The following is a 60,195-nucleotide window of genomic DNA, read 5'->3' as shown; positions in this document are numbered from 1 at the left end:
GATAATAGTGGCTCATAATGAAAGAAACGTGGGCAATGTAAAACAAGTTTCTTCATTGAGTTAGCTCAAGAAATAAAAAGCAATCTTTCTTCTTTAACACGTTTATTAGCATTATTAATTAGTACCAAAAAAGAGGGTGGTCCTCCAACTAACCTTACCAAAACACGTGAGCCATCAACCATGGTCCCCTAATTAAATCACTTTTTTTTGTAGTCAATTTATGAACACCGACTGTGTGGTAGTGGTACATGACTTTTTGTTGTGGCTCAATTTTGTGAGATTGTACTCACTTTTTTTTTTTTTTCTTTTTCTTTTAAATGGATAGATGAGGCGATTTGAGTTAGTGTCTTTCATCTGGATGTAATCATAGTAACACTCTATCTGCTGGGTCTAGGCCTACGGGAGTATGAGATTCGATTAAATCATGGTTGTACACCTAGCCTCATCAAAGATGCTTGTAAGATTGTACTCAAGATTATATATGATTGACCAGACGTAATTTGATAGAATTTGATATTTTGTGTAACTGCTATAATATAACATCTCTGTTATTTATAAAATTCACTCTTACTCTGTTCCTTTGGTGTTTCATTTTATGGGCCGGCCACAGCCATTTTGTCAAATTGGGTTTCAAGTTTCAGGTGTTTGCCTTGACTGAGTTTAGTTGATATGATGAGTGCTAGACTCACTAGACAAGTAGACATTTTGGGTTTGGGTTTGCAGGACTCTTACATTACACCCACTTGGAATTCAATCATTGCAAACTGTTTGAGGTTTGGCTATATATCAATACGGAAGGTGCTTAAGAGTTGCTGGGTGTAGTTATTCATGGAAGGCAATGATATGGGTACACTACTCGCAAAGTGGACAATATCCGAAGATGGAAGACCTTAACAACGTGAAACACATAATGTTAGTTAAAAAATAGGACAAAATTTAGTTACAAAATTGGTTGTAACCTAAGACTACAACCTTAATACATTTTTATTAGAAATGAATTTTGACAAATCCACCATTGGATTACATCTTCTTTTTACATCCTCCATACTTGCAAAATTTCTAGAAAATTAAAGATCAAAAGCCAAGTAGTTAAGAAGAAAGTAAATTAAAAGTGGATAAAATTAGTTGATTAAAAAGAATTAGAGGAAAAAAAAATTATAGATCATTATTAGTTAATTAAAAGGAATAAGATAATTTTTCCCCTTTGGGTTCATTTGTAGTAAAAAAATCAGGTTTTCATTAACTATTTAAACTTTTTATTCAATGAATTTTTATAACTTACACAAGTTAAGTTATAATTTAAACTCACTAGACATGTCGGATTGCTTGAGTTGCTTAAAATTTTGTTGATCTAAACCAAATCCAACCCAATTTTCAAAATAAATTTAAAAGCAAATCTTTCAACTTACAAAAAACCAACCTAATATGTTGGGTCAAGTTCATTGGATTGGGGGGTTAATTGCACACCACAAGTGAAATGTAATTTACAAATTTATGGTGTGTTTGACATTTTTTTAGAAGAATAATTTAGATAGATACAATAGGATTCAAAAATATTTTGTTCTCAACTCCGTGGAGATTATTGTTTACATCAGATCAAGATATTAATTAGTTTTTTTTTAATTTATTTTTTTTATGTAGGTGAAATTTGAATTTGGAGCCCAAGTCCCCCAATGGACTACTGAGACTTTCCTAGTTTCGCAACTTTCGTTAACTTAAACCCACTAGAAAACGCATTATAAAGCCTAAATGAAAAATCTCAAAACTAATGATTGAATTCTCATTTGGATTTTTGACTCATGTAAGTGGGAGAGAAAACACTTTTGTTAATTTTCCTTATTTATTCATTTGACTAAATTATACTTTAGAGTTTAGACACTTAAGTTTTGGGGTTATTTTTTCTCCAAAAAAAAAAAAAAAAGTTTTGGGGTTATTTTATCCCTAAAGTTTTATGGTTTTTTTTAATTTTTGGTCCATGCTCCATAGAGTCTGATTTCTTTTTCAAAATGGTTGATGATTAATGCTTTATTAAAACGTGAAAGATAGAAAAACTAATAACAAACTACATCATTTTGTGTTTTCTTTTGTTTTTGGTTTCTATTTCTCTCTCTGTTTCTCCTTAAAGGGGTAGTGGCCGACTTTCTCTACTTGCTCTGCTTCCTTGACAGTGACAGCGACGACGACGTCATATGCCACTATTCTGTTGCTAGATTCTCTCTCTCTCTCTCTCTCTCTGAATTCTTTGGTGTTGTTGTACAATATACTCTCTCTCTCTCTCTGAATTCTTTGGTGTTGTTGTATAATATAAGTGATGGGAATGAGTGAGTGACAAGTAAAAAACCTCACAACTCACAAGGTTTGATTTTAATAGAGACTTCATTTTGTTCAACCACTCCACGAAAATAAGTCTATTGCACCAAATGTTAATACAACAACATTAGTCTAGTGGTATAAGACACAATATTCCATCTATAAGTTAAAAATCGTTGCAATAATAACTTTAAATTGGTAAATTATCACATTTACAATAATTAGTTGCAATAACTTATAATTATCAGTATTACATTAGGAAATTTTGTTGCAATAACTTAAAATAAAGATATCATTACAATAACTTGATAACAATTATTTTTCAATCTATTACAATAAAACTTTCAAAGTGATATTTTATTGCAATAAAGACATCATTGTAATCATTTGATATTAATTTTTTTACAATCTATTGCAATGATAAACATGAAACGAATATATCATTGCAATAACTTGATATCAATTATTTTACCATCTATTGCAATGACAAATATGAAATAATTATTTATTACAATGAATATATCGTTACAATAAATTGTTTATTGCAACAACATATATATCATTGTATCAAAGTTGTCATTAAAATATCTAGTGATTATTGCACAAACTTATTATCTCAAAATTTATTGCAACAACTCGCATCAACTATTGCAATGACTTTGATGTTATTGCAATGATTTTTTGTTGTTGTAATAAATATTTTTTCTTTTAGTAAACTCTGCTTCACTTCTCTTTACTAAATATCATGTTCTTAGCTTGCACTCGAAAAATGAAGGATTCCTAATTTTATCAAACCGTTCTTTTATTTTTGCTTTGGATATGCTATCTTTTGGTTGGTATAATGTATATGAATTAAGCTTATAGATTCTAGTCTTACTACTGTACTAGTTTATTGCATATGATAGTTAGAGCATTCCCATCAAAGAATGCAAATATTTTAGCTTTTAACATCTCAAAACTCTACTTTATTTATTTTAACATACCGTTTTACAATACACTTAACATCTATTTTCTATTTTTTTAGCACCTCATTTAAATATTCTTTATTTAATATTTATTTATCTCTTCCTACATGTATCTCTCTCTCTTCTTTAAAGTAGGAGTAGAGAAGCCATCAAACATCAAATGGTCCAAACCCAGCTCCCTCTTCTCAACCGAACAACCGCACACAGCCACCACCACCACGGCACCACCACCGGAATATTAAAAAAAAAAATCAGCCACCCCACCCAAAAACTCAAACTACCATTAGCCGCCACACCCAAAACACCAAATGCGCCCATCTAACCTAACAAACCCACACGGCCACCACCAAAATATTAAAAAATAAATCAGCCACCCCACCCAGAAACCTAAACTACCATTAGCCACCACACCCAAAAACACCAAACCCACACATCCACCATCGGAAAATTTATAAAAAAAAAAAAAAAATTTAGCCACTCCACCCAAAACCCAAACTACCATTGGCCACCACACCCAAAACCCAAACCCACAACCCAAAATCAACATCCACCATCACCACAACTACCAAACCAACCATCCCATGCCACCACTGATCTATATATATTTTGAGAGAGTTTGAGCTAAAGGAGAAGAAGAGAGAGCGAAAAAAGAAAGAAGTGAGAAAGAAAGTGATAGATACGGAAATGGGTGGAGGAGAAGAAGAGAACATTGAGAAAAAAGAGAAAGAAAGATAAATAAATTTTTTTTTTTTAAGAAAAGAAGAGAGCGAATGGAATAAAAAAATAATATTTTTTATAAGATTGCAACTACAGTAAGCTGTTATTTTTGACAGCTTACTATAACTTAGATGCTAAAATTTTTAAGTTTAGCATCTTTGATGTATCGTGCTTGTGTTGTTTGTGTTGCTAAAATATAACTTTTTAGCATTTTAACAGCTTTGTTGGGAATGCTTTTACAACTTAAATAATAAATAAATAAAAACCCTGTGTTTGGCAAGTTGTAGGACCATTGGAGTTTCTATTACCAGTAATGGTTTCTCAATAACAATACTGTAACCCACATTTTGTATTTGTGAACATTGATAGAATGTATTCTAGAATGTGACAGTCAAGAGATTTTATACAATACTATAGAGAGTATGTTATTGGATGTTATAAGTGGAGAAAAATATACGTGACTGACCTTTTAGGACTAAGGCTTTACTGTTGTTGTGGTCATCTCGATTAACAAAATGTATATTTTGTATTTTTTATACAAAAATGAGCATAAACTACTTAATCCCTGAGTTACCCAGTAACTGGTTTTGGCTAGCGAAGCAAATTGCCCGTAGGCTTTATTGGCTACAGACAAGTCCAAAGGGCTCTTCTTTAGAAAGGTTCCCTACGTTGTTATTATTATTATTATTTTTTAAAGTATACTTATTTGTCACTTAACGTGGAAGTTGCATTGTATTTATTTTTCTATTTGATGTTTATAGCTCTACAAGGAGAGCAGATATTAGTTTTGCATGCATTAACAAATTGGTTGCTAAATATTTTAGCTCTCCAAAACTTTATTGGTGAGATAGAGTGAAGTAACCGAGTATAAAGAAAAGATGATTTCCTTATATTGTTCTCTTCTTGGATTAAACGAGATCAACTCATGCTGTTCATATCTTTTATGGTGCCAGATCAAATTTGTGGAGGGGAAATAACAGTTTAGTAAATGAGTAGGCGGTAGGCCTGTTTAGGTTACCAGAAAAATAGTGGCCATTTCACAATTTTGTTTCCTCTGCCTACACTAATGACTTCTAAGGAAATCAAAGTCTACAGTATTGAACTCTATAGGAGAACATTACTTGATTTCTTGATCTCATAGATTCCCTTTGTTTGTGAAAATTGGGGAGACTGTTGTGGAAATATATTTGTGTATAAATCTAGAGATTGTTGCGCATATTTTGCGGAAACTTCACTTTGTGAATGAATCCGGAGATTGTAGAAATTGTGGAAAATTGGTAGAGAAATTGTACAAAATTATAAAGAAATTGTAGAAATTGGGTGAATATTTTAAATGATATGGGGGAAATGGATATTTTGCTTTTAATTAGTGTGTATCGTAGAATGCCTCTTTTATTATGTATTTGGAATGGAGTTATATGCATGTAAAATTAAATATTTATATATATAAAAAAAATTGCAAATTATCACTTAGTTATTGGCCAAAAAATACATTTTTGCAAGAATTCATCCAAACATAATTACTTTTCAATAAAATTTTTACCATAATACCAAATGCATTTTCTTAATAAATAAAAAAATAAAAAGGCATTTTATCCTAATACATGCTTTAGAATACATTCCCAACTTAGTGTTTATTTGGAAATAACTTATTTAATCGAAATTGAAAACTTTTTACTGAAAGTACTGTAGATAAAGGTAAAAGTTAGCTAAAATAATACCGTAAAACTCATAAATAGTACCAAAAAGTACCGTGAGACTTATGAATAATAGCAAAACTAAGTTAAATAGTAAAATAAGTCGGCTTTTTAAATCCGTTTGGGATCTGTTTATTTTATTGAAATTAAAAATTTTTTACTGAAAATACTGAAAATTAAAGTAAAAATTAATTAAAATAGTAAAGTGAACCTATAAATAATACCAAAAATACAATAAACTCATAAATAATAGTAAAAATAAACTGAATAATAAAATAAGTATGCAAAAATAATCCGTCCGCCGATATCAAACAGAACATGAGCCCCTTATTTCTGGTTCCGCCACCGGGCGGCACTGCTAACTTTATTCAAGTTTTATCATAAGTTTCAATCCTTTGTTATTGGGTTTAAGATGGGTTTTAATATCCCAGTCCTAGTCTTCTAGGTTACAGTCTTCTCTTCAATCAAATATTCTAACCCCACCCTTCTCTCTCTCTCTCTCTCTCTCTCTCTGTCTGTCTATGTTTGATTATTTCTGTCCTTGTCTTGCTCATATGCTCCTTGCCAGCATTCTTTGAAAAGTGACAATTGTTTTGGGCCTTTCCCGAATTCACAGCCATGTGGAGATCATCTACTATGTCTTCTCTGGTGAGTTTCTGCATCTCTCCTTCTCTTCCTTTCTCTGCTTTTTATTTTTTATTTTTTTGCTTATTTTGTTATTGCATACAGCTTCACCGATTAGCTCAGCGTGGAGGAGTAGTCAGGGCTCAATTTTTAAACTCCAGTTACAGTACAATGTTGTTACATCAATCTCAGATATCTAACCAAAGCACTGCAAAAGCTATGGCATCATTTCAGGTATATATATCTATTTGAATTACTTATTGCATTTTTTTTTTTAATCAAGGTAGTGTTTGGCAACTCTACAAAAATGTGTTATGTTTTCGAGGGAAAAAAAATATGCATTTGCACAGTGTTTGTTGGGTGTTTGGTATATCTATTGTGCGGTATATTGTCAACATTAGTTTTCTCTAGCCTCTACAAATGAGTAAGAATGAGAATTTTATGAAATAAAAACTATAAAAGCACTTTTAAATGTCCAAATCAAACACAGCCAATCAACAAAGTTTTAATTTCCATTTTTAATTTATTTTTTTAGGTATAATACCAAATGATACTTTCCTACATAATAAAATTAAAGATATTATAAATAAATAAATAAAGGTTACTCATTCAAGAAATAAAAAAGATTGTTTTGGCCAAATCCATTCAAATATAAATTTAATATAAAACAGCTTTGCTTTGGCACAAAAAATTTGGGTAATTTGATAGGATATTTGTAATTTTGCTTTTATGAGAATCTAAGGGATTTGATTAATGGATTGTTTCAATGACTTGTGATGTTCTAGGATGAATTTGCCAGCCCAGCTAAGAGTCAGTTTCCAGATCAAAATGCTGGAGGCGTACAAGGGCGTCAAATTGGGGAGAACGTTTCGAGAAAGGACAAGATCAATTTTCTTGTGAATACAGTAAGAATAACCGTTTGAATTTTTATTTATTTTTTAAATAAACGTAATAGCCAAGTGTCTATGGTCTTTTATTAATAGGATGGAAATTTTGTGAATGTTAACATTTGATAGTGATGGTGATTATTGATTCAGACCTTTGAAACTGAAATGTAGCAAGCATCTTTCAAATATGTTGTATGCAATGAGCTCTATGAATATGATGTTATCAGCCATTTCTTGAAATGTATATACCACAACCTAGCTGCTTATTCCTAATGGAAAGTAAATACTTTTTCACTATTTCTCTTTTTTGTTTTTTGACTATTTCTTCTTTGGAATAATTTCATTTCATAAAACCCTCAAATTAATCCTATGGTATGGTCATACTTTAATTTTCTTGGATTGTTCCATTCAGGATGATGCATTTTAGCTGTTGGAACCCTTGTAAATCACAGCAGAGCCTGTCACTTTCTATAACATGTCCAAAATTCAATCCATTCACACTATGTACCATGATCATTAGAAGGGATGATTATAAGGCTTTGCTATGATTTCAACTAGAACTCTTTTTATCCTTATGCTTAGATGATTTACCTGGACTTTCTATGTTGTTCAGGAAGTGATTATCGTACAAGTCACTAAAATTACACTTTAGGCTCTTAGTTAGTAGCTTTTCAGTCCTTAATCATGGATTTGACAGTAAAAAAAGTAGGCTTAAATATACTGTTGGTCCCTAAAGCTTAGCCCATGAGCAATTTCAGTCCATGAAGTGTAAATGGATAATTTTTAGTCCCTAACAAACTTAAAGAGATCGCTTTTAGTACTTGAAAAACTAAAAGTGATTGATTTTAGTCACTAACAAACTTAAAGTGATCACTTATAGTCTCTACATGTTAGATTTAAGTTTGGCTACATCATCTAAGGGACTAAAAGCGATCACTTTAGTCTTCAAGGATAAAATCACTCTTGGGCTAAATTTTAGAGACCAATAGTGTATTTTGGCTAAAAAGGTATTAAACGACTTATATTTTGGTGATTGAGGCCTTCATATGTCAACTATATATTTATTATTGCTATTAATTGTTCTTAATATATAGTAAATTCTACAAATATGTTTTTTTTTTCCATGTACATGCAATTTGTTTTCTTGAGAAATGCTGTAAATTTATTAGCAAATTGTTGCACTTATGTTATTATAAGTTTTTTCTTGCTTGTTCATAAGATGACATTTAGTTGATTTTGTCAATGAGTTTTTTACTGTTTCCCAAACATTTTATCCTTGTCATAATAGTACGTTAATTTTATTTTGCTCTTTGTTGTCCAAAAGATCGGGCTCGGGTTTATTTTTCTTTTATTTTTTCTACCTCTTACAAGGCCTATCTAGACAAGCTGTTAAAATAACCCCAATTATGCAGCTTCTTGATATTAAGGATAGTAAGGAGGCTGTTTATGGTGCTTTAGATGCCTGGGTTGCATGGGAGCAAAACTTTCCTATTGCATCTCTTAAGAGGGCGTTGCTTGTTCTTGAGAAGGAACAGCAATGGCATAGAATTATTCAGGTATGAGCCATTCTCTCTCTTTTTCTTCTGTGTCTGTATTTATAAGCATGCACATGAAAAAATGAAGCATATGCAATTACGCCTTTTTTTTTTAACTTCAAAAATGAGGAAGAGAAGAAGATCTCTTCCAAAATAAAATGAAGAAATGTGACGGAGAGGAGTATTAAAAAAATTCTCAAGACAACTGCAAGACTGAGGTGAAGAAGAAGTCTTCATCTAATTAAGAGTTTTAGCTCCCTTTTCTTGCTTATATATCTTAATCCAGTCTTATTAGCAATTTTGTTTGTTTATAGATCTCAGTTTAAAAACCTGTACTGGCAATGCAACTAATCTTTATGGAGAAGCACATGTATCACTGGGTCACTGCAAGCATTCATGCTCATTTTCTCTAGCTAAAGAGGTTTTGGCAGATAAACACATTGGACTGACCTACATTCTATTGATATGGGGGATTAAATTTGCATAAATTGAACTACCTGGGTAAGGATTTTGAGCAGATTTGGTGATATATTCATCTGACCTGCCCACTTGGCTGTCCCACGATATACAGACGTAGGCACACACTGCTCCCTGCATGTTCCAGTTTCTAGCAAATTCCTAGTTGGTTCTGCAGTAATTGATACAGATTTGAAACATTATATCCTGAAGTTATTCCAAGTTGGTGCTGATATAATTTAAAGGTTCTAATGGGGCCAATCTTTAAATTTTAAATTTTTTCTTTCTCCAAAATAAGAATGAATCCTAGTTGGCTTGCTTTCTTCTTGCAGATGAGAGTTAAGACATTGAAGCCTCTCAGCTTGTCTGTTTCCCTTATGCTTGCTTAGGTAAAAAGGGAAGAAAATAATTAGACATCTAATTTCTAACTGAAATGCACAGTCATTGTTGCTGCAGCTGTCCAACCTGAGATTTATATTCTCTACTTTTGTAAAGGACCTTGGTCCACTGAGATATTGACATTAAAGTGGGTTGTCAGGTTAGGTAGAGGAGTTTTCATCCTTTTCTTTTTCAAAAAAGAATTAGGTGGAGTTTTGTATCCCAAAGAAGAAGAAAAAATGTGTCCTGGTTCTCATGACAGAGAAAACGAGTTGGACTGCTCGATCAGGGTATACATACTTCTAAAAATTGTGGGTTGTTTTGGGGCAGATGACCTGTTCATGCTGGTCAATACAGGTGAAGTAGTTTGACAGGTCTTCAGGATAGTAAGTAATAGAAATATCATTAAGAGAGCAAGGCTTTTTATTTTATGTTTAATCACTCATTTAAAATGTTGATATAAATTTTTAGACACTGAAAACTTGTTTCATACAGTAACAAGAAGAGTGAAACTGTACTATGGTAAATGCTAGCAACCAGCTATTTCCAAATTCAGAAATTAAAAAGGAAACTAATAAAGGAGTCTGAAGTATTAAAATACAACAACTGTCCCTATGAAATGTGGACTATTACCTGAAGTGAATTAGTGAATGAGGGCAAGGCTGGCAGACATTGGTTGTGAGTAGATCTACTAGATCGAAGAATTGATGTAGAATGCATAAACCTGGAAGTATTTCTCCAAATAAAAATTGGGGGTCACATTTTTACAAGCATAAGAGTACGTCTCTCTCAGGTTTCTCTCTCTCTCTCTCTCTCTCTCTCTCTCCTGTTTGGTTTCTTTCCCTCTCCACCATATGTCAAGACTTTATAATTTCTGCTGCAGATATTGGTCAAGAACCAACTGTTAAGATGGTTAGGGCATTTACAAGTAGCTAATTATTAGAATCTGATTTATGCTTTAAGGACAGTGAGATTAGCTATCTGAGACTTATATTACATACATACATACAGAAATACATATTTATGCTTTAAGGACAGTTGAGACTAGCTATCTGTGACTTATATTACACAAAGTCGTTATATTAGTAATTAACAAAATGAATTATATTTAAGGAATCCTTATTACCACCTTTGTGTTTCAAAGGCTTTTGTAGTTTGTCAACCCCCCCCCCCTCCCCCCCTCCCCCCCTTTTTTGGCGTTTGATAATGTCTGGTACACTTTCAGCAATTTCTTTTCGTCCTGTCTGTTTAGCTCTATGTTTGACTTACAGAAAGAAGCTTGCAGTTCATGTTTGTGCAACCTTTTTCCAAACTTTTCATAATTCTGCAGCATGCAAGTATTGGGTTGTGTTCTAATCTCTTTTTGAGAACCGAGAAAATTAGTAAATAATTATTTTCAACTTCTGTTTCAATAATAAGAATATAAATGTAAGACTGATTCATTATGTGTCTTTTATGATTTATATGTTATATTCCTTTGTTAATCTCTTAGGTGATTAAATGGATGCTAAGCAAGGGACAGGGAACCACATTGGGAACATATGGGCAACTAATACGAGCTTTAGATATGGACCATAGAGCAGAAGAAGCACACAAGATTTGGGTACAGAAAATTGGCATGGATCTACATTCAGTTCCTTGGCAGCTGTGCAGACTCATGATATCTGTATATCATCGAAACAACATGCTGGAGGATCTTGTAAAGGTTCGCTTCTCCCTTTTTGCCACCAGTTATATGCTTTATATGAAGTGTGAAAGATAATAACTTACTGTTTTACTTACATAAAATTATTCAATAATTTAGTGCACATTTGCATTCCATATTCCTGATCTGGGATCAATTTTTTTGCCTTGCTAATCATATTAAATTATGAGTTTGTAGTACGTATTCCATATTTTTAAATCGAAAATGAGGGAGAAGGCATGTTGGTTTCTTCTAGTTGTACCATGCTTTGGAGAGATATATCAAAGGATAGGATATGCATTAATGTGAAATTTGGCAGCCATTTTATAAATATTCCCTTTTAAGAAGCTAGAGCTTAAAAAGTGTGATGGTACTTCCATTCTAGCAGCTCCTTCATTCAAACTTCATGTTGCTGCATGCCCAGAAGTGGCTTGATTGTTTCTAAGAGCCATTCTTTCTAGCTGCCCTTTTATATGTCCTGCAAAGTTGGAGCCTACAAGTGGCTTGATTGTTTCTAGCAGCCCTTCCAAGGGGTTTATCTAGAAAATATCTAGTTTATTAAGCAATATCCTCTCTACTTCCCCTCCCTACTTCACCCCAATCTTCATTACCTGTGGAAGGATGGAAAGAGGGATATGATGAGCAGGGGAAGTAGAGAGGATATTGCTTTGCCATTGGTGTACTTTTTGGGAGAGGATATAAAGGTAAAGGAAAGGAGTGGTTTTTTGATTTTACCACCTTAAATATTGAGGGATCAAATACATAAAAACTCTTTCCCCTTTTCCACAATTTACCTTCTCCCTTCTCCATCCTCCCCATTTCTCTTCCATCAAGTAAACCCCAAATGAAAGTTGTTGTACTTGCAAAAAGTAATTAAAACAACAACAACTACTACAACAACAAGCCTTAGCCCCAAAATTTTGGGGTTGTTTATGAATACTCAACAGATTAGTTAGGGTCAGCCATATGTATTCTTTTCCTCCTTCTATTCTATGTAAAGTCATACATTCTGTTACTTCCTTAATTGACATCTCTTTTTTTTTTTTAATCAATTCTACTAATGTGATTTTGGGTTTTGTTTCTTATACTTGGATCAACTCACTCTTTCTTACCAGTGCATTAGGCACTCTCATCTGAACATGGCCAAACCATCTCAAGCACCTGTCCATCATCTTTTAAACAATAGGGGCTACTCCCATCTTTAAGCAAATTTCCTCATTTCGGATCCTATCTTTTCGTATATTTCCACTTATCCATTTTAACATTCTCATTTCAGCAAAAAATAATTAAAAAAGACATCCATTACTTAATCACCATTAATATTTTGTTTAGAAAAGTGAACACTGAAATTCAATGCACATGAAGATGTGCTATTTATCAGTAATTTCACCACTGGCTGAAGTTAAGGAAGTAGTTGAATTTTTGCTATTATCAGTTTACATGGTTATATTTGCACTTTTGAGATGTGGTATGCTTGGCAGACTTATTAAGTTGATATTTGAGTAGATTTAATCAACCACTTTTCAGATTATATTAGACTAATATATTGTTTTCATAATTGCATATGAAAGCTCTTCAAAAACCTTGAAGCTTTTGATCGCAAACCTCCTGAAAAATCAATAGTGCAGAGAGTGGCCGATGCATATGAGATGTTGGGCTTACTAGAGGAAAAGCAAAGGGTGCTGGAGAAGTACAATGATCTTTTCACAGAAAATAAATCCCCCAAGAAAGGCAGGATAAGCCCATATAAGAAAAAGAAGAAATAAGGTAAGGCCTTGTAGGCCATGATGACATGTTTAGTCCACATTTGTCAGTTGATTTCTGATGAAAATGAAAACCTACTGTATAAAGATTTTAAAGACTGACAAAGAAGGGAAAAAAAAAAATTGTACAAGAGGTTAAAGGTAAACTTCTTTTTTATTTAGAAGTTGGCTCTTTGGCATTTGTTGATTTATATAGTTTCACAAAATATTTTTCATTTCAAGGCTACAAAATGTTATTACTTGCAAGCTACTGAATTTTGCTAGGTAGAGCAATTCACTGACTGCATACATCTGGAATGCTGCTGATGAGAGCTCCAATAGTATCAAGAATTCAGTCTTTTAACCAAAGCATAAATTAGGGGAAAACTAAGAACACAAGTTTTAAGTTTTAAGTTTAACCAAGCAAATATGTGGATTTATGCTGCTTGCACTCATCCAGTACTTATTGCCCGTATAAAAATGCCAAAATAGTTATGGACATCATTAAATATTTGTGGTAAAAATATTATTCCTTCTTTACAAAAATTGGAGACATTTTCTTTTTTAAATTTTCCTAAAATATGTAAGAGTTTCTGAGCATGAAAGCAACATTTATCTATTTAAATTCCTATACATCACCCTTAAATTTGAATCCTCTTTTATTCTAGTTTAAACCCATCTTTCTTAAAATGGCATTTTGTAGAAATGTTTCGTGTTCATATAATTTTATTAAAATACATAATATTTGTAGAAAGTATTATTTATTTTAGAACTGTTGCAACATATATTATATACTTACAATCACCTCAAAATAGTATATTAAAACAATTTGATCTCGGGCCTTTCCTTTTTCTTTTTTCTTTTTTATAAATCGATTAATTGATAGCTGATTTTTTATTTGTGATGAGGAAAATACATCTGTAGCTGAGTAATGTGGTGAGCAATGCAAATGGAGATTCCTCCAGCCATGTCACTGCATCCCCAATAATTTTGCCACAGCGGCTGAGGCTGAAGCAGCACTATTATATATTCTTGAAACATGCTCAAACAAACTCAGACATGAAATGTCCAAAGCTTGAATGAGATGACTCTTTCTCTTGCAATCCTGCAATGATAGAAGTGGACTCACTCTCCGCTTCTAATGTCCACTGCATACTCCAAAGCTCTCCTCATTGCTATATCTTATTCCACATTTTGTGTTGTCTGTCCCTCCATACAATACAAGAGCTATCCCCTTGACAGTTTTGCTAGTGTTCTTCTATTTGCATCGCATAGCACTCTTCACATAATGCGTCCTTCTTGCATTACCTGTCCAAATAAGAGTGTCATTTACTAAGTGGCAAACATTTGATGAGTGCAGCTTTGTGAAAAAGGAAACATCCACTAAATTAGACTTCCACACAAAGGCATGATCTAACAGTTCTGAAACACAAGCATCTTCCTTGAGAAATTTGCACGGAAAAGTCACTACGAAATTGGTTGGAGTTGGAAGCCAGATATCCTTCAATTTCCTCACTTTTTCCCTGCTTCCAACCCACCGCCACATTCCTCTTCAAGAACCTTTATAGCTTTGTAACTCAACTCACACTTTTTGGTGTTCCAACACAGGCATCTAGAGTTCAAATTCCCCCTCCCCTGAACCCCTCCTCCAACTATTTCATTATCAAAAAGAACCTTTCAACCCCCTACAATGCTTTGCCATGCATACATAAGATATTGATTGCTCTACTTGGGATGGCGTCATGTGTCACAACACGACACGCCATGTGATTGGCCTCTTTCTCTGCCTTCCCAGTATACAAACCCTTGATCTAAAGGAATGACAATCTTGAAAGTTCTCTTCCAAAGTCTAATTGGAGTAGTAGTTCCCTAAAATTCTTAGATCTCTCTGAGATAAGCTTTTCAGGAGAATTACCTGATTCTATTGGCAATCTGAAGTCCCTGAAGGTTTTGACTCTCAATGATTGCAATTTTACAAGGTAAATTCCAATATTACTTGATAACCTCATATAAATTACTTCTTTATATCTATCAAGAAACAAGTTTACTAGGTCAATTCTAACATCGCTTGGGAACCTTACAAAACTTACTTATTTGGATCTGTCATCTAATAGTTTCAGGGGTGAGTTTCAGTTATCACTTTTAAATTTTAATTGTTTTTGGCATACGCATAGACTAACAATTTCAGTTAAAAACAAGTGTGTGTAATAAGCATTTCTCAAATAATTTTTAGATGTCTAAATCCCATACCTCCTCCTGTCCTCCTGGGCATGCATAACTGGTCCTACTTGATCTAATGAATCTTACATTCCTGCTGCCTTTGTCCTCACCAAAAAGGCCCTCGTCATGGCTATCAAGTGGTTACTTAGTTTATTTGGGAGTTTGAAATATTTCATTGCATAAGTCGATGCTGATTGAACTACTACCTTAATTAGGATCTCTCTACCCACCTATAAAAGAAGCTTTTCCTTCCAACATTGGAGTTTGGCTTTTGATTCTCCCTATCAGTGAACGTTTGAAATGTGTTGTTTTCTCTAGGTTTAGCTTTTGTCTAGAGGCCTCCTCATAGCATTGGATGACCTACATCATACTTTATGATCCTCCTTACATAAGAGTGGTTGTCATTTACAGAAAGTACGTTAGTCTTAGTCCTCCTTTATTAATTGATATTCATGAAGTGCAAGGTTTCAAATTTAATGGAGACAAAAAGTACATTATTCGTGATCAACATAATTGGGACAAAAAACTCTTAGATTTTCCAATATGGTTCGAGGAATAATAATTTTTAGCCTATTTGCCAACATCTTAAATATCATCTCAAGTCATCTTGTACTAATTACTAAAACAATATTGATCCTATAGTTTTATTGCAATTGATCATCAAAGAGGTATACAATTTTTTTTTCCATGCTAGAATATTTCAAACTTTTTCATATAACTTTTATTAAAAAAAAAAATTTTGAGGGACTATAACTTTTATAAATTAATATGTCATTAATCACAAATAATAATAATAATAATTCAAACTTTCTTTTGTTATATTTTGAAATTCACCAATCACATTTATTATCACATCAATTTGTAAAGATTATTTAGTAAAATTTATAATATTTTTAACATTTTCCTATATAAAATATAGGAAAATGTGGATTTATGCTGCTTACACTCATTCACTACTTATTGCCGGTATAAAAATGCCAAAATAGTTATGGACATCATTAAATATTTGTGGTAAAAATATTATTCCTTCTTTACAAAAATTGGAGACGTATTTTCTTTTTAAAATTTTCCTAAAATATGTAAGAGTTTCTGAGCATGAAAGCAATATTTATCTATTTAAATTCCTAAACATTACAATTAAACTTTTTTTTTTTTTTTATACAAGATAGAATTTATACTCTAGCATAATCTAAGTGTATATATGTGAAGCTCCCTCCTAGAGATTTAAACTTCAGCCCTTGCCCCCAACATCTCATAAGCATTTATACTTGTAAAGTGACCACCGCACCAAAGATACGCAGTGGTATACATTACCCTTAAACTTGAATCCTCTTTTATTATAGTTTAAACCCATCTTTCTTAAAATAGCATATTTTAGAAATGTTTCGTATTCATATAATTTTATTAAAATACATAATATTTGTAGAAAGTATTACTGGTGCGACATATGTGTTATATACTTACAATAACCTCAAAATAGTATATTAAAACAATTTGATCTCGGGCCTCTTCCTTTTTCTTTCCTTTTTTTTTTATTTTTTTTTTATTTTGATAAATCGATTAATTGATAGCTGATTTTTTATTTGTGATGAGGAAAATACATCTGTAATTGAGGCTAAATATTTTTGCCTCAGCGACTGAGGCTAAAGCAGCACTATTATATATCTTTGAAACATGCTCAAACAAACTCAGACGTGAAATGTCCGAAGCTTGAATGAGATGAATCTTTCTCTTGCAATCCTGCAATAGTAGAAGTGGACTCGCTCTCCGCTTCTAATGTCCACTGCAAACACCAAAGCTCTCCTCATTGCTAGATCTTATTCAACATTTTGTGTTGTCTCTCCATACAATACAAGAGCTCTCCCCTTGAAAGTTTTGCTAGAGTTCTTCTATTTGCATCGCATGGCACTCTTCACCAAAAAGCGTCCTCCTTGCATTACCTGTCCAAATGAGAGTGTCATTTACTAAGAGGCAAACATTTGATGAGTGCAGCTTTGTGGAAAAGGAAAATCGCATCCACTAAATTAGACTTCCACACAAAGGCATGATCTAATAGTTCCGAAACTCAAGCATCTTCCTTAAGAAATTTGAACGGAAAAGTCACTTCGAAACTGGTTGAGTTGGAAGCCAGTTATCCTTCAATTTCCTCACTTTTTCCCCAATTCCAACCCACCGCCACACTCCTCTTCAAGAACCTTTATAGCTATGTAACTCAACACACACTTTTTGGTGTTTCCAACATAGACATCTAGAGTTCAAATCCCCCTCCCCAACCCCCTCCTCCAACTACTGCGTTTTCAAAAAGAACCTTTCAACCCCTCCAATGCTTTTCCATGCCCACATAAGATATTGACTGCTGAATTTGGGATGGCATCATGTGTCACAACATGACACGCCGCCATATGATTGGCCTCTTCCTCTGCCTTCCCAGTATACAAACCCTGGATCTAGGGGAAAATAACAATCTTGAAAGTTTTCTTCCAAAGTCTAATTGGAGCAGTAGTTCCCTGAAATTCTTAGATCTTTCTGAGATAAGCTCTTCAGGAGAATTACCTTATTCTATTGACAATCTGAAGTCCTTGAAGATTTTGGCTCTCAATGATTGCAATTTTACGAGGTCAATTCCAACATCACTTGATAACCTCACACAAATTATTTCTTTATATCTATCATGAAACAAGTTTATTAAGTCAATTCCAACATCACTTGGAAACCTTACAAACCTTACTTATTTAGATCTGTCATCTAATAGTTTCAACGGTGAATTTTAGTTGCCACTTTTAAATTTTAGCTGTTTTTAACATACGCATAGACTAATAATTTCAGTTAAAAACAAGTGGGTATGTAATAAGCATTGCTCAAATAATTTTTAGATGTCTAAATCCCATGCCTCTTCCTGGGCATGCATACTGGTCCACTTGATCTAATGAATCTTACATTCCTCTGCCTTTGTCCCCACCAAAAGGCCCGTGTCATGGCTATCTAGTGGTCACTTAGTTTATTTGGGAGTTTGAAATAGTTCATTGCATAAGTCGATACCTTAATTAGGATCTCTCTACGCACCTATAAAAGAAGCTTTTCCATCCAACATTGGAGTTTCTTCCATACCCTTATTGAACATTTGGCTTTTGATTCTCCCTATCAGTGAACGTTCGAAACGTGTTGTTTGCTCTAGGTTTAGCTTTTGTCTAGAGGCCTCCTCATAGCATTGGAGGATCTACATCATATTTTATGATCCTCCTATATAAGCCTTACATAAGAGAAGGTTGTCATTTACAGAAAATACGTTAGTTTTTGTCCTCCTTTATTAATTGATATTCATGAAGTGCAAGGTTTCAAATTTAATGGAGACAAAAAAAAGTACATTATTCATGATCAACATAATTGGGACAAAAAAAAACTCTTAGATTTTCCGATATGGTTCGAGGAATAATAATTTTTAGCCTATTTGCCAACATCTTAAATATCATCTCAAGTCATCTTGTACTAATTACTAAAACAATATTGATCCTATAGTTTTATTGCAATTGATCATCCAAGAGGCATACAATTTTTTTCCATGCTAGAATATTTCAAATTTTTTCATATAACTTTTATAATAAAAAAATTAAAAAAAAAAAAAAATCTGAGGGACTATAACTTTTATAAATTAATATGTCATTAATCACAAATAATAATAACAATAATAATCCAAACTTTCTTTTGTTATATTTTGAAATTCACCAATCACATTTATTTATTAATTAATTTTCTATAGGACCAATCACATTTATTATCACATCAATTTGTAAAGATTATTTAGTAAAATTTATAATATTTTTAACATTTTCCTATATAAAATATAATGATTGGGGGGAATGTCCGAAGGCATTGTTGCATGACATGTAGCCTCTATCCAAATTTGTAATGTATGTAATTTTAATTTGAAGTCATAAGGTATATCTTTTGCAAATTTCATTACATAAAACCTTTAAAAAGTACGCCTTTTAAACATAACAGAACTAATTTAGAGTTTTACTTATATTATTAATATGACACTAATCACATTGATTACCACATCATCTTGTAAACTTGTTATAGTACCAATAGGGTGAGATCCCCGCCTTTTTAAACAGATACGGGTCCTTTTAATGGAATTAAGAGATATTATCTAATTATAGTACATTAAAGAACAAAAAATAGTACTACCGTTCAACTATACTAAGACGATACAAGACCTGAAAACTTAATTAGTAAGATACTGGACCTTAATCAAAGTTTTGGATAGTATTCGCACACATAAACATGTAATAATTTGTCCATCTTAAACACCAACTTTGCGCAATTGTTACTAGACTACCTTTCCTTACACTCCCACAATCCCACCTGTCTTAGTTCAAGGATCTGCTCCCTAAAGAAACAAACCTTTAAACTCCCCATTTGCTAGTTGGCAGACCTGATTGTACGATTGTGTGTCTGCAAAAAAAGAGGTTTCAGAACTCAGATACCAAGTAGCAGAAGTCAGAAATGTAGCACCATGTTGATGTTTGAATCTATATAAAGTATAACACAACACAAGGAGAGGGAGCAAGAGAGAGATAATAACAGGATGACCATGAATTTGTTACTCAATTGTATGAAAATCCTTAATTAAGTTTATACTTTGTTTGGAATTCAAGTAAGCTGAAAACCAAGGAATCAATATAAGAACCTAAAGAAATTTGGCTACTCCAAATGAGATTTCAATGGAAGATTTACAAGTATGAATGCAATGAATATATGAGCAATAGCAAGAACACCAAAGATTTTATTGTAAGTAATTCGTACCAAAAGTGTTACCAAAGTTGGTCCATGTTTCAGCGCGAATAGACTGGTCACTTTCAGCAATACCAATCACCTCAACATAACTCATAAGAGATACATGTGGCAGTCCTTTCACAATCAATTGGTGCTCATCTGTTGATTTCCCAGTAGTGATTTCACCATCAGATTGAATAACGTGAACCACCGCACGCACCTTCTTTCCTATGTGCACGCGCAACAACTCTGCATTGACAAAAACAGAAGGGCTTGATGTATCCATATCCTGAAAAAGTGACAAGCATTGTAAACCGGCATCAGATCTGTAGGTTTGAATTTGCAGTAAAATTGTACATAACATTTCCCAAATTGGCCAAATAAAAAGGCACAAATGCATGCCTTCAATCAATTAATAAACCAAATTTGTTAAAGATCAACACGTGACACAGTCAATCTTCATCTCCTTTAGTAAATTATATTTTCACACCCGAGCTCATCAAATCAGCGCAACATCTCTACTAGACTTGCCAAAATTACGGGTGAAACACTTGAAAACTTCCTAAAAATAGCATTGGTAATTAGCCTTTTGGATTGTGAAATGGGCTAATTGGCTACTACAAGTAGCTGTTAACAAGAATGCATTCACAATATTAGCTTTTGCTTTGAGAATGGTAGGAACTTAACACAGAGTGACACTATCCTTAATCAGGTTTGTATTTTAGAGCCCCATATGAAACAATTCTTTTCTTATTATATATACAAAGAGTGCCCCCGGAGAGGAGAGTACCAAAATTGAAAGAAAGAGCTCTATGTGACTAACCACATAAACCAAATGGGGGTACACTTTATAGTTTATACAACAATGATAACAACCTTTATAGCTTCAGTTCTTCTACGATCACAACTTTTTCCATAACTTGCTAAAGTGGGCAATTATAAGCAGTGGGCGATTACTTTTACATGAACTTATCCTTTTTTTCAACCGCTCACAGTTAACCACATCAAAGTTATAGTTTATATAAGAATCATAACCAAACAAACAATATAAAAATATATATAAAATAAATTTAAAGAAAAAACAAAAACAAAACTGCAATGTCTAAAAATATTCGTTCAGCATCTTTAAGATTAAGAAGGGTAACAAAAAATACCCAGATTTCAAAAATATAAAATTGGTTAGCGAATCATGCCTAAGAGGCATAACATCAAACAGTTGGAAGGCAAAGGACAAGAGAAAGGTTGGGATTCAGAATTCAGATCGGATCCAACTTCCAAGTAAAGTACAGAATGAACAATTAACAACCATTACGCATACATACATACTATCTGCATCTAGAATCTACACTCTTGATTGAGAAATTGAAAGATTTTAACTTTACCTATAATAGCTTGCTCCAACGCTAGAAAATCTGATGGGTACGGCGAATTCGAATCGATCCTAAAACTCTATAAGTAAAAGAGACTTTGGGGTTTCAGTCTCAGACTTTCAGCTTTCTATAGAGAGAGATAAAAAGGCGGGGATTTTAAAGGCACTCCAAAATAGTAGTGGATATTTTGGCGGGAACATGTGAATTCATTAATTTAGTACTTTGGACTTTGGCCTGCTTGGCTGGCTTGTGAATATTGGATTTGCTTTTTAGTTTTTAGCATATAAGTTTTTGAAGTAAATAAGTCAATAAGAAGTTAAGAACAAGTTTATCTAAAACACACATTCTAAAAATGTCATTACTCATTATGATAAAATATTTTGAATAAGGGGGCTTAGTTAGGGGAGGTAGTATGCAACAACCCTCTCACAATATGTACAAGGGTCATCTGATTATAAGAGACCAATTGTATGCAATGGAAACAGGTTATTATTTTTTGAGTTTGGAGGATTAAATCCCAACCAAGGACTGCAAATTCCCCAATCCCTCTCATTTAGCAATAATAATAGTTTTTTTTTTTTTTTAAGAGAATTTCAACTTATGACATCTACTCTTAATGATAACTTTTTATCATTAAATCCAGACACCAATCGATTTTTTATGTAGACGGAGATTGAATCTCGGATCCCTTATTCAACTATTAGAAACTTTACTAATTAAGCTAACTGAAATTCATGTAATAGTTGTCTCTCAACAAAAAATAATAATAATAATGGTTTAATTTAGTTTTCTTTTTCGTGCTGTGTTTTTTTTAAACATATATTTTTTAGTAAACTGTTTCTGTGTTCTAAAAAAAATTATTTCCCAACTTTTAAAGTCTTTGAGTCAAGTCATATCTTTTGATTAGTTGATAGATTTTCCAAACTTTGACATTGTTTTGACCATTTTGATTTATTTAATTAACTTATTAAATATTATTACATATGTTTTAAATAAATTAGTTATTAATTGAATATATTTAAAATTTATAGCAAAAATACCCTTTATACATGTATATCTATATAATACTTAATTTTATTAAGTATTTATGTATTTTACAAGAAAATTGATTCACAATACTATTCATGTTTTAACAAATATACTACTTACTTAATAATAAATAATAATAAAAAGATTCAAGATACAATTTTGACATATATAATATCATGTTTTGACAAATATACTATTTACGCTCTATTTGTTTCAACAATGATATTTTCTAGAAAATGAGTCATTTTTAAATAATCATTTTCAATAAAACTATTTCATTTTTCAATGTTTAATAGTAACTTTAAATGAGTTGAAAAACAATCTCCTAACTTCCCTTATTTAGTTTGCTGTGAGATAGAATTGTTTTTCAAAAAAATTTAGTGAAAAACAATCTCTAAAAATAAGCCATACTTTTTATGTTGACCAAAGATAGTTTTCTTTTGACTTATCTTTTTTTATGCTACCAAACACTGTAAAACACAAAAAATTATCTTTACACAAGATTTTCCATCGAAACAAACGGTGCGTTACTTAAAAGGCTAAAAGCTAATGTGGGCACAAAATCTGTGTACAGTTTTTATTTTATGACACTATATGTGTACTGAGATAAAACGTGCAACAAACACATATTTAAATCCTACATAAATTAAAAACTACTAGCAAAAAGTTCAGTCAGTTCTCTTTTGTCCATGGCTCATCAATTTCAAAATAATAATAAAAGGATTGTCGGTAGAGAGGCTGAATTATTTTCCATTTGCAAATTATATGCACTATTTATGTAAAGTAAGCTCTCTTTTTCCCAAAATACTTGTTGATTACTCGAACATCACTTATGAATAAACCGAACTTGACATATTCAGCCCATCATAGAATATAAAGTAGCCCGCACAGTCAATTTGGTCACAAGTATTGAGAGCTACAAATTGACCATGATTTTAGATCTGATGAATAAACAAATGGCACAGAAAACTCTAACGAGGTTCTTGGGAGATTAAATCAACAATTTACGTCTTAATAGCCACCCACGAGCTAGTCCCTTTTCATCAAGAATTGAACATTAAAGATCAAAACTAAACATTCCATGCACTTTTGGACCGTGCACAGCTTGCATATGGGAGAATAGAACATTGAAGATCTCATAACAAAAATAGAAACTGGGAAACTGCTTATAATGTTACTTCCATGGAAAATTAAACTGAGTATGAAGTACAAAAGAAATTAAACATTCAAACTGCAAATGACGATAAAAGCTCTCCAACAAAAATTTAAAAAGCAAAGTTAAATGGAACAACTAGCTTTCCATATTCAACTGGAGAACAAAATTCTATCATTTAGGTGTTGGTGGCCCTAGTATAGATTTGCTGACTGGAATGAGAAGAGATCATCCTGATCGCACCCCTTGCCATCAAATCCTTAATTGCCCTGCGTGCTAGAGATCCACTAATCTGAAAATTGCAAGGCAGTATTAAAAAACAATCAATAATCATCATTTATTATGTACATTTAGCCCTAAACTAATGGCAAGCAAAGCAACTTGTCTTGAATACAAAATTCAAGGTAATGATCACAACGCAGCAGTTAAAACTGCCACTAAAGATCTTTTTATAAGTTTTGTGCCAAGGAGTGGGGGGTAAAGAGGGATTTGAACTAGAAACCTCCATTTCATTAGGTGCAGTCCCTAACCAACCTGCTACCTCTTAGGGTAAAAAATCGGGTAAAGGATTCAGTCCGTGCATGGGAAAAGATACATTATAAGTGACATATCGCTGCAATATGTTTTTAAAACTTATTATCTTAATTAGCCTTTTAAATACTGCTCCATTCCCTTTACCCATTCTTTTCCAAGAATCGAAAAGAGGAAATGACATGGTTTTATAACTTCTTTACTCTCTTATCATCCTTTACGCCATCTTACACAAACTTTCTGGAATGATGTCAATACAAGCACTAAAACTAGTAATATTTTTTATGGGTAAGTTATACACACAGTGGGTCTTGAAGCATTGCATTAACCTCCACTTTGGTTTTACAAGGGAAGGAGGTGACAATAAAGAGAAAAAAAAGATAAAAATGATCAGATCCGAAGGGACAGTACACAAATACATATTTTTTTATTGGTAGGTTACACATACACCTAATGAGATCACACCACCTCACCCTCCACTCATTTTTTGTGGAAGGAGGGTGCCTGTTTGAGCCATAGCTCATTGGCAACTTATTAAAACTCGAATAGCAGCGACATTATTAACAAAAAGGAAAGAAGGGAAAGCCCCTGTTATTAGTCTTGAAAATCTCATTGTAATTGAAAAAGAAAATTCAAAAACTTAGATGCTCACATTTCCTTCATGGTAAAAAGGGACAGCCCACCAAAAGATGAAACAACATTTTAAGAAAATACTTCAGAAAGTGAAGAATACTCAGATATTATTTGGAATCTATTACAGAGGCCTAAAAAGTCATCAAATTCAGTATTTGACCATTAGAGTATGTTTGCTGTGTTTCGCTACTTGGGTTCGGAGGGTGTGTATTAGAATTAGTGTATAGTTTGGGTTGTATTACTCGAGCATGCTTGCTTTGTGGTAGTTGCTGTAGTTACTACACTTTATATGCAGAGAATTCACATTAAAAAGTACGAACAAATAAACATAAATACCAGCCAACAAAACATATACATGGCAACGAAAAAAGCAAATCTCAAACATACCCTCATGCGATCAGACAAGATTGAAGGAGTGACAAGCTTGTACTTGGGAGCTTCAACAAGAAGCTTGTCATAAGTTGCCTGATCAAACAGAACCATGTTGTTCACCTTCTCCTTTTGCTTACCCTTGCTCCATTTCTACATATAATAGCCAAAAAAAAAAAAAAAACCGAACAACCTATGAGAGTCTACACAGAAATCTAAAAACCAAATTAAACCAAAAATCAGTACCACATAAAATATTCCAAATCTCAACACGAAACCCCAATTACCAACAACCCATTGTCCCAAAAATCCTTAAAATCTACAAATCCAGCAAAAACTTAAACCCACAATTGGAAAACAAAATCAACGTCCTATTATAGCCATCATATAGAATATAGATCGATAATAAGCCTTGAAAATACTGAAATTCAAGCCTAACCCTAACCCTAACCCTAAATTTACCTTCTTCTTCTGCTTGCCTCCGCCGGACTTAGCGGGCTTGGAGGACGGAGGAGGAGCCTTCTCCTTCTTCGGTGCCTACATCATCAAAAACAAACAAGCAAATGGAAAATGAAAAATCCAATTCCAGAAAACGATTTTCCCAGGAAAATAGAAAGCTAGAATGAGCAATAAGGTTAGGGTTTGTACCATTGGGTGATCTCTCGGAGTTGATTTCTACGTCTTCTGGGGTGTGAGGGTTAAAAGAAGATGCTGCGGAGCAAAATGGCATAGTAAGTGGGAAAATATTAGGTTTATATAGGTACTTTGTGTGGCTGAGAGATAGCTAGGGTTTTTGAGATGGAATGGACGCGGAGTCGGGTGTTTGGAGGCATGGACTAGGAAATGTATTTTCTAGAATAGGTGTATTCCGGATTTTGACTATTAATTTTTTTTTTTTTTTTTAGGGAAATCGACAGAATTAATTATTTAATTAATTGAAATTTGATTAATCAGAGAAAATCAATATTTCAAGATTTAAAAAAAAAAAAAGGAAAAAAAAGAGAGAAGGTGGGTGGCTCATGGATAATAAGTGTAATGTAAATTTTGATGTTTTAAATTAAATATCCATCGTACTTTTGTTGATACTCATTCTTGTAACACATTTTCTATGAGCTTGATTTGAGCAAGTTCAACTTTCTTGTAGGCCCAATTTATATATTATAATCTGCTTTCTTATTTTAAACATGACTTAAATCTGTATAACATAAAAGGAGTTTGAGAGTATAGTTTAGAAGGTATGAATAGATTTTTTTTTAGCCTTTTGTATGAGCCCAAAACATGAGTGTTGTAAAGTGGTCTAAGGACATTTGTAGCACCTAAGTTTCGAGGAAAGGATTTGGAGCCAAAATTTTCACCCAATTAGAGGCTTCTAGCTCCTGTTGTATGTCGCTAAACATTATAACCAATCTATTTTAGCCCTTTTAGCTTAGCTAGCACCCTTTCTTGGCCTTGGCTATTAGACACCATTAAGACCAACTTCCCAAGAACTAGCTAGGGAAAAGCAACTATTGGCCTTAGTACAAAACTTTTCATAAATTATGCTAAAAGGAAAATTATTTTTTCATCCAAAAAAAAAAAAGAAAGCCAATTAAAATAACCATTTGCCTAACATATATGGAGTCCAAAGCCTCATTTAAGAACACTCAAAACTTGGTATAAACACTTGTCATTCATATCAAACAAGGCAAGCCATGTTTTGCCTTTGAAACCCTAACTATCAAACAAGGCAAGCCATGATTTGCCTCTAAAACCCTAACTTCAGAACAAAATCTCATTCAACCATGAAAGAGTTACAAAATATTGAGGTATAGGGGTGAAAGTAGTAGTATCAATGAGTCTTCTTTATCTCTTTCACCACCTCTCCCAAATAATTCTTTCTCCTATATGTGCAAAGCAGTTCAAGATTTAATGTATTGTGCATATTTTTCATTTCATTATTATTTTGCACTACGATCTCGTTCTTGTGATGCACCACATGTTGGTGTGGATATGGGTTTCAAACATTTTTATTTTTGCTAGCAATTGGGCAACAAAGGATAAAATAGTCATTGGAAAATAATAGATAAACTAGCCATTGGCCTTTTATGGGTTATTACTAACCAATAATTATAAAACCATTATTATCATGAATAGCCTATATAATATTTATCATCACACCCTTTCCTATAAGTCTTTTTTACTACTCTATATTTTCAAATACACTATTTTATTCTCATTGAGGTACAATTTTTTCCCACATGCCACATGTCCTAATTTCATTTGCCCACTCACATACAAGCCTCATAAATTATTTTGGGCCCCACAAATATTTCCTATATTGAGCCCAAATAAATATTTTTGTATTATTACCAAAATTGGGCCCACACAAATATTTTTCATATCATTACCAAAATTGGGCCATAAAGTTATACTATCTCTATAAAAAGCTCAAACTCATTTATCAATACGACAACCTTTACAAAGTCCGTTGCCACATGACATCTATTACAAAACCTATTGCTACACAGTATCCTTTATAAAACTCGTTGTTACACGAAACTCATTACAAAGCTCGTTGCTACAAGACACCCAGTACAAAGTCCATTGCTACACGACGCCCTTTACAAAGTCCATTGCTACACGACGCCCTTTACAAAGTCCATTGCTACATGGCACCTATTACAAAGCCCAAGAGAAACACCTGGTAGTATTTATCAAAGCCCAAGCCTACACCTAGCAATATTTTACAAAAGATTGAAAATATTATTAAAAGCCCAAATACTACTTTTGGCAATATCTTATTAAAAACCCAAATATTATTTTGGCTACATTCTACAAAAATCCCAATACTAGTTTGGCAACATTTTATCAAAAACCCAAAACTATTAATTTTTGGGCAAACAATTATTCTATTAAAGCCCAAATATTATTTGGAACAAATATTATATAATGCTTGTAAGAACTGGGTTCGAGCACTTCTTCTATTGGATGAGTAGACTCAAGCCCAACTAGCCAAATACAATAAATTTATAAAGAATGGGTTTAAGAACTAGGTTTTAGTAAGGATTACAACAACTAAACACGATTATGAATGGATTGAACAGCAAGAATAGGGACTAAAGTGTTAAATTCTGTCCTCGGGCATTTTGTCCAAGGGACTCAATGTTCTTATTATTTTTTCAGTGCTAGGTTACTAAAGTTTTTAAGATCATGCAGATTGCTCTCGTTTTTCTCCTTTCTTTTTTCTCTTTCTCCTGATTTTCGATCCCACCTTCCTGGAGGATCTCTCACATTATATATCTCCTTCCAATCGATCTTGATCCTCCACCTGTTGATCATACAGGTCATTTCGAGTGCTCGTCCCATCAGCCACCTTCCCAAACCCTCTGTGAGTTGCGGCAACCAAGACCGCACTATTCAGGGGTCATTTCCTCATTAATGCGGTTAGAACATTAGTTGGGTGCATTTAATGCGGAGGTGACAGTTTCTCCCTGAATTGCTCCTACACCATACCCCCATGGGTGTCTTATTGTACTTGTCCTTTTTCTGGGGGCGCTATGGGAGGCTGCCTTTGACAGCGTGCCGTTCTTTCCTTCTGGGATCTGGAATGCCGAGAATAGGATTGTCCTCGGCAACGTTTCTAGGTTATTTAGGTTTTCTTTGTTCGTCCTCGGCCATTTCTTCCTCCTCGGCGTGGGCCTTTGGCTTAGTATAAAGTGGGCCGGGGTTGTCAAATTCTTTGGCCCCACAATGCTCAAAGTCCAAAGTTAATAATCTTTGGCAATAACATATTTTAGCATGCTAAATTTCCTAGCAAATATGCTAACTCATGGGAAAGATAAATTATTTATGACATATTATCCATCTCATAAAACTATTTTTCTACAAATTTATGGGAATTATACTTACTTTTCCCACAAAAGAATTTCAATTACAAAAGTCCATGTATATTACAATCCCATGGCAAAATTATTTATTTTGTAGGGACATGTAAGCCCAAAAGCTCAATGACAAGGCCCAACCAAAATAATCCAGTCTATGTGCCAAACCTCAACAACTAAAGTTTGTGTGGATGACTAAAATAATTAGGCCGATTACAATTTAGTTTTAGCACAACTAGACTAACAGTTGGAACCCACTACAATCACCTTCAACTTGTGAAATCAGGTCAGAGGGGGCCACATGTCAAGTTGAGCTTAAACCCTTCCATGACAAGCTGATTTCTAATGACGTTGACAAAATATAAAGGCTGTGTTGATGCATGAAGGTTGAAGTCAATCATCTCCTCTCTCTTTCCAACAAATTCGGTTAAGAAGCTAAAGGAAGCCATAACTAGACCTACGAAACTTTTGGAATTACTACTAAACAGCTCATTACCTTACTAAAAATATGTATTATTTGATTCACGACCAAGCACATGAAACCTAATGGGGAAACTTAGGGAAATGTGGTTTGGAAGGCACCAAGGAGATCTATAGCAGAGTTTCTAGCAAGGGGCTCCAAGATTGACACCTAGCTTAGGATGACACAATCTGCCCTAGGAACTCTAATACTAGCAGCAATTAAACAAGATCACTAGCCCTAATACACGCTCTAATTTCATTAGCTGAGGACAATCTAGCATTTAATGCGAAGTCAAAACCTCCAATTAATATTACTTGAAACAACAAATACTTCTTAAAGCTAGACATAGGAATTCTTGGCCAAATCCTAGGATGGATCTTTAGAAGATTTATTGCTAATTAAGACAAATTTTAGGTGAGATTCTTTGCTAAATACCCCTTGAGTCAGCTATAAATAAAGCCTCACACCAAACACACCAAACCACAAGAGAAGGACTAATTTCGCATAACTTCTCTACTTACTCTCTTGCTCTAATTATTTTCTTAGCTGTTTAATGAGGTTCTAAGCTTCTGAGTTCTTAGTTCTCAAGTTAGTAAAACTAAGCTCTTCAGTCCTTAGCTCATAAATACCCATCACACTACTACTCATAAATACTTATCCATCCTCAGCAGAAAATCCCAACAATATAGCTAAATACTCTCTCACTACTCATTCATACTACCAAAATGACCCTACTACTCACTACATATACAAATATTATGAGCATATCCTAGCATAAAAGTAATTTTGCTGCGCTAGCTGGAATCTCTCTCTTCCTTCATCTCACACTAAGTTTTTTTCATCATTTGTTACAATGGATCCCATAATATTTGTCTATTTCTTTACAATTGAAGGCTATAATGTATTTATGACTATAGAAACTTTTTGTCATGTTATTATAATGGAGGATTCTCTCTCAATGGGACCCTCAGATAATGACTTGGAGATGTACACTCTACTTAATTTATGAAATCGCTAACGCTTGGAGGTTTATTAAGTTTTATCTTATTTTATTGCTGGAATATTTTATTACTAGGATGTTTCTTTTTGCTCTGGGATTTTCTATTTGTGTTGACTTGTTTGCTATTGCAAATGTTTTGGGTCTTTGTCGGGCCTAACCTAAGCGAAGAGCATTAAAAAGGGAATTTCTCAAAAGTTTGACCGATAGCCTTTGGGCTGTGCTTTAAGCCCATTATCGAGTCTTGGTTTGACTCCCACCCAATTACCACACATTTGTCAAAGGGAAAAATTTTCACGCCCAACAATTCTCATTCTCTTCCACATATTTTTTCTACAAGTTATCTTAATGAAAAGCATTAGATTGTTCTTGAACCTCGAAGGTTGATGTTATAGTCTAATCTTGGAGGGTTGTTTAGCCAAGAGAATAAATCACACCAAATTTTACTTCCGGTAGCACGAATCAACCTTGAAGGACAATGCTCTTTGTGTGATTCTATAGCATTGTGAGATTGTTCCTCAATTTACATATATTTATTTTGTTATTTCTATTTTACATTCTTGTTAATTATTTAGGATAGTATTTGTTGTACCAAACTTGTTTATTTACTAAATTATTTCCAACATTACTAACCTTTATTCACTAAATATTTGAATTTTGAGCTTGAATCCCTTTATTTAACCACATTTTGTGGGCTCATTCTAGCATTTCAGCTTGTCTCAAAATGTCACAGATAACTATTAGTGTTAGAAACTGAAAAGAATATGGAATCACACCCAAAGTGAGCATGTCCCTCTGTATACCTCAGGATAATTGTAACATCCAAGAATTATGAAGTAATGGTTTGAACTGTTACTCTACCCCACTAAGCCCATTATTCCACTCAATATTAATAGAGTGGTGTGTACATAAACACTAAGAGTGGTACCCACTGCACAGAAAACAAAACCAGTATTTCTCATAGCGTTTGTAGAGTGTTGTGAGACTCGTAGAGTGTTGTGAGACTTTTAGGTTGTGGATTATGTTTGCATCACTTTAGTAGTATTTTAGTAGTGTGCAACACCGTCAGAGAAACGTTTTTGGTTTGTGGTCTATTCAAACTGGAATTCAGAATGAGTTTGAATTGCTGGTCTGCATGGAGGCTAGCTTTGGATAGCGTAGAACAATCTTAAAACTCCTGTGTGATCTTTAGTTTAGGCCAAGAGAGGTATGTCAAAAACTGATTTTTTATATTCTGTTGCAAAGTCTCTATTTCTTATATTGGTATCAGAGCGTTTATAGGTTGTTCTTGATGTTATATGCATATATGATTAGTTAAAAATGTGTTTTATGCTTAATATGCTATGAAATTTTATGCAGCTCACATGATCTTTAATGGAAAATTTTGATTCTGAGCATTTGGTGCATTGAAATTAATATATGTTGTTTATATTACATGTATTAATATCTACCTTAAGTTTCGTAGCAAATCTCTAAGTGTGCCATAAGATATAGTTTGAACAAACTTAGAACACTGAAACTTTTAGGACAAAACTGCTCTTATATGATTTCTATCTTGCAAAATATGATTTCATATTATGAATCTATGTGTTATAAGCTTTAAATCGGTATATAGTACGTTAAAAATGGATTTGAAATGAAAAAGATATAAGTTCTTGAAGTTTCTGTTTTAAACCGAATTTTGAAGGTTGGAGGTTGAAGACAACCAATTCCAACAAAACCAACTCTCTCTAGCACAGTGTACAGAGCTTGTTAGCTTTACAGAGGTTTGTCCTCTACATAAAACACTAAATAGAGTCCCACTCGCCTAGTACAATTTACATGGACTATTAGTATTACAGTTAAACACACAAAAATGCAGAGTGAAATACATGCGTCTAATGTAACAAATATATAAATAAATAAACTTTTGAGGACAGTAAATACAAAGCCAAAAACGGTTATGTTGTTTGGCTATCATTCAACCTACATGAACATGTGTTTATTATAAAGCATTTGAAAATAAGTTGGTGGTGACATAAATTTTCTTGTGGCTTGAAAGTTTTTTTTTGTTTGTTTTGGAATTGCTCTTAGGTGTAAGGTGTGTAGCATAACATGTGAATAATGTTTCTAGTTTAAATATCATAAAGATAAAATTCTTGGATTTTTAAGGGTGGTTGCAAATTCCAATTTACTAATGATGATGTAGCCCTATATTGGTGGTGTATATATTTTTAAGAAATATTGAATAATATCGAATTGAATCAATTGATTGATTTAATTTTTTAAATGATTTAATTCCGTTATTATTTTTTAGTAAAATATGGTATTAAAAATATTCACACAATGTTAAATATTATATTTAACGTGACAAAGCAATAATAATCTCTTAGTGAAATAATGAGATGCCTATATGAGCTGCTCTCATGAGTTTATATTGTAATAGCATATTTGGCTTAGTAGTTAATTGATAAAATTGGTGAATGATTTTCAATAAATATTTTTTGTAAATATTAGAATTGAAATATGGAATAGTGGGAGTATGGTTAAGTTGCGTTATCTCTCATACATAATTTTGCACAAATAAATTAAAATAATGCTTAGTAATAAATACTAGTAGTGCAAGAGATGATTAAGAAACTTAGCGAATTTTTCGATCTTGTGACTTGTGTTGATTATCTAAGCTTATTTTAGATCCAACATCAAAATTTTTGAAATGCATGTGTAATATCTCATTTGGGAAATTTTGTAGTGAACTGGCTTCCAATGGTACAATTACTAACTTTAACAAAAGAGAGAAACTAGATGGTAAAAATTACAATATTTGGTACTACAAAATCCAATATGTGCTAAATGAGCAAGAAGTCTTGGAGACTTTGACTCAATTGTTGAGTAAACCTAATGAGGGAAGCACTGAGCAACACTAACATAATCTTGCTGCCTATGAAAGTTGACGTAAGAAAGATTTGTGTGCGCACTTTACTATGTTGAGTAGCATGCACAACTGTACAATACATGTGGAAAGCTCTTAAGTTAAGATATGGAGGAACATCAGCCACTAGACTGCGTGGCTTAACAATGAAATTTGATTCATATAAGATGCGCTCTGAACATATGATGAACCAGCACCTTAGGGTGATGTCCTCCATGATTCAAAAACTCAAATCAATTGGAAACAAATTTACTGACAAATAAGAAGTCCAGACAGTGATTTGTTCACTACCAAGTTTATGGGAGACCATGTGTCAAAACATGACACATAATGAGAACATCAAAACATTTAATGATATAGCTCGTCACTTGGAACTTGAAGTTAAGCGCCTTGAAGTAGCCAAGCCGATTAGTTCTATGCACATGGTTAAGACTAGTTTACGTAAGGTCTAAGCCTAACGCTAGCAACCTGATTACGCTCCTAGACAAAAGAGACCTACTGGGCCACCACCTAAGAAGGCTAAGTTTGTCAAGCGTAATATTAGAGGAAAGCACGCAAAGAATTACAAGTCTAAGTTGACTTGTTATAACTACAGAAAGAAAGGACATTTTGCTCGTGATTGCACTGAGCCAAAAAAAGGTAACACCTATTCCTGCATCTCACCATGTTTTTGTAACTTGTCATGTCCTTGTTGCTAATTTTGCTCCTATATGGACTATAGACTTAGTAGCAACAAAATATGTAGCAAGAGATAGAGTAGAAATTGTGGAGTATCACTGGATTCTTGTTGGGAGTAGAAACATCCAGGTGGGAAATAGAGCTAGCGTAGAGGTACTTGGAATTGGTACCTACAAGTTAGAGTTGCAAGGTGGTCGCACTCTGTTACTCTACGATGTATTGTATGTTCTAAAGATCTGGAGAAATTTATTTTCACGTGACAGATTTTGAATGACTAACTGTCACTTTTACATGGACTCACTACTTAGAGCAATTGCGTCAATGGGTCTAAAATACAGAAATTGCACAAATTTATAAAGTATAGCATAAAAACACAGGCATCAGACCTTGTAAAACTTTGTTTATATCCAAACTTGTTACAGTAACATTGCTTATATGTACGGTTAGAGCATTAGTATCAGTATACGTAAAATTTTCATTCTATTTTATAATAAAAACCTATTTTTTCTATTTTACACAACCAATTTGCAAAAACATCCACATGACTGCATCAAATTTTCTATTATACACCCTCTTTTATTTAAATAATACTTTTTCATATTTTTATTATTATTTTACATTTACCCATACATAGTTCCACCAACTTACCACATACTTCACTACTCTGAATACTCTCTTTCTTTCTTTTTCTCCTTCTTTCTTCTTTCTTCTTCTGCATTTTTTCTTCTTTGGCATCGTCTTCTTTCTTTCTTCTTCTTCTTTTTCATTTCTTAAAAAAAATAAATATTATCTCTCTCTCTCTCTCTCTCTATAGATATGTGTGTGTGTGTATATATATATACATATATACATATATATCAAACCAGTGGTCTCTTCAAATCTGAAAAAAAATTCCTCTCTACCAAGCCTCCATGGCTCAATACTCTCACACTCTCTCTCATGGTAGTGGCAAGCATTTCATGGTAGCGTTGGCTTGGGTTTTGGGTTGATTTGTATTTTGTCAAATGGGTTTTCTGTTGTGTTTTTTTTTTGAGTTGATTTTGTTTTGAGTTAATTTTGAGTTGGGTTTGTGATGATTTTCATTAATTTTGGGTTGATTGTGTTTGGATTAAATTGATGTTGTAATGAGTTGGTTGTGGTAGTGGTGGTGGTTGGTTATTTGTGATGGTGGGTGGATGTTGGTGGTGGTTGATGGTGGTTAGTTATGATAGTGGGTGGATGTTGGTGGTCGTCTTTGTCTTCTTCTTCGTCTTCTTCTTCTTCTTCTTCTTGACATTAAAGAAAGGGTGAGAGAGAGTCTGACAAGGCAAGGGAGAGAAGAGAGAGAGAAAAAAAAAGAAATAGGATAGAAAGTTACAGTAATCATGTAAATATACACAATTATTGTAGCAATTTTGCATATGAAGTATGAACAGTATTATAGATAGATTGATGTGGGTAGTTTTTGAACAAAAATGAGTAAAAGTGAACATTTTTTATATTTCGCACCAATTTATGCAAGTGCTCTTATTGTAGCTTTGCATCTTATTATTTTATTCATTTTTCAATTTGGCTCTCTTTTTCTCTCTCTCTTCTCCCTCTGAAACAAACTCAGACTTCTTCTCTTCCCCCCCATCTTCTTTTTCCTTTGTTATACAATGACACAACCACAAGGACAAACCAACACAAAGACACACAAACACACCCACACAGACAAACCAACAGATAGATAGCACTATTGTGAAATTGACACACCAATACATATAGATCGACCTTGGTGGCTCGTGGATCGGTTGATCAGTGCTGAAGGCTTGTGGAACAGTGGTAGAGATGTCGTTTGTGGGTCAACAGAAGTGGATTGGTGGTGGAGATCAGTGTTTCTTGGTCGACTAGATCGGTGGATCAGTGCTTGTGGAGGAGATTGGTGTTTGTTACAAGGAAGGAAATCTGTCTGAGAGAGAGAGAGAGAGAGATAAGGACAGAGAGAGTGTGAGAGAATTTGAGTTTGAGAGATTAAAGAGATGGAGAGAAAATAAAAAAGATAAAGAGATAAGGACAAAAAATTAAAAGATAAAATAATAATAAAAAATGAATAAAAATAATTATTTAAATAAAAAGGGGTGTATAATAGATAGTCTGATGTGAGTATTTTATAAAAGTGACCGTGTAAAATAGAAAATGTAGTTTTTTATTCTAAAATAGACAAGAAATTTTACACATACTAATACTCTAAATAATCTACCCTGTGGACAATTGTGCAAAAGTTGTGAATCATGTGGCCTTAGAATTTTTCATTTGACTAACACATTGGTAGGCCTAGTAGTAAGGGCTTGTGCAAACATGTCTCTGGATGTAAGTTTGAGTTCTCTCACTAGCAACATGTTGCGATTTCTTATACTCCACTTTGTGGTGGTTTACTTAGCTCATCAGTAATTGTGATATGGGGTCTTAACTCAAAAGTGATTAGAGTGCTATTATGATCACGTCTAACTATTTTTTCTTCTTCTTTTTTTCTACCACCGACAAAAGAGGAAATTTTCATTTGGATTTTAGATCCCGAAGACACGGACTCTCTCCCACCAACCTTTCCATTCCTGCAAGAGCAAAAATACAGATACTAGTGCACCATACAACAAATCTAAAATCTCCCCCAACTACGGTCCCGCACGGCACGACACCCAAGACGTCACTTTCCAATGCCAACCACAACACCGCACTTCACTGTTCTGTCCATATATATAATATAATAATAATAATAATAATAAAACTAAAACAAACACATCACTGTTCACAAAAGCACCCACCACCATTTTGCTTTTTAGGGCACTCTCGGTCGCAGTCCTCGCACCTGGACTTTCCGCCCCCATCACACCATACTAGGATTCTGATCCCATTCTCACATAATCTTGTAAGATCTTCTGCTCACCTTTTTTGGGTACTTGTTCATTTTCTCCATCTCATTTATATTGCTCTTTTAACTCTTTGGATTCTTTTTTTTTTAAATCTTTGTAGTCCATATGTTTCTGAAGTCAAAGGATTCAAGTTTGTGTTTTGGATTATTCCTGTAATGGTCGAAATTCTGCTTTATTTATTTATTTATTTATTTAAATAGTTAATACTTCATACTGATAAGCTGTGATTTTTCTTCAATGGTTAATCTGCTGCGTTTTTAGTTATGGGTCTATTTTGTTGATGGTAATTATCTAATCGATAGTATGTCAAATTTTGTTTTGTTTTGTTTTTTTTTTCCCGAGGGTCAGTTTGTTTTGGCAGAAAAATTTTCACTCTGTAAGTTTTAGAGGCAAAAAAGAAAAAAAGAAAAAAAGAAGAGTCTAAACCTTCATCTATCTAGGTGGAGATTTAGGGGCCAAAAAAGAGCTTTGAGAGCTCTATAGCTATTTCCAGAACATAAATAGTGTGTCTGCAAACCCACAAAAAAGATTTAAGTGTTGCTTTTAAGGCTAATTTTACTTTTCAGGATATATAAATCAAGCGCTATTCAATGAAATTTGCCAAACACTCAGAACACTAAAGAGTGTTTTATCAGTTAATGCTCTATATCGCAAAAGCTCTACTACTAAAGGAGTCCCTACAACAATGTCAAACAGGAACTTAATTTTGAGGTTTGGGGAAATTAAATGATGTCTCTTAAGTTTGCAAGCCTGAACGCGTTATTACTTTTATGGGTTTATTGTTCCATAAATATTATTTGGCATTTCACATCTTTTATGTCCAAACATCCTTTTTTTTTTTTAACATATTTTTATTTTAGATAAATTAGAAATCCCTTTTTTTGTTTAATGAAATGATCAGAAGTGTGTTATTTCATTCAAACTGTGTTTCCTGGTATTTCTGACTTCATTGTGCTTGAATTGCTTGTTGGACACGATATGAAATTGATTCAAGATGAGATTGATATTTTCAAACTGCAAGTGGTAAATGAAGGTTGTTTTCAAGTGAGCATCACCATCTTTAATCATATAGAAATTGTCACTTATTGAACTGTATTTCTATTACTTGAAATGCAGCAAAGTTTGAGTGACTAGCTGTCAAAGGAAATGGTCTTGTTTATAGATATAACCATGACAAATTATTGGGTCATTGATAGCCTCCATCAAAATACAGAAGTATTTTTCAGACAAGATGCTGTAACTGGTTGAATAACATCTTGGCGCATATGTTTCTAATTTCTCACATGGGGATTTTCTCCCTTTTTGCATGTGAAAAGTTGCTTTGCTAGATTGACCATGGGCCCTGGCTAGGTGAGGGGGTGGGGCAGGGTTGGGCTAGATCTTAGGTTCAAGTAAAGAAAAACTATGAAGAGCTTTCAAAATGTGCATCCTTATGCATAAAACAGAGGCTTCTTTTAAAATATGAAGATATAGAACGCTTTTGCATTTGTCCTTCAAAACTCAGAAGTAGGCCTCAAATATAGAGTTATTTGCTTGACTCAAATATTTGTATATTAATAAAAAATTTATTTTTTTGTGAAGGTTCAAGTGTGGATATGTCAACTGTGAGTATGTCGACTGTGAGAGTCCCAATGTCTTGCTTGCCCAAAATTCCACCCCCGAGCAGATCCTGTGCCTTAATTAAGAGTCCATCTTCCTTTGGTTCTGTAAAGAGTGTCTCCAAAAGATTTGGCTTGAAGTCTTCTCCCTTCAAAATGTCTGCAATGGCAGTATACAAAGTGAAACTGATCGGACCAGATGGTGAAGAGAATGAGTTTGATGCCCCTGATGATGCTTACATCCTTGACTCAGCTGAAAATGCTGGACTGGAGTTGCCTTACTCGTGCAGGGCTGGGGCCTGCTCTACCTGTGCTGGGCAGTTGGTTTCAGGATCAGTGGATCAATCAGATGGATCATTTCTGGATGACAAGCAGATGGAGAAGGGTTATGTGCTGACTTGTGTCTCATACCCGTCTTCAGACTGTGTGATGCACACGCATAAGGAAGGTGATCTTTTCTGAGTAATGTTATGTGCCTAGCCTGTTGATTACCCTGAATGGGGATTATGGATTTTTCCGAGACTAGTATTCTATTTGTGAGCCACATGGTAGTGTGGCTGTTTAGTTTCAGTGCTGCTATTTTCCTTAGTCTATGCAGAATTTCTGTTTGATGACGATCAATCAGTAGTGTCCAAGCATGATTTCTTTGAATGTTGATCAACAATAATGAACTGGTCTGGTGTACCTTAGAAAGCTCTCCATGTTGCATAATGTGAATATGACTTTGACTAGGCTTAACATTGATTTGAATGGGCATACCCCTAGAATCAGATTGAGATTTTTTGAAGTTTAGGAAGGGAACAATAAATTTTGGGAAAATGAATAGGAGATTAACCTGCTCATGTCGTGTGAAAAACGTGATGTTTCATACTTGTATTGACACTAAGGGTGTGTTTGGATACAGTTTATTTTGCTAGAAATTGAAATCACTGTAGCAAAATAATTTTTAAATATATAAATAGTGCCGTGAACCCATTTTTAATGAAAATTTTGTTGAAAAAAGAAGTTTGTGGGTCTCGTGAACAATGCATGAGCCCCACTGGGAAAGCCAATAGCCATAGAAATGCGCGGCTAAAAAAAAAAAGAAACACAGACGCAATAAGCTGGTTTTTCATCAGTACCCAAACGGGTACTAGCCTTTCAAAGCAATTCGTAAAGATCTTGATCCACAAATAAAACATGGGAAATCAACAGCAACTATACCTATGAACCTTGCAACTCAAAGTAAAAAAAAGTAGCCCTATAAACGTTGGCTTGGTGCAATTGATCTGGCCACATCTTGTCTGTCCAAAGTCCAAACAACAACCAGTCATTAACGTGGAGTAAGTGTCAATGAATAGCTCAAATGACACATTCTTCTCATGTAATAAGATTATGATTTCAAACTTCAACCATCTTTCAGTTCTTTAATATACAGAGTTCGTGTCAATGAGTTATTACTCAAATGACACATTCTTAAAGTGGAATTTGTAAGATCTTGCGTTCAAGCCCATTAAGTGCATGTAAAAACTTTTGTCCATGTACTAGGCCTACTGGCTATTGGTACTGTATATGCATCACAAGGAAGCTCCAACCATCATTCCTCAAACCCCTTTTTAACTTCCACTACACCACATCAGTATCCTCCTCTTCAGCAAAATGGTACGATACACAGCACAATCATAAGTTCATAACAGCTCCGACATTGTAGGTGAACAAGTAATGTATTCATACTATGATGTCTCGCTTTCTGCCAGCACCAACTTTGGAATCAGAGAACCAAGATTAATTCCCTTGTGTGTGTATACAACAAAATTTTGTTGCTAAGCAAATGTACTTTGTTCACATTATAATATGATTTCAAACAAAGTATTGAATTATTTTGTTAATAAATATATATATATATATATATATATATATATTAGCAGTACTTTTCTAATGAATTAAAATTATTTAAGTTGATATAAGATTTTGGGAGAAAGTATCTACTAGTGGTTTTGGCCGTTTGGGTGAGTTTGAATTGTCAAAAGCGCAAGTGTCTTGACATTGAATCATTTTGCATGAAAATCGAGTGTTGAATGATGATCCTTCCCAAAAGTAATTATGAGGTCTATTTATTTGAAAAAAAAAAAAAATTGCAAAAGATGTTAATTTACATTTTTTTAAGGTTCTAAAGTCACTTTCTGCATAAATATCAAAAGATGGATATGAAATCTCTTCATATTATAATATGCTACAACAAAATTTGAATTCACTGTAAAAGAAGTAGACCCAAAAATGAAAATATCTCGACCTGATACTTAATTTTTTGCAAGATAAAGTTTTTGAATATATTATATGGTATAACATAGATAGCACCTTGGGAAAATTCTGCCAGGGCAAGCAAACACACCTGGTAATAAATATCGTCCGGCTACCGGACCAAAAAATCAACAATTTTATTTTTCATATCTTACATAATATTTTAGATAGTGTTCAACCGGGTCCACTGTATCACAAGATCGCATGGATGGTGTGAAAACGTTGGTGAAACTCTGTGTGTTGAGTACAAATGCAAAAGATGGCATGTGACAAGTTGCTAATGATACATGATAAAGTGATGTCAATAGTGAGTTCAGATGAAAACTAATAAAAACCGCTCAATTATTGTAAAAAATATTATGAACATTGTTGTGTGCGTGCACAATACTAGGCAAAGCTTAGGTGAAGTGTTACTATGCATTACATCGTATAGGATGTTGGTAATATCTAATAAACTAAGCTCTTTATGAACAACTTAAGCAAGGTTTTCAGAACTGGACCGGACCAGGAGGTCGGACTGTGAAAATCGGGAATCAGGATGAAAATCGGTTTTTTAAGCCTAAAGAATTGGATTTTTTGTTAATTCTGTGAACCCCTAAAACCGGGGTTGGACCGCACGAACCGATGAGAACCGTGCGGTCCAACCCCTTAGCAATTTAAAAAAAAAAAAAAAAAAACTTAACACAATTTTATTATACTTAATTAAATTATCCATCTCTTACAAAGAATAAAAAAAAATTATAATTAAAATCCTTTAAAAATATTTAACTTTACTTCAAAAATTAATCATAAATTTTAATGTTTTCATGGTTATTATTTTATTTTATTAACTTTCTTATTTAATTATTAAATATATGCTTGAAAATCATTAAATTTCTCTCACATATATAGATATATTGTCAATTTTGCTAGTTTTATAAATTTAATATATATATATATATATTTAGGTTTTAATTAATTATGACATCATCACGGTTCGACTTTGGTTCGACCTCAAAAACCTTGAACCTCTCATTTTTACAGTTCAATGAACGATCTGAGTCTGAAAACCTTGAACTTAAGCTCGATTCCTATATAAAAAAAATTGAGTTCGACTTAGTAAATGATTTACTTATATTTGTTTGTTTAGCAAATAAGCTAAGCTCTAGCCCAAATTTAGACTCGATTATTAAATAATCAAGTTCAAGCATAATAATATGTTTGTGAACAGGCTTATGAATATTGAGTCTCGATTTAACTATATATAATTATGTTTTTATTTGTACAATTATTTAAAAATATACTTATAAATAATTATATAGACTTAATTTCAAATTATGTAAGTTTGTTTATAAATAAATTCATATGATATTAAATCATTATTTGTAGTTTATATATTAGTATATAATTAGTCAATTTGTAGTAAAATAATAAAAATTTATTAATTTATGAAGGGATAAAATAGTTTTACTATATAATGAAAAAATAAATTAATCAAGTAGTTTCGAGAACATGCTCAAACTTGTTTGACCAAAAAACAAAGTAAGTAGAACGAGCTGAAATTTGACTTGTGTTTTAAATAAAACTAAATTGCAAACTGGATTAAAAACGCCGTGTCGTACAATATTTATTTCACTGAAATTTGAAAATTTCTAAATATTTTGAAGTACACACAGTTCATACACTCTCTCTCGTCGCGGAGTGTGAATGTACAGTACAGTGTGTACCGTTCCAATGGCGGGAACACTTCAAACCCTAATTCTTACTCCTCCAACCACCAAAACGCCGTCGCTTCGTCACCGGAGCCGGCATTTCCCTTCGAATCGCGCTCTGTTCCACATCCCCTCCATCACTTTCAATCGCAACCGCTCATTTCGCAGACCCATCACAGCCTTGGACCGCTCCGATCAGGTTCGGCCTCCTCCAATTCCATCGCTCTCAATTACTTACTTTTCTTATCTGTTTGGTTACCGAGAAAATGTAGGAAAAAAATAAAATCGAATTTACAATTTCCATTCACTTCTGAAAATTAGTCAAGCAAATTGGTTTTGGAAGCATCTTTTGCATGTTGCCTAATTTTTGTTTGTTTTGGAAGTTAAGACTGAAATGTCACAAATTGGTTATGTGATTTTGTACTGTTGTTTAAAGGAATTTTGATTCAATTGTGCATCAGAGAGATGGTAATGGGGATAAAGTTGATCGGGTTTCGGGTTCAGCAAGTGGGTTAAGTTGGGCAAAACCGCTGTTGAATTTCGCTTCGAAAAACTTTCTTCCATTAGGTAATGTGATGTGATGTACAAAATTCTTGTATGTGTTTGAGGCTATCTAATCTAATGTGTTAGTACCATGTCATTTTTATTGATTAGAAATTTGTTGGTTTGTGTAATGTTTCGTGCAGCTCTTGTCGGTGGAGTACTATTAGGACTTGCAAATCCGGGTCTTGGTTGTCTTGCAGATAGATATTATCTATCAAAATTTAGCACATTTGGGATATTTCTTATCTCAGGTTTGAGTTTAGCATTATTAATTTTAATGTTTATATTGATGGCCATCTCACTATAAACGTGTTTAGTTTTATATCTTTATTTACTTTTGGGTGGTTTGATAGGGTTGACGTTGCGCAGTGGAGACATTGGTGCAGCCGCTGAAGCATGGCCTGTCGGAGTTTTTGGGCTAGTATGACCTTGAATTTCTTATCTGCCATCATGCATTTTGAGGTTCATCTTTTTTTATTTTTATATTTTTAAAAAAGATTATTATCCTCTCGTTTTTAAAGATTTTTATTTTATTTTAAATAAGCTTTAGAAGTAGGTACTAACTTCTGCTAAGAATTTGTTGAAATATGCGAGAGGGGAAATCCCAAATATATGCAAAGCAAGTCTTAGATTGAATAAGATCCAACTGGTCACTGAAAAATAAAAGTAGAAGGATTAGGGGTAAGAGAAATATCTGTGCTCTATGTATATCATTATCTTAAATGATCCTTAAATGAGCAATGAAAGGTCACTATTTTATCCAGTTGAGGAATTCTTGATTGAGAAAAAATAATTCCCTCCAGATAGAGACTCCTTCCTATATGAGTAGTGAAGAACTATAGAGAGCTGTGGTTGGTTGTTGACCAACGGAAAGCATGGGAGAAAGAAAGATGCACAAACGAAAAAGGACAGCAAAGAGGGATCCGTTTTATCCCTCTTCCTTGAATACATAGGAATCCAAGCCCTTTTCCTTCCCGTATTTTTTTTACACAAGATATCTTTTGCTATACGAAGAGCTTTTTTGAAGTAGGGGCTTTTGTCTTGCTTTTGGGAGATATCTTACTGCCCACCACATTTGATAATTCTTTCAACGTTTTATTTTTAATTTTCATTCGGTAAAGAGCATAGGTTACAAACAAGCATCTCTGCATATTGTAGATTCCTACATTCTATGCTTTGAGTGCTCTATCTATCAAAATAGCTACTAACCCTCAATATATAATTAATTCCTGTCATTATAAGGTACTTAGTGTTTGATGCCTAACTGTAAATAACTTGCAACCACTTAGACTGGTCAATAGATGCTTGCTGGTGGTGGAAGCAAGCTGCCTAAAATAGAGCCTGGTCTGCTTCTTCTTTTCCTAATTGTTAAGTTCTCACACCCCATCTCCCATCTCAGTCACATGGGGTTGGAGTTGCCATTTGACCCAAGGGCCATTGGCAAGGATCCCAGCTTCTTTTCCTCTTTAAGTGATGGGCATTATAGTATATAATTTATTGCATATTGCAACTGCTCTTTGGTAGCATAATTATTGAACACTAGCAGTTTATGAATATGATTTTTATTGGTGCTGTATCTAGACAAGCATATTTGTTATTAACTTGTTGCTCCTTTTCTCATCGTAGGTCTCCATTCTAATGATTACTCCTTACTTTTCAAGGGCAATATTGCAAATGCAGTTGCACCCTCAAGAATTTGTTACAGGTTACAATTAAATTCATTTTTCTAATAGCATTGGTACAAAGTACATAAATAACATACATAGTACACAAAATATAAAAATATACATATGTGCACACGTAGGAAGTATATGTGTATACAAAATTATATATACGAGGGATCTATTGACACCAGTGTAAAACCATTATTCATGCATCTCTTAATAATTTTTTCTAGTTTTGAAAACCAATTTTGGATTTATATGGTCTTTAAATATCCACACATATGTCAAATTGATCTGTTGTTAATTGCTACTCTGATAGCTTCACATTTCTTTATTTAATAACTTAATTTGTCAATTTATATATGGATAGGATAACTCTTGATCTTGTTTGCTTTATTTGGCAAGCATGAATGTGTGAATCTAATGGTGGCATTTTTTTTTTTTTTTGATAAGTAAAAGTTTATTGATATCAAAAAAGGGGGAACACCCTAGTACACAGGGAGTGTACAAGAAGTCAAACAATCAAGAACAAAAATTACAAGCATCTAAGAAATTAAGAAAAGATAAAAATGATTGGTTCCATAAAGCAGACAACCAATCCATTAAAGTTCTAAAGAAAAATAGCTTCAAGTCTGATGTGGATCTCTCCTTATCTTCAAAGCACTGACTATTTCTCTCCCGCCAAAGACACCACAATAAGCAATGGGGAACCATCAACCATATGTACCCATTTCGATGACGGCCAAATCTGCCTTGCCAACATGCTAGAAGCCCCACTACAGATTGCGGCATAACCCAACTCACTCCAAACAAACCAAACACCAAAGCCCACATATCCATTGCAACCGGACAATGAAGAAAAAGATGATCAACCGATTCACCATTACACTTGCACATGTAGCACCAATCCAATATCCAAACCTTTCTTTTCGTAAATTGTCAATTGTTAAGCATTTCCCTAAAGTAGCAGTCCAAACAAAGAAAGCTACTCGAGAAGGAATCTTCTGTTTCCAAATGCTTTTCCAAGAAAAGCAATAGTCATTAGAGCCCAAGAGATTGTAATAATCCTTAACCATGAAGCCCTTCTTTCTATCAGATTTCCAGCACATCTTATCCTTACCAAACCCTTTCACCAAAGCACCATATATGGTATCCATGAAACCGGTTAGTGCCTCTAGTTCCCAAGCATGCACACCCCTAAAGAAACTTACATCCCAAAATAGGATTCCATTATCAAACTTCATAATCTCAGCCACACTAACCTCTTGATCTTGGCAAAATCTAAACAATTCAAGATAGCTGGTTGCAAGAGACGTTTCACCACACCAAGGGTCTTGTCAAAATTTCATCCTAGACCCTCCCCAATATCGTATAAAATGTGGCGAGAAAAAGAAGGCCAGCCCCGACTAATATTTTTCCACAAGCCAACACCATATGGACCATTAATAGGCCTAGTACACCAGCTACCCCGTCCACAACCATATTTCACCGCTATCACTTGCCTCCAAAGGGCAGCCCTCTCCATCCCAAATCTCCATAGCCACTTCCCAAGCAAAGCTTCAATAAAAAGTCTTACCTTCCTTATCCCCAAACCACCCGAAGCAATGGGAGTGTAGACAGTAGCCCATTTAACAAAAGGGAATTTTGGTTCATCACCAATGCCACCCCACAAGAAATTCCTTTGAAGTTTCTCAATTCGGTGAGCCACAGAAGCAGGAATAGGAAATAAAGATAGAAAATAAGTGGGTAAATTAGATAGAGTGCTTTTAATTAAAGTGACTGTACCTCCCGTGGATTAGTACAAACGTTTCCATCCTGCTAATCTTCGTTCTATCTTCTCTAGAATTGGATTCCATATTGTCTTATCCTTGAATTTAGCTCCCAAAGGAAGGCCTAAATATTTTATTGGAAGAGTACCTTGTTTACAGCCAAGGAATTCAACAATATGTCAAAATTATGCACCATACCAACAGGAACTAACTCTGACTTGCCCAAGTTTATCTTTAGACTAGAAACCGCCACAAACCAAATGAGAATTATATGGAGAAACAAAACCTAATCCAGATCAGCATCACAAAAAATTAAAGTGTCATCCGCAAAAAGAAGATGAGACACCGCCAGAGATCTTCCCTCTAAATGACCCACACCAAAGCCTGACATGTGACTATCATGGACAGCTTTATCCAACATTCTCCCAAGGGCTTCCATAACCAAGACAAACAGCAAAGGGGACAATGGGTCACCTTGTCGCAACCCCTTGGAGCTCTCAAAAAACCCACAAGGAGAGTCATTTATCAGAATAGAGAAGCGAACTGTAGATATGCAAAAGAAAATCCACCGCCTCCATTTAGCAGAGAACCCACTCTATTCTATTAACTGCATAAGAAATCCCCAGTGGACGTGATCAAAAGCCTTCTTAACTTCTAATTTGCAAAGTATCCCTGACAAACCAGTTTTCACTCTACTGTCAAGGCATTTATTAGCAATAAGCATAGGGTCAAGAATTTTCCTGTTCCTCACAAAAGCATTATGTGTAGATGAAATTATATCTTCCATGACTGTGCAAAGTCTGGTAGCTAAGACCTTAGCAATGATTTTATAAACCCCCCCAACAAGACTAATGGGGAGAAAATCCTTGACTTCAATTGCTGAAATTTTTTTAGGGATGAGAGTGATGAATGTTGCATTCAAACTTTTCTCAAAGTGGCCTTTGGCAAAAAAAAAATGATGAAATACAGCTATAAGATCAGTTTTGAGAATACCCCAACATGCTTGGAAGAAAGCCATTGGAAACCCATCCGGTCCAGGCGATTTATCCCCATTAAAATTCTGTTGACATAAAAAATTTCTGCCTTCTCAAAGAGTCTATCTAGCCAATCTGCATTATCACTGGTTATCTTTGGAAATACCAAGACTTCTGGAAATGGTGGAACAACTTGCTGCTCAGGGTATAAATTCATAAAGAATTGAGTAATACAATCAACAATCCTACCTTGATCGGAAGACAAGATTCCATCAACCATAAGGCTCTCAATACCGTTATTTCTTCTATTGGAATTACCCATTCAAAATTTGGTATTTGCATCCTCCTCCCTCAAGTGTAGCAACCTAGACTTCTGCCTCCAACTAATGGTGGCATTTTGAAATATGCATATCACTTAAGCTATGTAGATGCAAAAGATTAGCTAGTTTTACAATAGTGTCACTGGATTCATCCTCTCTTTTCTATCTCTCTCTACATACACACAAATGGACACACATATGCATAAATACATACATGCGTACTGTCTTTTTTTTTTTTGCTGAGTCATATGTATAGTCATAAAGAGAGAGAGAGAGAGAGCATGCAGTCCTCTTCTTAATGCTAGTTTGTATATGTCCATGGACATGGGCACCTTTATATGAATGTACATGTGTTTGTTAATGCGTGTCTCTAAGAAGGCGTTCTTCTAACATTCGACGCACCTTACAGTGTTAAATAGATTTATTTATTTTTCTTTGAACTTGATGCTGTTAATTCTGGCTACTTGATTTCAAAAATAGTCGTGTTGTTTCTAACTTACTGTGGGGTTCACAAAGTTGTGAAGCAGTCATTTGTTATTGTCTCTACCTTATTTGCAAACTATTCTATACTTTGTCATGTTCTACAGGATTGGCTATGTTTAGCTGTGTGCCAACTACATTATCAAGTGGAGTGGCACTTACTCATGTATGCTAATTTTTCATTTTTCTCTCCTTCCCAGTGTTATTTCTAAATATTTTGGTTTGAAGTTTTACAGTGTTGCATTCCTCAAATGCAGCTTGCTGGAGGGAATTCTGCTCTTTCCCTTGCGATGACAGTAATATCTAATATGTTAGGCATTTTGATTGTAAGTTACAGGGAGTTATATATCCAGCATTACTTTTAATTTTGTCATTAAATTTACATAATGTTTTAATGTTTTTTGGAGAATTTGCTACAGTTGTTTCATCATTATGCATATAACACATCTTAGCAGTTGTGCAGAACATCAGTATTTTTGAAGTACAATTTAGTGCTATTAATATGCAGAGTTTATTGCAGTGCTTTAGCTCTGTTGTATTATATGTAAATTAATGTTGTAATCATGTGCTCTGACTTAGGCAGCCAGATCTTATCTGTAGGAAGAAAAAAAGGAGTTGGGACTTGTCTCCGTTTGTTTAGGTGTAAAATGTTTTCCTAATGAAAATATTTTTAGTGGAAAATGATTTTGAGGAAAAGGATCTGTTACTTGTTTTTGTTATACTTTTCTTGCCTCTATCTTATCAGAAAAATGAGTAGTGCAATCTGTTTATACATGAAAGAAGTTATTTCTGCTTTCTTCTCTTTCTTTGCCTGTCTGTTCTTTTCCAGTTTCCTTTGGGTATCTCAATGCAATTGTACTACCTGTAAGTCTCTGAATTTCCATTAATCTTTATTTTTTACTTTATTTGGGCTTTTTGTCTTCCAGTGTACCAGGATTGTGCCCCATTCCCCCTCTCTCTATATATAGAATTTCTGTTTTTTTTTTTTTCTTCTTGTTTTATTTTTTTGGCTGGATTAATATGTTAAAAAAAGATCCAGGAAGAGCTCCTTAGACTTATATGTCCTGACTGAGGGTGTTGGTATGTTCCTCTCTCCATAGGGGAAGTGTTTTTTGCTGTATTGTTTTTCTTCATTTATACTTTTCATGCGGAATATTCCAGTAAAAATAAGTCTTTGCTAATTGGTGATTTCATTGTTTGATTAAGAAAGATACAAATTACTTTGGTAGATAATTAGTTGATAATTATATTCCTGCAATTAAGTGTTAGTATAACAATCACTATATTGCTGGAACCTTAACTGATGAGATATCTTTATTTTCTTTCTTGATGTCTATATTCATATGGTTTGAAGTTGTATATGGCTTAAAAGCTGCTAAATTTTAGTCATCAGTTTCTTGTCTGTATACAATGCAATTGCCTTGGTATGTCTTGCTAACATCAGATTTTAATTTTTGTGTCCTCACTACGTGTACGCTAATGGTTTTTTAGATCCCATTTTCCATATCAAAATTCATTGCTGATGGAGTTGGTGTATCTGTTCCAACTGAGCAACTGTTTAGGAGCCTTGTTCTCACACTATTAGTCCCCCTAATCTTGGGAAAGGTAATTTAATATCCTCACAGATTGTTAAATAAGGAAATTCTTGTAGCATTGTCCTTTTATCTTATATTGTTTCTTCAATATGAACACAATTAAGTGAATACAATTTCTTTCTTAAGAAAGTTATTTATTCTTGGGATGGATCGCATGACAGTTTGTTATGGAACTTCCCTTTTTGGAGAATATATTCTGTTCGCCAACAGCATCCTCTTTTCTTTCATACCATATTGTTGAACACATGTATAGAAGCTTGGACTTTTGCCTTTATATACTAATTATATTATAGAACTGCCTAGAGTTGAACGTGGAGTAGTTCTTGGACTGTCATCATCCTACATATCTAAGCTCGGAGTATTGTTCATTTTAAAGACATATGTTGCTCTTATCGATACTTATGGTCCGTTTGGATGGAGGGGGGAAGGAGGGGGAGTCGAGGGGAGTAGAGTAGAATTGGCTAAAAATAAGCTAGTTTTAGGCTAAATCTGCTCTACTCTACTCTACTCCCCCTCCTTCCCCCTCAATCCAAACGGACCATTAGGTTTGTCCCAACCACTTGGGTTTAGCTAGACATGACTGTTTCTTGTTAACTGACTCATTGAAACATGAATGCAGCTACAAAGCATCTGTGACTGTGACTGAGTTGACATACAATATGATGCATCTGGCATGCTCCAACTTTAATTCAAATGTTTTTTTTTTTTAATAAGGGGTTGGTATGAATTAGAAGAGTTGTAAAATTATTTTTAGATTTTCAGGCTGAAAAATCACTTATAATATTGGTTATAAGAATCATTAAAAAGCTTTTAGTTTTCTTATTGAAGCCATTTGGTTGTACTGTTATGTCTTTTATTGTCTGTACCCTTTGGATTTGTTACACTGGCGTATTGTGTGATGTCTATATATGTTAAATAGCTGTCTTTAAGTAGATACACATACACCCCCATGTCACTTGAGGTTTTGAGTGTCTTGAAATAGCTGTTTGACAAACATGTTCTGTTTTATGTCCCATCTTGATGATGCCTTGATTTGTTAGGGTTGAAGGTGGACAGGACTTATAATGTATTTGAAAACTGAAACTACCATGGGAAGTGATGACTTAGGCTTTTCAAGAGTCGCAATTTTAGAATATATGTTTAAATCTTTCTAGCTTTGAATATAGATGTGGGGTGCGCATCACATTTGTTGGATTGAAGCCATATAAATTGATTTATATCATGAAAGCAGCAAAGTAGGTGCATCAGGAAAGTTTAGTGCTATTGTCTCCTATATGCGGTCACTATCTTGTAGTTTCTTTATGGATTTTAGACAATTCTTTATTTATAAATTCCTCAGCGTTTAATTGAGGGATGTGAATGAGACTGTCCTATTGTTATGTGTTTTAGAATGTGGCAGGTTCTGGTTTCTCTTCCTAATTCACCTAATGATCCATGTCTTATGTGAATTTGGATAACTCATGGTTGTCTGGTCTTAACTGAGATGGGATGCTTGTTTTATATCTGATAAAGGTCTGTTTATTTTTCAGTGTTCTTTTGCTGTCTAGCTTCTGGTTTTACTTTTCTTTTTCCTCTCTAGAAGGTCGACAGGAAAATCTAGGCATGCAACTGCAGTAGTTTCAATCTCCTTTTTTCCCTTGTGTATTTGTAAATTGCGAGCGAGCTTCATTGCTTTGGGTCTTATTGTTAGTTGGTGTAAACTGGTGTGATAATACTCTCTTAGTTCTTGGGTTCTTGCGTGTGAATTTGTTTCATCTGGGAAGTTTATCACATTATTGTATTTTAACTTCCTTGTTGTGTTAATATTGTTTCCCATAGTAATTCATTCTTCTTGTCAACAGGTCCTTCGAGAATCCTTTAAAGGTAAGTGTTTATCATTTTCATTCTGATTCAGAAGTTTGTTGGCCCTTTTTGTGGTAGATGAAATTGAGCTTGTGGAGCCTCTCTTGTACTTATTGTTAAAATAGCTGTTCAGAGAGAGCCGGAAAAAAAAGAAAGTAGTTTCTATGAGGTCTATTTGGCAGCTGAAGAAAGGTAGAGGAGAATGGAGCAAGGAAAGTGGGTGAAGGGTGGGTGGTGCTTTTTTACAGTTTGGAATGAGGGAAAAGGGAAAGGATGGATAAAGGGGGAGGTGGGAGGGCCATGGAGTGGAAAATTGAGAAGGGATGACATATAATTTTACATATTTATCTCATTGGTCACTCGTTAAGTAATTCTTTCCTTCGATCCACTTATATATTTTTTCTACAAAATTCACCTATGGAAATACAATATTCGTTCCTTCCTCAGACTTCTCTGTTTCGTTTTAATATACCAAGTTATTATAAGACACTGACATTCTTGAGTACCTTTCTAATTAGTGTTCATTAAATGAGCATTGCAGGCTTGGGAGACTTTGTTGATCAGAACCGTAAACTTTTTTCAAAGCTCAGTGCACTCTTCCTCAGTCTAGTAAGTACCATACCTTGTTTAGTGTTTTTGTTATGGTTTTTTTTTTTTTTGGCTTCTGTTTTAAGTCATGAATACTTTAGATGGTGCTTCCACAATAACAATTTTGTAGTTTTCATTTAAGTTGTTGGGTTGACAGTGTGGGGCTTTCATTCTTTTGGATATTCAGCCATTTAATGCTAAGGTTTCTAGGTTTCTGCCTTGGCATATATCTTATGGTTCTAACGAAATCTATGACTAATTCATTTTTTGTGGTGTAAGCTTGATTGTACTCCCTTTCTGATCATGCAAATATCTCTACATGCCAAATGTAATTCAGAAGCTTGATTTTATAGTTCGCTTTTATTAAGTTTATGTCCTCCAATTAATTTTTGGTATTTAGTAATTTTTATGGCTCTCTTTTTTGTTTTTTGGGAGATTTTCTTGTATACTTCCTGTGTTGTTTCTCCTAATATGTGCGTGCGTAAATATTACCTATATAAAAAAAAAATAATGGTGTGATTGTACCTAGGATCTTTTACATATTTAATTTACAAAACATAATGTGCCTTTTCTTTTTGTAAAATATTTTCAATACCTATTTCAATTCACTTAGAATCTGATATAATGCATGGCTACATTGTTTTTGCCTAAAATGTTTGAATACATTGTAGTTATGATTCATAAGTAATCACTTACAAGAAATATCCATGTTATTTTACTGTTTCATAAAGTAAATAATAATTTCATGTAATTCATAATTATCATGACTGTCGGAAAATTGGTTAGTATTAGAATTGTTTTGATACTTTGGTGTGCAATACCTGTGCATAATTATATTTTCAAAATATTTTGGGAAATTCTTTTAGTTTTCAGAAATAGTTCTTAAAGAGGCAAATCTGGATTTTATTTGCTGTTGGCATGGGACATGCATGTGCCTTTTGGGTTTAGAAGTGATTATGGGTTAAATATTAATGGTTTATTCAGGTACCATGGATACAAGTGAGCAGGTCGAGGTCACTGCTGTTAAGGGTTAAGCCTGCAGTTTTTCTTGTAGCTATTGGAATGGGGGCGTATGTTCTTCACTTATGTTCCTTTTTGAGTATCATATGTTACTTTGTTATAATATTCACAAATTGTTAAATTAGTATCTTCCTTTCCAGCAGGTTGTTTGTTGTCAACTTGCCATGAAAATTTAATAACCTAACATGCGTTCTGTTTGAGGACCAAATGGTTGCCTCTGTAGTGGACTTTTTAAGATTTTGTAATTTTTAGGACCATAGGTGAAGGCTGCTGTCAACGTTGACTAGTTTCTAGGGCGTAAGATATTATGTCTATCCATAATTCCATGCACTACTTTCAGCTAGATTTGGCCCATATAGGCTTCAATCTAGATCATTGTGGTTTCTTTTTAAATAATGATCATAAAATAGGCTATTTGGAAACTGTGACACAGTGAAATTTCATTTTATTTTGATGATTTTCTTACTGAGCTTCCAATGTTGCTATTAGGAATTTCTTTGATTTCAGCTAGCATTTGACATAGAAACCAAAAGTTGTGCCTATAGTTATATAAATGATCAGTTGTGCATTTGTGTTGTATCTTCTAATTTGGTCTGGGTTCATATCTGTTTCTTAGATTTGGCTTCAGCCCAGAATGAATAATAGCTGTGCTAACATAGGTCAGAGTAGAATAATGCTTGTTTGGAAACAACTTATTTAACTTTTTGCTGAATGTATGCTAAAAATATACTTGTACCTTGAAAAAAATTTGAAAAAGTGAGAAAAGGTGGGAAAAAGTAAGGTTTTAAAAAGCCGTCAATAAAAACTAAAAGTTAAAAGCTCAGCTTATAAGCTGATGCCAAACTCACCTAATGTCAAATCACTAGCTGTTTGGCTCCCATTTTTGAGGAACTAACTTTTTGGCATAATTGCATCAAGTAACAAATGGATTATTTTCTTTTACTGCAGACTTCTGCATATCATCTTGTTGGCATTTAATGCTCTTGCTGTAAAGAGCTTCTCAGCTGTCTCTGGTGGTGACAAATCAATATTTTCTAAGAGAGAAAATGCCAGTGCTCTTGTACTTGTTGCAAGCCAGGTGATTATTGATTTGAGCTAAGAATTTTTTTTTTTTAACAAATACAAGTATAATGCAACCATACCTAGGCTTTCTCTTTTACAAAACATAACTTTATCTGAGCGCTTTGATCTGTGAATGCGGGGGAAAAAGGGGGACATAAAATTTTTTCAGTAGCTGCTTTTGTTTTGAAAATATTACTGAGGCTTGACAGGTTGCCATGGTGATGTAGAAAACTCTGCCTGTGATGGTGGCAGTTGTGGAGCAGCTTGGTGGTGCATTTGGAGAATCTGGTTTGCTGGTTCTTCCTTGTGTTGCAGCACATATAAATCAGGTTAGTCACGTCTCATCCTTATTTTGTGTTTTTCTTTATTTTTTCATCATTATTATTACTGACATATAATTTTCTGCTGTAGATTATTATGGATTCTTTTCTTGTTAACTTCTGGCTTCCGAAAGATCTCTCATCCAGCAATGCCAAGGTGAACTGAGTAATGTAATAGCATGATTGACACAGGTCCATTTTCTTAGCTGATCCCAAAGTGCTCGTGCTGTTGTGTAGTGCAAGTAGATGGCATTTTGTTTATTCTTCAAAAGGGATAGAAATAAGTCAGTTAGTGGGATTTTGGCCATCTATTCTTATTTGTGTTCGCTTAGTGGCATTTCGGCTGTGATTCTTGAATATTGTTTTGAAGCTTGCGTTTTGTATGTTTTTATTATTATTTAAATGCGTAAAATGAGTGTAATTCAATGGAAAATTCATCCCTACATTTAACCACAAATCTTTACAGGTTCGCAATGGCTATTCTTTTCCTTATTATGTTTTTTTAAGTCACTAGGGGTTGAGAACACGTTTCTGAAGCTTCAAACTTGACTTCTGGTTACATCAAAATGGGCTGGTTTTAATTTCATTTTACTTCCACTTTCTTGTGCTAGCATTAGGCTTGATTGCTATTCAACTGTTTTCCTACTTGGTGCAGATTTGATTGAGATCCTGGAGAAAGTGTGCACCAAGGCTGGTGATCGGTGGCCAGAATGAACAGTGTTGGGACAAGATGTTTTTGGGTCACTTTCTGTTGGGGTATTACTCGCAACTGCACCATGCGCAATTAATTTTTGTGTGTATATGTAAGGAATTTCTTTAAAATGTGATGTGAATATTGAAATATTTAATTGAAATGATGTTGATGATAAGGCATATGATAAAAGTTTAACTCAGTAGAACTTCATTTAAATATGTTATGTATATTTAGATCTTGCTCAAACTTTTACATTGACTTTAAGATGAATCATTGGTAAAAAGAAAGCCAGAAGAAGAGAAGGAAAAATAAAGGTCAAAATTCATTTTTACACCCGTTTAAGTTTGGATCAATAGTCATTTTGGTTCATGAAGTTAAGTTTTGTTTTTTGTTCTCACCAATGAGCTCTAGCTCAACTAGTACCCCGCTTATAGGAGTTTGGTGGAGGGTGAGGTTATGGATATAAAACCCATCAGGTGCATAACTTACCAATAATGGAGATTGACAACACTGTCTTTAACACTAGGTGCTACACAATTTGTTTATGCAATTCTTGTCCATTATGCTTTGAATGCTCTAGCCTGTAGTATTGGTCATTCAAAATTTTGAACTATTGATGGACATCAATGATTTTGAATTTCATAAGATTTCCCTCGAAAGGTCTTGTGCTTTTTGCCATTGGACTATTCTACTGATAGAAGAAATCGCACGTGTTGATTCAAGCATGTTTTACGAAACCCATGAAATATGTGGCTGATTTGACTGGTCGTGGTAAATCCTAGCTCTGGGATTACACATTAATTACTAATAAGACAATACAAATATCATTAGTGTGTATTTTCTTTTTTTGATAATTGATTGTTATAACAATGGGGAGGAGTATTCGAATCTTAATTTGATTATAATATATGGACATTTTGAAGTTAGTGGTGATATTTTGATCATTCTAAAGGTTTTGAGAATATTTTAGTTATTTTGAAGGTCTGAGTATTTTGATCATTTTAGGATTTTTTCCAGGGAATGTTTAGTCATTTTGGTGGTTTTAGAATGTTTGGTCATTTTGGAGATTTAAAGGTATTCAAGTTTTGTTTTTTTTGGTGGGAGGTTTTCAGGGTACTCTAATCATTTTGAAAAATTTTCCAATTTTGTCATTTTAGAGATCTATGGAAATATTTTGATTTTTTTAATATTAAAGTTTTTAACGGTATTTTAATCATTTTGAAAACTTCATGGCTATTTGGGAGATGTCAAATCTTGTATGATGTGTAGTTTAGGCCTATTACTTTTTTTGTTTTTGAGTAAACAGTAATACTTATTAGAACACACACAAAAATAGTAATATTAGTGATTTAAATCGGGTTTATAATACATTAAATAATCAGAGTACAATTACAAAAGGGCTTAACCTTTGTAATTGTAGACTGAGTCTAATGCTAATACTTATAAAATTTGAAAAAGAAAAAGTGATTGGGTCAATATTATTCATGACTGAGTGAAGACCATGATCATGAGGGTGCTTAGGAAGAAAAGAAAAGAGGGGGGGGGGGGGGGGGGGGGGCGCTTCTTGCGAATTCAGATTTGAGCCAGATATATATGTTGTTTCTGATCCAAATAAATATTAGAGAAAATTCAAACTTAATTATGCTTTTGACTCACGTTCTCCCAGCTGATAATAACAAGATTTAAACATAAACGTACAAATCTAATTCAACTTATAACGTAAGGGAGATGATTTTTCAAGATTGTGTAGCTCTCTCGGAAACAATTTCTACACTGTTGTCTTTCACAACCAGGGAGAAAAATCGAGGCTGCAAATGCTTTAGCTAGTAGTGCATGTGCATGTGATACTTGTGATTTTGCCCGTTTTATTTTGTGGCACCTTTGGATATCAAAATTTGGTCATGTAGATTTGGATTCGAGTGATTAAAATCCATATTTTGTTTGGATGGTTTTAAAAGATCAAGATTTTGAATTCGATGAAATCCACTTCCTTTAAAATTCTTGGATTTGAAATTAAAACATTTCAAATCTATTGATTTAAAATATAAATATAAATTCAAATCCAAATTTAAGTTTCCAATACAACCTTGAAGATTTCCCTAGCTGAACAGAGCTTGTATGGGTCACATGGAGTTCACTTTAATTTTAAGGTTAATAATTAAATTATTCAGAAAAATTACTTAAAAAAAGGCTCATAATATATATAATATTTTATATTAAGTTCTAAATATTTTAATTTTATCAAATAAAATTTCAAATTTATGAAACTATTCATAAATTTGAACATTAATCTATCTTGATCCGTTATTCGTTTTTGTTATTTTGAAAAGTAATGGAACAAAAATAAGAGAAAAACTATTGATTAAACTATGCATTTTAGTTAGAATTTATTCATAAATCAAATTGATAGCCACTAAATAGAGAAAGTGATGGATATGAGTAATTATTCAATGCTCATTTATCAAACTTTATCTCACATGATATGAGATTTACTAATTAAATTCATAGTAGAATTTGCCATCCATGTAAGGAGGGAATATCATGTTACTATACTCTAAGAATACCTAATAATTTTCTGGTAGAACCTAATAATTTTCTGGTAGATAGAGACTTGAATGGTTTTATAAATTTAAGACTTTAATTAACAAAACTAAATTCCTGTGATCTTGGTATAATTCTAGGCCTTTGCATGTAGTTTTTCTCATTCTTTCTTCTTCTTATTGTTCCTGTTATATATACTCTATGCATATAAGCTCATACTAGTGAAAAGAGGTACGTTGTCTTAGTTCAACTGCTCATTTCAACTTCTTTGAGGTTTTCTCTCTCCCTCCATAGCAAAGCCATACTGGCACTTGGCTTTTCTTCCTTTATATATGTTCTCTTTTGGTTCTGAGGCTGATTGATATTAACGTCTGTGTAAAGTACTCTAAACTTTAGATAATCGAAACTTGTTTAACTTGATGCAGATCTTTAACTTAGCAGTACCACCAAGTAGTTTGAACAAGGTTTAGAAATTAGAAGGTAGAGACTCAGTCCATATATGATATGTCACTCTTCAAGTTTTATTTTTATTTATTTATTTGTTTATAACAAGTGAGAGAGTGGGATTTGAAGTTGAACCCAGGTTTTTCCTATGGTTATCGAGGAGCAATCTCGTCATAAGGCCTCAAGTTTTGAAGGGACATTGTTCCATTTTTGGTTTGCATAACATCTGAATTAAGTCAATACTATTTCTCATTCTTATTGGTGTTAAACTCCTTTTCTTTCCTCAGGACTAGTCCGTATATATTCATCTTGTAATGGCTACGTAACTACGTTTGTCTAATTACAAAAGAACACAAATTGATGTCAATTCTATGAAGTTGAATGTGCCCCTTTTCAACATGCGTGTGCCACCCCATGCTAGAGAGAGAGAGAGAGAGAGAGATGATTATTGGTACAAAATTCGTGAATAAAGTAGCATAAATCCTTGTTTCATCCCACTATATCTACTTAGGGTCATGTTAATGGGTGCTTTTAGAGTAATTGTTAATAAACTATATTAGGAAAGTTTTGACACCACATGGGAAATATAAAAAGCTGTCAAAAAATTAATTATTTTATCATTTTTCTATAAAATGTTTTTAAAAACAATTCCTAAACTAATGCCCTTAGGGCATCCGTTAACATTTTTCATATATTTAATATCTAAAAGTTGAAGAGTAGTATTTATTGTTACTACATTCCTGTTGAACTATATATATCAGCGTAGCATTTCGATCCATTTAGGTCTATTTGGTCCATTTAAATTGTATGATCTATTAGTTAATAAGTAAATGTGTTAATTTAATTATTTTGTCCAAATCTATTAGTACATGAAGTCATTTAATTTTTTTTTTAAATCAATATTAATCAAACAAGATCTTTAAATAATGCATCTTATGAATGTTTTCATTTAAAATTTTAATTTTAAAAAGAACATTTAAACGATATCATTTACTAACTGAAATTTTTTACAAAGTGACATAATTGGTTAGTTTCACATTAACGATATAATAAACAGATTCATAATTATTTTAAAGTAATGTTGTAGTTAGTACAAATTTTACTACATACAAGTCTTACAAATCTATAAAATATCTAAAAATTGAAACGTAACATTTATTATTACTACACTCCTTTTGAATCACATTAGCATAGCATTTTGGTCCACTTTGGTCCATTTGAGCTACTTCGGTCCATTTCATTCCACTTCGGTCTATTTCATTCTACTTCAGTCTATTTGATCCAATTCTGTCCATTTGGTCCACTTCAATCCATTAAATCCATTTCGGTCTATTTTGGACTAATTGGACCTTAAGTTGATTCTATTTGTAGGTTGCATTTTCAATTTTGGGCTCAAAATTATTTATTTTTTCTTTTTAATTTTTGGGTTGAAAAGTATGAAATTTTATTCTATTTAGGCCAAACTCTTTGGTTTTGGATTAAAAAATACAAATAAAATAAGCATTAAAAATTAGAGATATGGGCCATAAAAAACAATAAAAATGATAAACATTCAAAAGATAGCCCTAAATTCAGATTTCAATAATATTGACATTATACTTATATTTGGAAAGAAAAAAAATATTTACAATTCTAAACTTATATAATAATTTAAACTTAATGTAACATGTTATATGTTTTCTATGGAATGAGGGTGTACATTTTTGTTTTACATATTTTTGGATATGTTCAAACTAGTAAACCAATTATGTTATATTTTAAAAAAGTCATTTTAATAACATATTCTCCATTTATATAAAACAATATTATAATTATGTAATTTAAATCTTTTTATTAAATTATGTTTATCATATTTTTTTCACACACATATATATATATATATATATATATATAT

General features: G+C 33.5%; 5 protein-coding genes across 9 annotated transcripts; 3 read left to right on the top strand and 2 right to left on the bottom strand.

The window, feature by feature from the left end:
• Positions 1-5,990: 5,990 nt before the first annotated feature.
• On the top strand, positions 5,991-13,231 carry LOC115986999 (pentatricopeptide repeat-containing protein At4g18975, chloroplastic). Of its 2 annotated transcripts, XM_031110436.1 has the most exons (6): positions 5,991-6,337; positions 6,419-6,547; positions 7,099-7,218; positions 8,613-8,756; positions 11,062-11,274; positions 12,825-13,231. In XM_031110436.1, exons 1-6 carry the CDS (start codon positions 6,308-6,310, stop codon positions 13,017-13,019), a joined length of 831 nt encoding a protein of 276 aa, XP_030966296.1. In that variant the 5' UTR covers positions 5,991-6,307; the 3' UTR covers positions 13,020-13,231. The 2 variants fall into 2 exon arrangements, with proteins under 2 accessions (XP_030966296.1, XP_030966297.1); XM_031110437.1 differs by lacking the exon at positions 8,613-8,756.
• Positions 13,232-19,306: 6,075 nt separating this feature from the next.
• On the bottom strand, positions 19,307-21,635 carry LOC115987074 (replication protein A 14 kDa subunit B-like). Its single transcript, XM_031110522.1, has 3 exons — positions 21,374-21,635; positions 20,022-20,280; positions 19,307-19,670 (listed from the first exon to the last, which is right to left on the bottom strand). The coding sequence occupies exons 2-3, from the start codon at positions 20,275-20,277 to the stop codon at positions 19,606-19,608; spliced, it is 321 nt and encodes a 106-aa protein (XP_030966382.1). The 5' UTR covers positions 20,278-20,280; positions 21,374-21,635; the 3' UTR covers positions 19,307-19,605.
• Positions 21,636-23,510: 1,875 nt separating this feature from the next.
• LOC115986981 (40S ribosomal protein S25-4-like) lies at positions 23,511-25,838 on the bottom strand. Its single transcript, XM_031110416.1, has 4 exons — positions 25,725-25,838; positions 25,539-25,613; positions 25,095-25,229; positions 23,511-23,835 (listed from the first exon to the last, which is right to left on the bottom strand). The coding sequence occupies exons 1-4, from the start codon at positions 25,725-25,727 to the stop codon at positions 23,722-23,724; spliced, it is 327 nt and encodes a 108-aa protein (XP_030966276.1). The 5' UTR covers positions 25,728-25,838; the 3' UTR covers positions 23,511-23,721.
• A 10,709-nt stretch (positions 25,839-36,547) lies between these two features.
• On the top strand, positions 36,548-39,217 carry LOC115987488 (ferredoxin, root R-B1-like). 2 transcript variants are annotated; one of them, XM_031111050.1, is made up of 2 exons: positions 36,548-36,872; positions 38,458-39,217. In XM_031111050.1, the coding sequence occupies exon 2, from the start codon at positions 38,472-38,474 to the stop codon at positions 38,934-38,936; it is 465 nt and encodes a 154-aa protein (XP_030966910.1). In that variant the 5' UTR covers positions 36,548-36,872; positions 38,458-38,471; the 3' UTR covers positions 38,937-39,217. The 2 variants fall into 2 exon arrangements, with proteins under 2 accessions (XP_030966910.1, XP_030966911.1); XM_031111051.1 differs by having other exon boundaries at positions 36,548-36,899.
• A 3,132-nt stretch (positions 39,218-42,349) lies between these two features.
• Positions 42,350-55,534, top strand: LOC115986606 (probable sodium/metabolite cotransporter BASS4, chloroplastic). Of its 3 annotated transcripts, none has more exons than XM_031109799.1 (15): positions 42,353-42,644; positions 42,907-43,012; positions 43,132-43,239; positions 43,342-43,409; positions 44,615-44,693; positions 48,303-48,361; positions 48,453-48,521; positions 49,687-49,800; positions 51,632-51,653; positions 52,174-52,241; positions 53,205-53,290; positions 54,189-54,318; positions 54,530-54,631; positions 54,714-54,814; positions 55,278-55,534. In XM_031109799.1, exons 1-14 carry the CDS (start codon positions 42,441-42,443, stop codon positions 54,786-54,788), a joined length of 1,290 nt encoding a protein of 429 aa, XP_030965659.1. In that variant the 5' UTR covers positions 42,353-42,440; the 3' UTR covers positions 54,789-54,814; positions 55,278-55,534. The 3 variants fall into 3 exon arrangements, with proteins under 3 accessions (XP_030965661.1, XP_030965659.1, XP_030965660.1); XM_031109800.1 differs by having other exon boundaries at positions 42,354-42,644; positions 54,714-54,779; XM_031109801.1 differs by lacking the exons at positions 54,714-54,814; positions 55,278-55,534 and having other exon boundaries at positions 42,350-42,644; positions 54,512-54,591.
• Positions 55,535-60,195: the final 4,661 nt, after the last annotated feature.

This window comes from Quercus lobata, chromosome 4 (assembly GCF_001633185.2).
Source record: "Quercus lobata isolate SW786 chromosome 4, ValleyOak3.0 Primary Assembly, whole genome shotgun sequence".
Taxonomy (NCBI): Eukaryota; Viridiplantae; Streptophyta; class Magnoliopsida; order Fagales; family Fagaceae; genus Quercus; species Quercus lobata.
Note: the sequence above shows the minus strand (reverse complement) of the source record. Positions and strands in the feature narration are given on the sequence as shown.

Coding starts and splice junctions, on each gene's coding strand:
- LOC115986999 (XM_031110436.1), top strand. CDS start 6,308: ATGTGGAGATCATCTACTATGTCTTCTCTG. Junction 6,548..7,098: donor AAGCTATGGCATCATTTCAG/GTATATATATCT, acceptor GTGATGTTCTAG/GATGAATTTGCCAGCCCAGC. Junction 8,757..11,061: donor AATGGCATAGAATTATTCAG/GTATGAGCCATT, acceptor TTAATCTCTTAG/GTGATTAAATGGATGCTAAG.
- LOC115987074 (XM_031110522.1), bottom strand. CDS start 20,277: ATGGATACATCAAGCCCTTCTGTTTTTGTCAATGCAGAGTTGTTGCGC. Junction 19,671..20,021: donor CAACTTTGGTAACACTTTTG/GTACGAATTACT, acceptor CTTTTTTTGCAG/ACACACAATCGTACAATCAG.
- LOC115986981 (XM_031110416.1), bottom strand. Junction 25,230..25,538: donor GAGGCAAGCAGAAGAAGAAG/GTAAATTTAGGG, acceptor TATTATATGTAG/AAATGGAGCAAGGGTAAGCA. Junction 23,836..25,094: donor TCTTGTCTGATCGCATGAGG/GTATGTTTGAGA, acceptor TGCAATTTTCAG/ATTAGTGGATCTCTAGCACG.
- LOC115987488 (XM_031111050.1), top strand. CDS start 38,472: ATGTCAACTGTGAGTATGTCGACTGTGAGAGTCCCAATGTCTTGCTTG.
- LOC115986606 (XM_031109799.1), top strand. CDS start 42,441: ATGTACAGTACAGTGTGTACCGTTCCAATGGCGGGAACACTTCAAACC. Junction 43,013..43,131: donor GAAAAACTTTCTTCCATTAG/GTAATGTGATGT, acceptor TGTTTCGTGCAG/CTCTTGTCGGTGGAGTACTA. Junction 43,410..44,614: donor CTGTCGGAGTTTTTGGGCTA/GTATGACCTTGA, acceptor TTCTCATCGTAG/GTCTCCATTCTAATGATTAC.